Source organism: Balaenoptera acutorostrata, chromosome X, assembly GCF_949987535.1.
Source record: "Balaenoptera acutorostrata chromosome X, mBalAcu1.1, whole genome shotgun sequence".
Taxonomy (NCBI): domain Eukaryota; kingdom Metazoa; phylum Chordata; class Mammalia; order Artiodactyla; family Balaenopteridae; genus Balaenoptera; species Balaenoptera acutorostrata.
Genome location: NC_080085.1, coordinates 20,677,193 through 20,742,295, shown reverse-complemented (window position 1 = coordinate 20,742,295; position 65,103 = coordinate 20,677,193). Strand labels below are relative to the sequence as shown.

The 65,103-nt window shown below is 38.3% G+C and overlaps 3 protein-coding genes across 6 annotated transcripts in view; 2 read left to right on the top strand and 1 right to left on the bottom strand.

Annotated features, from left to right (window-relative positions):
• Window positions 1-20,839, bottom strand: part of EIF2S3 (eukaryotic translation initiation factor 2 subunit gamma) — a 22,739-nt gene extending 1,900 nt beyond the window's left edge. Inside the window, exons 1-12 of one of the 2 annotated variants that reach the window (XM_057537560.1) lie at window positions 20,800-20,839; window positions 13,816-14,079; window positions 13,200-13,263; window positions 12,102-12,229; window positions 11,890-12,011; window positions 9,689-9,783; window positions 8,251-8,409; window positions 7,161-7,295; window positions 5,583-5,677; window positions 5,019-5,163; window positions 3,354-3,523; window positions 2,809-2,981 (exon numbers count right to left, since the gene is read on the bottom strand). In XM_057537560.1, the coding sequence (XP_057393543.1) occupies window positions 2,809-2,981; window positions 3,354-3,523; window positions 5,019-5,163; window positions 5,583-5,677; window positions 7,161-7,295; window positions 8,251-8,409; window positions 9,689-9,783; window positions 11,890-12,011; window positions 12,102-12,229; window positions 13,200-13,263; window positions 13,816-13,884 (1,355 nt within the window). In that variant the 5' untranslated portion in view covers window positions 13,885-14,079; window positions 20,800-20,839. Of the gene's footprint in view, window positions 1-2,808; window positions 2,982-3,353; window positions 3,524-5,018; window positions 5,164-5,582; window positions 5,678-7,160; window positions 7,296-8,250; window positions 8,410-9,688; window positions 9,784-11,889; window positions 12,012-12,101; window positions 12,230-13,199; window positions 13,264-13,815; window positions 14,086-20,799 lie in introns of those variants that run through there. The other variant, XM_057537561.1, reaches the window with a different exon arrangement.
• LOC114238276 (guanine nucleotide-binding protein G(I)/G(S)/G(O) subunit gamma-5-like) lies at window positions 18,591-18,860 on the top strand. Its single transcript, XM_057537562.1, has one exon. The coding sequence runs from the start codon at window positions 18,641-18,643 to the stop codon at window positions 18,845-18,847; it is 207 nt and encodes a 68-aa protein (XP_057393545.1). The 5' UTR covers window positions 18,591-18,640; the 3' UTR covers window positions 18,848-18,860.
• A 5,999-nt stretch (window positions 20,840-26,838) lies between the features above and the next one.
• Window positions 26,839-60,296, top strand: KLHL15 (kelch like family member 15). 3 transcript variants are annotated; one of them, XM_057537559.1, is made up of 4 exons: window positions 26,839-26,900; window positions 27,475-27,674; window positions 39,025-39,736; window positions 55,002-60,296. In XM_057537559.1, the coding sequence occupies exons 3-4, from the start codon at window positions 39,032-39,034 to the stop codon at window positions 56,109-56,111; spliced, it is 1,815 nt and encodes a 604-aa protein (XP_057393542.1). In that variant the 5' UTR covers window positions 26,839-26,900; window positions 27,475-27,674; window positions 39,025-39,031; the 3' UTR covers window positions 56,112-60,296. The 3 variants fall into 3 exon arrangements, with proteins under 3 accessions (XP_057393542.1, XP_007185201.2, XP_007185200.2); XM_007185139.2 differs by lacking the exon at window positions 26,839-26,900 and adding an exon at window positions 33,137-33,187 and having other exon boundaries at window positions 27,225-27,674; XM_007185138.2 differs by lacking the exon at window positions 26,839-26,900 and having other exon boundaries at window positions 27,225-27,674.
• The last annotated feature ends 4,807 nt before the right edge of the window (window positions 60,297-65,103 follow it).

Below are 65,103 nucleotides of genomic sequence, written 5' to 3'. Positions count from 1 at the left end.
AAATTAGGAATCTTTTGCAATAACTTTTATGTGTGAAATGATGGTGGTATGGGCTATAATGAGGTCACACAGAATAGAAAGGAAAGAGTAGATTCAGTAACTAACCAGGAAAAGAGAAAAGAGACAGGAGTCAACAATATGTGCATGTTTCCTAGCTCTATCCACTCGAAGCGCCCTGAAGCAACAGCACCTTAGGAGCAACAAGCACACCTAGCACCCGTATCTGCATTTCTAATACCATTTCCTACTAAGAGGAACCAGGGCCCCCTCAGGAGAAATGACCAATTCTAAACTGGAGCAGGGGAGAGGTACAAGATGATTCCAGAACATCTTGTGCCACAAAGTAAGGAACTGTCAAAAAAACAAAAACAAAAACAAACCCAATGGGGAAATATTGAGGCTTGCGCAAGTCCCAACCTGTCCATGGGGTTGCTATCTGCTTCGTAAAACAAAGCAGAGGGTTTGTCTTCTAAGAAAAGTCATCTTCTCTGAAAAAGCCTCTTATGTAGTTGGCTTTGGCATCTTCCCAAGGTAGGAGGGCAGGGACTGATTCTGGGTTTTCAGTTGAGGTAGAGAAGACAGTGGCTATTACCAGAAAGTCCAGAGTGGGATGTAGTTACCTCCAGAATGCATCACTGCTAACCTAGCCTGGGTTTCATGACAGTCATAGAAATGGATTCCTTAATAAAATAATAGGGTAAAAAAAAAAAGGGGAAATGTCAAAAGGACATAGGAGTCACTTAAAGGGTCTCTACTGGACAAATCCTCGACAATTTGGGTATCAAAATAAATAAGAACAGGTTATCACCTCACACCAGTCAGAATGGGCATCATCAGAAAATCTACAAACAACAAATGCTGGAGAGGGTGTGGAGAAAAGGGAACCCCCTTGCACTGTTGGTGGGAATGTAAATTGATACAGCCACTACAGAGAACAGTATGGAGGTTCCTTAAAAAACTAAAAATAGAACATACGACCCAGCAATCCCACTACTGGGCATATACCTGAGAAAACCATAATTTAAAGAGTCATGTACCACAATGTTCATTGCAGCACTATTTACAATAGCCAGGACATGGAAGCAACCTAAGTGCCCATTGACAGACGAATGGATAAAGATGTGGTACATATATACAATGGAATATTACTCAGCCATAAACAGGAACGAAATTGGGTCATTCGTAGAGACACGGATGGATCTAGAGACTGTCATACAGAGTGAAGTAAGTCAGAAAAACAAATACGTATATTAACGCATATAGGTGTAACCTAGAAAAATGGTACAGATGAACTGGTTTGCAGGGCAGAAGTAGAGACACAGATGGAGAGAACAAACTTGGCAGGGAGGGGAGGTGGTGGTGGGATGAATTGGGAGATTGGGATTGACAAATATACACTAATAGTATAAAATGAATAACTAATAAGAATCTGCTGTATAAAAAATAAATAAAATTCAAAAATTCAAAATAAATAAATAAGAACAGTAATGAATCATAACCTACTGAATAAAATAGGATGCCATGAGTGCGTATTATAACTAGATAAGTAAATAACGGGGCAGAAAGAATGACAAATGATAAATGAGGAGTGGTGGAGTTGGGGGATGGGGATCACCATTTTGTAAACACCATAATCAAGCTCAATTCAGACAAAAATCATCAGTGGATGCTAAATCCAGCGGGGTGGGATTTGATGAGGAGCAGGCTATTTGCATAGAGTCTCCCCACAGAACGCTTATTTGCAAGGGTACAAAGAGTAACCATATAGTGGAGAAACTGGCTAACACCTTGACTGCGTGATCAAAATTAACCTCAACAAGGAGGAATCAGATATCGTGTGTCTCTGGCTGTGACTCCCTAAGGAGAGACATCACCACCTACACGGAAGTATTCCAACCAAGAATACATAACCTGAACCTAATCTTAGGAAACACCAAGTAAACCCAAACTGAGGAGCAGTCTAGAAAGGAACTAGCTTGTACTCTTCAAAATTGCCAATGACAAGACAAAGAAAGGCTGAGGAGGGATTCCCTGGTGGCACAGTGGTTGAGAATCTGCCTGCCAATGCAGGGGACACGGGTTCGAGCCCTGGTCTCGGAAGATCCCACATGCCACGGAGCAGCTAGGCCGGTGAGCCACAGCTACTGAGCCTGCGCGTCTGGAGCCTGTGCTCCGCAACAAGAGAGGCCACGATAGTGAGAGGCCCGCGCACCGCGATGAAGAGTGGCCCCCACTTGCCGCAACTAGAGAAAGCCCTCACACAGAAACGAAGACCCAACACAGCCAAAAATAAATAAATAAATAAATTAATTAATTAATTAAAAAGAAAGAAAGAAAGGCTGAGGAAGTTCCAGATTAGAGATCAAGAGACATGAAAACTAAATGCAATGCATGATCCTAGATGGAGGACACAGAGGACATTACTGGAAGAAGTGATAAAACTGGAAAAGACTGTAGATTTCAGTATTTTAACAATGTTAAACTTGTTAAGTGGTTATATAAGAGAATATCCTTGTTTTTAGGAAATATACACCAAAGTATGAAGACATCAAGGGGCAACCTATTCCTCAAACGGTTCAGAAAAAGATAAGGGAGATATTAAACCTAAGTTCACTGGTTTTTGCATAGGCTGTGTCTATCACAAATCAGGCCTAGAAACACAGATTTCGAAGTCATTCGAATAAACAGTTGAGAGTTGAAACCACAGTACAGTAACTGTTGCGTTCAAGGTAAAGTGTGTTTGTGCGTGTGTTAAGAAAACTGATTCTGTCTTTTTTATTAGATACTGACAAAGGCTAATAAACTTACCGCCAGTGTTTCTCAACTCTTCGGCTAAGTGCAATTTTTTCTCCTACTTCTGTGCACACAGGATTAGTCAAAACGATTTTGCCCAAATCAGCCTTGACTGCACTAACTCTTCCTCCTGTCGACAGGGATCCTATGTTCACCATAAGCACTTCATTCTTAGACAGCTTTTGCACCTAGGGAAATCAAGGGGGGAAAAATAAACCCCAAAATCAAGAAAATGCTTTCCAAATAACTGCTTATTTTCCTACAACCTTGCCAACAAAAGATGTCAGCAATTTTCTATCTCTGCCAACCTGATCTCAGTAAGACTTTTTAAAAAAGTCACATGGATAATAGGAATTATCATGTCATACATGACGTACTGTTTCCTGTTTTGTTTTACTTTGAACTGACTGCCATACAGAAGTTCTCAATTTTCAGGAAGTCAAATTTATCTACCTCTTCTTTTTTCTTAATCCCATGTTAGCTGAAAACAAATGAACCTCAAAACTGGTCTTAATTTCACTGTCACTTTTTTTGGAACAGGAATTACAGAAAGCACTTACTTTTGCTGCTTTCTTGTCTCCTTCAGTGCGTACACCTAGAAGCCGTCTAAGCAGGAAATAGGAAATTTCCAGTTCTGTGAAGATCTCAGGTAAAGCTCCAACTGCACCAAGTACCTGCCCCACCATTCTGTCAGCCCGGCACAAAGTGGGGTCAATTTTTGTTCCAACTCCTAATACAAAATAAGATATATATTTTATTGTTCAACATTTTATTTCCTATAAAGCTGTTTACCCAAAAAACTTAGTCAAACAACTACAGCATATACTTATACATTTTAATACACACTTATATTTTCATACTCATGTATTAGCTACATAGATGTGACAAAATACCTGTTTTATCTGAAGAAACAGAACTGTAAACTCATGGGTTAGTTGAGCATTTGAGAACAGAAAGATTCTCTTGATTTAAATTCTAAGCAAAGGACAAACAGAGCTAAGAGCCTAACTCAAAAATGAGCCTGAATATCCTTAATGAAGGTTGAAAAGATACGAAATTCATAATGAGTAGTTTTCAGGATATTTGCCTGCCATTTCTCCCCTGGAAGGCTGATCAAAAAGATAGCTTAAAGACTTTATATGATTCCTGGGATCCCCTCCAAAATATTTTAGCTGTATGTCTTTCAAGGAGAAGAGGGAAGAAGATACAAAGATGAGGCAAGAATAGTAAAGTACTGGGAATTCCTGGCAGTCCAGTGGTTAGGAGTTGGTGCTCTCACTGCCGTGAGCCCAGGTTCCGGGGAACTAATATCCCGCAAACCGTGCAGCGTGGCCAAAGTAAAAGAAAAAGAGTGGTAAAGTATTAACTGTTGAACCTGGGTGGCGGCTACATGACCACACATTACACTACATTACACTAATCTACTTTTATGTTTGAAAAGTTCCATAAGTTAAATTTTAGAAGTCTCCAGAGTTTCCTTGTTTACAAAACAAACAAAAAGGATAAAATTATACACGGTAAACTCCTAATTACAAGATACAATAGAAAAATGAATTATATAGCTAAACACCAGAGAACAAAAAGACAAACTCCTTCACCAAATGTTTTCTTCTTTAATCCAAAAGTTATAATACCTCTAATTCTCACTGTACCTTGCCTTTTTCTGGGTATCTGGTAATACACTATTGTATGAGATCAGAAGATCCATAAATTATCTCAGTAATTCCAACATTACGGAAGTTATCTTCTTTAATTCCCACCTCAGTGTAACTATGATCTGACATGATTCAGCTGACATTTGTGGGTAACTCTCCATTTGCAAAACATACATTAAAAAAAACAAAAACAAAAACAAAAAACCACCACCACTCTACCCCCAAAACCATGTAGGCTAAAAAAAAAAGTATAGTTAGGTATTTTAAATGATAGGACATAAAACTTACTTTGTTACTGCTAAAAAGGAGCTGCTTTAAAAACTAAACCAAAATTCTACTTTATGTTTAAAAATAATTTTTACAAACACATGAAACCATCTTATGACCTAAAATCAACAGCTTAACCACATATGTTCCTCTACCCCATTCAATTATTAAACATCAAATTAAAAATCTATAATATATAATAATAAAAATCCATAATATATCTTTATGAGTAATATGTTTCTCATGAAAAGTACCATGAATATCCACAAATTAAAAACGTAGGGATGAGAGAAAAATCTTTACCAATAAGACCTCCTGGAGCAGCATACTGAAGATCATTATGCTCTGCGAAAAGTGATACAATTTTGGAAAAGATGGGTTTACACATGAGCTTTCCTTCACTATCTTTGGAAACAATACCAGGTCTGACTTCTATCTCCTGGCCCACCTGTAAAAATGTAAATTAGTGATTAGAATTTGTGGGACAACACAATTTCCATTACATACAAAAAGTCTTAACAGGAAGAAAACAAAACTGAAAAGCAATCCTTTCTCTATTTCAAAGATCACTATTTAAAAAAAAAGATGTGGGAGAGATCTTCAAAACCAGAACCATCCAAATGTTTCAAACTACCTACCACACAGGCCTATCACCATATAAAATGTGCTCCATATTCATAGAAGCCTATCAAGTTAGAGGTCAAACACACTCAAAAGATATAATAGTAAACAAAGAAGTCTATATCAAGTACTAGACACCATGAAGAAAAAAATTATTTTTCAATTTGGAGTGTTCATACTATTTTCCTAATTAAGACAAGAGAAAAACAAACAAAATAAAAGCACAACAACCAAAACCTAGTTTACCTTTAATACTCCTTTTAGAATACTACCACCAGCTACACCCCCCTTAAGGTCATCAACTTCACAGCCAGGTTTGTTGACATCAAAGGATCTAATAACTAAAAAAAAACAAAACAAATTAAAGCCAATTCTATTCACTTTAACTTCAGAAAAATTTGATTAAGTTAACTTCTCTAAAATAGTAGACACATAAGACTTATACAAGGGGGACTTCGTGACAAAATCTAATATTATTCCAACTAAGTATACTGCAACCTTAATTACGATGGAAAAAGTGGAAATAACTTAAAAGTTCATTGATAGGAGGCATATTATGGTACACCCAGAGTATGGAGTATCATGCAGCTATTAAAAAAGAATGTTAGAGCACATGTAATGATGTGGAAGCATAACCTTCATATACTGTTAAGGAAAAAAAAAAAACTAGTTATGCATAGTATGATCCCACTTCCACAAACAAAAACTAAAACAAGAAATGTGTATATGTTTATACATGATGATATGAACAAAGAGAAAGGTGCGGGAATAGTACACACCAACTGTTTACTTTGGTTACTTCAGGGCTAAGGGGCGAGGCAGGGAGATTGTAGACCTTTTTCTTCTTATACCTCTATATTATATGATTTCTGCATTAAAAATGTAGTTTTAAAACTTCAAAACAACCCTAGGATTGGACTTCCCTGGTGGCGCAGTGGTTAAGAATCTACCTGCCAATGCAGGGGACAAGGGTTCGATCCCTGGTCTGGGAAGATCCCACATGCCACGGAACAACTAAGCCCATGCGCCACAACTACTGAGCCTGCGCTCTAGAGCCCACGAGCCACAACTACTGAGCCCACGAGCCACAACTACTGAGCCGGCGCGCCTAGAGCCCGTGCACCACAACGAAGAGTAGCCCCGGCTCGCCGCAACTGGAGAAAGCCCATGCACAGCAACAAAGACCCAACACAGCCAAAAGATAAATTAATTAATTAATTAATTTAAAAAAACCAAAAAACCCCACAACCCTAGAACTATGTGACCTGCACTTCAGTCCTGAGAGCAGTGATCATTAACAAGGGGTACACATCACAATCACCCAAAAGAACCCTTCCCACAACACACAGAGGGGGGGCCTGGATGAAGGGAGGGGTTCAAATGTCCATTTTGAAAAGGCTCCTATATCTATGTAGAAATCACGAGTTTAGATGATCAAATTATACCAATATTGGTATATGAACTTAAATAAGTTGAAAGAGATGAAAATCTTCATTAATGGTACAATGAAATAATTTATATGGAAATTCTAATATCCTGTTCCTGACTAAAACATAATTCCATACAGAATAATGCATTACTCCATCTCAATCACGTAACATATCACATACCAAGCACAAAAAGACTAAAAGTTCCTTCTGTATTCAAAACTTTCTCTCACCAGTAATGCAATCTAGCACTGCTAATACAATCTCAGAATTAACTGAGTTCAAAAAAAATTTTATGGAGATTGTAATTTATTATCACCTCTGCAGAAATCATTGCTGATTCCCTTAAAGAGGAATCACCAATGTGGAAAAGATCAGACAAAATCCTATCACTTACCAATAAGTCGGGGTTCTGAAGTAAAGTCTCTTGGGGGTACTGGAATTTTCTTTACTATGTACTCACAGACAACTTCAATATTGTATTTTAGCTGAGCAGAAATTGGAATAATAGGAGCTCCTTCTGCTACTGTACCTATAAGACAAAATTCAGAAAGATCAAAATTCTTCAGTTTTACAGAACTTGTTCTTTACATATTATAGGAAACAGTTAAGATTACTAAAATAGATGCCTAAACATCCCCACACAAATGCCAGCAACAGGTAGAAAATGATAATTCTTTTTAGAAAAGTGCCAGTATTCTATGTTTGTTTTTGCTCCTGAAAATGAATACTATTGCATTTAAGGGAAAAAAAAGTCAAAATATATTAATAGATATATTTAATACACCAAAATGATAAAACTGCTCAAAAGAACAAAATACTAACACTTCTGGAAAGAGCACTTTACTAGTTGAAAGATTTCTAATAACATGTAATTAACTTCCCAATAAATGGCAAGATAAAATTATAGACTCTGCTAATCAAAGACTGATGGCATATATAGTATTTGCTCCTTATTAATTAAATGTCAAACAGGCTGGTGAAAGAAACGGACCAAACACAATGATATTTTAATCAAAATGATTTATTCTTTTTTGTTATGAGAGAACTGGGTGCATAGGAAATCAACCTTTCTAACAAGAAAAACAAGGCTAAGAGAGGATCAAATGTCAATAATAAGATGTCTTCCCTGAAATGAAAAACACTATGCTGTTAGAGGAAAGGAACACTAAAAGATAAAATAAATCATTGTCAGTTTCAATTCTAAAAGTAGCTACTCAGTAAGAACAGTGTAAGACTGAAGTTTTTTTTTTATGGATTTTTTTTAAATTAATTAAATTTTTTGGCCATGCCACGTGGCTTGCGGGATCTTAGTTCCCCGACCAGGGATTGAACCCACTCCCTCAGCAGTGAAAGTGCAGAATCCTAACCACTGGACCGCCAGGGAATTCCGAAGACTTAAGGTTTTTTGGTTTTTTTTTTTTAAATGCTTTCGTTTATTTTACTATCACTGAGGAGGATTTTTATTAGATATTATGGCTTCTTACCTTGTACAAATGCAAGGATCTGTTCATACTGTTCTTTAGCCTGGCTTTCTTTTACCAAATCAATTTTATTTTGTAGAATCAAAATATGCTTCAGTTTCATGATTTCTATAGCAGCCAGGTGTTCAGAAGTCTGGGGCTGAGGACAAGACTCATTACCAGCTAAATGATAAAGAATAAAAAAAATGCATGAGAATTAGCTAGAAATATTTGCCAGAATAGGCAAATCCATAAGAGACAGAAGGCAGGTTAGTGGTTGCCAGGGACTGAGGGAAAGGGGGATCAGAGTGATTGCTTAATGGGCACAGGGTTTCCTTTTGGGGTGATGAAAATGTTACAAAACTAGACAGTGCTGACACTTGTAGAACACTGTGAATGTACTTAATATCACTGAATTGTATACTTTAAATGGCTAAAATGCTAAATTTTGTGTTATGTGTATTGTACTACCAAAAAAACACTAGCTGACATCTAAAAAAGGAAACGCTTGAATGCCCTAGCCCTACTCAAGGCAAAAGTCCTGGATCGTTGCCGAGCATCCACCTTTGCCCCTGCTTCAGCCACTGTGTCTGGATTCACTGGAGCCTCCTGATCATTTGGCTCTCTTCCCTGGTCCTAAGCCAAAAGCTTGGAATCCACAAGTTTAGCATCTCAGGGTCTGCCCTTAGCTTTTGCTCAGGCATAAGGAAGAGCCCTCTGGCTCTGTCTAGTCTTAGAGACGTTCTGGCCCAGTCAAGCTCCTGAGAGGCAGAGAGTAATTAAGGGAAGACACTTAACACAGTCCATGAATTTCAGCTACTATCAGAGGCTACTCCCTAACAAACCGAGGGAAGAACACTAAAAACAACCATTGGTATTATAAAGAAATAGGTATGTTTTTTGGGCACCTTAATGACCATCCTAAGTGATGATGTTCAGGTGTCCTGTACTATATACACTCGGCACACTTTTAAAAATTATATCCCATAGCAACAAAATCTCTTGACAGCTCACATAAGGAAGGTGGCACAACACCAGCCTTGAAAACCCCAATTCATCTAGACTTCAGCACTTATTATGAGATTTGCATCTAAATAAAACCATTTTACACCAGTGTTGCAGTAGACAACTCAAAGATGCACACACAAAAATAATACATGCACTTTTACATGTAAATATAAAACTAATAAATCATTTCATGTGATCTAAGGGGAGAAAATGCTATTGATTTTTTCAAATATATACTACCAAAAGAATTCTCACAAGACATCTGCCCTAAGTCTATCTTTAGTATTTTGTGATAGCTGGTAGACAAGGATATCATCCTGGTTGACATGTTAGTTCCCATTTCCGTCACCTTTAGGTACTGGATGTGGCCCTTAAAGGCCTTAGTTTCCCTTTAAATAGTCCATTTTGGATTTGCTCCACAATGATTTGTCCAAACCAGTTCTGACGTATTTACCTATCAACAGAAGAGCTGCATCCATCACTGCGGCACCATTCAGCATAGTAGCCATCAAAATATCGTGGCCAGGACAGTCAACAAAGGAAACATGTCTAACAATTAAAAAACAGCAATCAGTCCTAAGACCAATCAATACTTCAACATTTGAGTTACAGATTTCCTAAAATTAAATCCCTTTGAATACAGAATATGAATATTACATATAAATATGAAATAAGAATATGGAAATAATTCTTATTTCTGTAAAGTCAAGTGGTTACAGGACTTGGTGTTTCTAGACCTTAGAAATAAGATTACCTACTGGCTCAATTATACTTCAAAAACAAACAAACAAAAAAACTCATAGAAAAAGAGATGAGATTTGTGGTTACCCGATATGTGGTTACCAGAGGTGGGAGATGGAGGGAGGAGGAATCGAATGAAAGCAGTCAAAAGGTACACACTTTCAGTTATAAGATAAATAAGTACTAGAAATATGACGTACAATATGATAAATATAGTTAACACCACTGTTTGTTATATATGAAAGTTAACAGAATAAATCATAAGAGTTCTCATCATAAGGGAAAAATTTTTTTTCTACTCATTTAAGTTTATATGAGATGATGGATGTTCACTAAACTTATTGTGATCATCATTTCACGACGTATGTAGGTCAAGCCATTATGCTGTATACCTTAAGCTTATACAGTGCTATATGTCAATTATATCTCAATAAAACTGGAGGGAAAAAATAAAATATGAAAAGAACAACAACAAAAATTACCTACTGGCTGAGAGTAAAATCGCTGCAGATGATTACAAAGCAAATTAAATTAGCTACGTGTAGAAATAACTGGATACAAAAACTCCCAAATCCAATCAAAGTGAATATGGTATAAAGTATATACTGGGAATGTCATTGATTTGAAAGCTAAACCAGTGTTAACAGAATGGGCAGTGCCATCTGAAAAAATTTGCCAAAAACTTCTCTAGCATCTTGAAAAGCTGGAATTGCCCATCTGAAGTGCAGATGGCAGCACCATTTAAACAAAATTCTGCTACTCATTCGGAATCATTATTTTTAATAATTGTATGCTCACACTCACGATCTAAAATAGGGGCAGCAGACTGGCCCACTGCCATAACCACTCATGCACATCATGTCTGCTTTCACAACACAAGAGCAGAAATGAGTAGGTGCAAAGAGAATCTATGGCCTGCAAAGCTGAAAATATTTACTATTGGGCCTTCTGCAGGAAAAGTCTGCTGATATCTGATAAGGGCCACAACTAGGGTGAGGCAAGTGAGCCACTCGCCCTAGGTGCAAAATTTAAGGGGGTGCCCAAAAAAATCCAGTAATCAAAACAATATTTAAATTTAATATTTAAAAAAATCAAAATTCATGCAAAAAATCCATGATGAACAAAATATCAAAAATTTAAATGAAAACAGGATCAGCAACAATGCCATGACAAAAGCAAATCAAACAAAAAACCCCAAGTGATAATGAAAAGCAAAACACTAGTAGTTTGAGCTGTCGGGGAACTAAGATCCCACAAGCTGCACAGTGGGGCCAAAAAAAATTTTTTTTAATTTAAAAATAAATAAATAATACTATTTATCTTGATTACCAAGGCCCTTTTTTTTTTTCTTTTTAAAGCTTCTCCCTCCTCTTAAACTTTGGGCTTCATTCGCCTCTCCCTAGTCCCAGCTCTGCCGCAATCTACAATTTCTTTGTGGAATATCCCCAACCCCCATAAACATCGCTGGTGGATGACAGTATCCTCTAATAAAGAATAAGTATACGCAATCATATTCAGAAAACAGATGGGTAACAAGCCCGTGTATTTAAAAAACGTGATTAAGAATGGCTTTGTCCTCCTCTAAGAAACAGAAACCACACTGTTTAAGAGAAATTTAGGAGGCCTGGCAAAAAGAATCCCTTAAATCCAATGAGCTGTGTTTCCCTCCATTTCATTCTGCTTATGTGATACTTTTCCTTTGGAGAACTTACATGTACATCTCTTAATATAGGTTTAAATACTTGACTTTTCAAATTATTGTCATTATGGACAAGAAAAACAAAATAATGCAAAAATAAAGCCATTCAACAATTAGGTTCACTGTTTAAAATCTCAGTTAAATATTTCAAAAAGCACAAATCACACAACAACAAAATATGAAGTGTAAAGTGTTTTTAGCAGAAAAGAGGTCACCTGACTAATTTGAAGTTCCCTTTGGTCCCTGGAATATCTGTAGGAAACTCATCGGGTGTACTACTTCCACAGGATCTATAACATTCTGGCCGAGGACAACTTGGGTCGTCAAGTTTATAAATCTAAAAGTTCCAATGAAAAAAAGACTTGGATTTGTTATCTGCACATTCAACAATTAAAGTTAGTTTCTAATTTCACTGTACACAGCTCACCTTAGCATTAGCATAGCCAAGTTTGATTGTAATATTTCTTTCTAGTTCATTTTTGAACCTGACAGTGTGAACTCCAGAAATAGCTTTTACAACCGTAGACTTCCCATGAGCTACATGACCAATTGTACCTATAGACAAAGTACAAAAAATTAACTCATGTGCATTCAGTTACACAACATATTTTTTCAGTTTTCGAGTAGAAAACCCAAAGCCATAACTCACTGTAAACATCAATGTAAAACCAATAGTGACTTCAATTTCTCCTCCTACACATCCTTGATTACAAAAAACTTACTCTGATACAGGACTGAGGAGAACTTTCCACGTAACCGACAACCTTGTTTTAAACCATACTCAGCATAATAAAAGCTACCCATCTTATGTTTTTACTCACAGAAAAGAATGCCTTCATTTAAAATAAACACTTGGTAAAAAGTACATGAAATCTTGTATATCAAGAAACTTTCCAGCATTTTCAGAGTGAAGTAAATAGGTATGAGGAGCCCTCACACAACAAAAAGGAATCCATGAAAACAAGAAAACAACTCAGGTATCATTACGGTAATGCTGTCAAGGGTAGCACATATCTTATAAGTTTTTAACAGCCTCATGGTAGAGCCTTACTTTTAACTAGGTTTTACTGTGTTGTTTGTGCAGACTCTCAAATACCCCAAATTTACAATCAGTCAACATAACTTCTCTGAAGTTCTATGTGCCAATTAAGAAAAAAAAATTATCTAGTTAATAATAGCTTATATATCAAACAAAACTTCCTCAAACTCTGCCTTTGCAATAACCCTGTGTGGCAAGTACAGTCGCGTTTCCCCCTCTTCTTTAAAATGCTACATGACTACAATCACCTTATGCTATTAAACTTTTCTTATGTATTTATCGCTTCTTCTCACCTAGTCTGTAAGCTAGGCACGGGCAACATGGGCTTCCCAAAAATATCTAGCAGGTGCTTGGCTCGCAAGAGCTGAACATCTATTTATTGAATATCTGCATCTTCATGTAATTCAGGTAATCACACAAAGGGAGAGGTTAAAATTAGTGGCCAGAGATCAATTAAGTCAGGTCTCCAAGTTATTCTTATCTTACCTATATTAATTGTGGCCTGTCTGCTGATAACTTCATGTGAAAGTGGCGTCAACTTGGTAACATCCTGCAATCGAACATTTTTATTTTAAATCGCTGTACATAAGACAAATCACAACTTTGACTTTACATTTGCTACCTACAGCTCTCCACCATTTGAATAGCCCTCTTCTACTTCTAAAGCGCTTTTTCTGTACAAGCAACCTTGGACTCTGATGACTGGGAAGCCCTAAAAGTCCTTCATCGTTACACACTGACTATGGGAGATGTGGAAGCTTGAGGTCCCCCAACCTTGAGAGCATTAGCACTAAGCACAGTGTAGATACTCCCTTCCCAGACCTTCCGAACTGAAAAGCCTTAATGACACTTAACACTGTGACTTTCCAGCCGAATCATTCGGGAGGCTCGGGGTCCCACGACCGCATAGCCTCATTCCCAGCTCGCATACTAGCAGAGGCGCATGGAGCGGCGCGAGCACGACTTACGGCGCCGGGCTCCGGGTCTCCCTCCTAACCCATGCTCCCGACAGCTCGGCACTGCCTCGTCTCAAAGCCTCCCGGAAGGCCCGGTCATCCCCACTCCTGAGCTCCTTCAGCATCCTGTCAGAGCGATGACTTACCAAAGTGTTGAGATCTTGCCGAGAAAGGTGCGGCTGCCCTAGAGTCACACCAGCCTCACCCCCCGCCATCTTGCCCGGAGAGGAAGGAAGTCGTCCGGGTGGCTGCCTGACCGTTCGCAAGCCCCCTTGTGCAGGGCTGGGCAGCGGAGGCGGGAGGGCCGACTAGGGCCCAGGCCTGGGAGAGGAGGATGGCCGGGGCAGCGGAGGCCTCACTGCTTGGACTTTTCTCCCCATGGATTTGTACAGTGCCTGCCGGCAGGCTGACTAAAAAACACAAGGCCAGTTTCAGGATCTATTCGCAGCAGACCTGTTGCATATTTGTGCAGGCAACGGTGAGGGCAGCCCTAAAAAAGGCCCCTTGCTAGGCGGGTGATGCAACCGACGCGCGCGCTGGGGAGGGTGTAGCCATTTCCGTTTCCCGTGGGGAGGGCCGAAAGAATTTCCCGAAACCTGGGATTCTTATCTGGGGTGTGAGGATAGGCACTGGGGATGTCCTTCTTTACCGATTTCTATAATTTAATAAGGCGAAATCAGCTCCGGGTCTGGCCGGGGCCCTTGGCCGGAAAGTGGCCGCGCACCGAGCGGGCGGTGGGGAGGGCGCCCTCACGCGGAGGTTTCGCGGCCCAGGGAGGGCAAAAGCAAAGTCTCTAACTTGTTCTCGGAGGGAGGTTTCTAGAGCCAGGGAGGTGGTCCATGGTGGCGCTAATGGAGCTAGCACTGGATAGAAGTTAGGTGTCGTGAGAGCGCCCCAATTTTTTTTTTTAAGTCGATCCGAATTTCCATCTCTATTTTCTTTACTCTTTCTTGTTTCTAAATATTCAGTGTACTTTTTCTGCAGCTAATGAAAAGTGAAGGTCTTCAAATGTCATGTTTGAGAGTACAGATAGTATTCAGTGGAAATTGGGAGTCATCAAATATGTTTTTTTTTATCCCAAGAACGTAAAACAATCTGTACATATTTTTTGTAAATCTTAAATGTAAGAAAGTATAGTTAAAAATCACCTGCTCTAAAATCAAATGTAAAATTATTCTTTGGGGATTTATTTTTTAAAACAGTGAAAAAAGCAAAGAGTAGTGAATATACTAAAGATATTTATAATCTCTGACTTATTTTAATATACTTGGAATTTTGTTTCTAGTAAGAGCTATTGCTTTCTTGTTTGACTTCCTGATTTTCAGTAAAATGTGCATATAATAACAAGAAACTATTCTGTATGAAAAAAACAAATCCGAGAAACCCCACTTCTTCACTGGAACGATTACCAATAAATCGGTATTTTAAAATTTAAAGATTTTTGAGACTTTCTTAACCCCTTTTTCGTCGTGTTAAAAAGAATTACAGTAAGTTTCATTTCTCGTCATGCATTTCTACACTTTACAAATTTTCTATCATGTACAGGTCTTCATTTCTAGCCAGAAAAAAATGTAAGGAGAAATGAGTAAGTATTTCAGTTACCTGTGGTCATTGAATACTTAAGCAAGATTAAAATTAATATATGTTTTCTATCAGAGAAAGACAAATACCATATGATATCACATATGCAGAATCTAAAATATGACAAATGAACTTATCTACGAAACAGAATCACAGACAGAGAACAGACTTCTGGTTGCCAAGGGGGAGGGAGAGTCGGGGAGGGATGGATTGGGAGTTTGGGATTAGCAGATGCAAACAATTATATACAGAATGGATAAACAACAAGGTCCTACTGTATAGCGCAGGGAACTATATTCAACATTCTGTGGTAAACCATAATGGAAAGGAATATGAAAAAGAATGTATATATAACTGAATCACTTTGCTGTACAGCAGAAATTAACACATTGTAAATCAACTATACTTCAATAAAATAAACATATTTTGTAAACATATGTTTACATATATAAAACATATATATATATATATATATATATATATATATATATATATGTTTTCTATCACACAAGTTTTGGGTACAACAGTTAACCTAAAATAGGAAGTTACATTTCAATAAATGCATTCATTGGTTAAGTGATGGTAGAAACTGTACAATATATTGTATTTGGGCGGAGGCATTTAGTTCCTAAATTTGAACAAATTTAACTTCTAAATTTATAAGTTCCTAAATTTCGAATTTATCTTACATTCTAAATAGTTATACCGTACCAGCCAATTCAGAAAACCCACTGAGGTAATAAAGATGTGGAATTAGTGGTGATGGTTACACAACTGCAAATATACTAAAAAACAGTGAATTGTACTGTTTAAAAGGGTGAATCTTATGGTATGTGAATTATATCTCAATAAAAAATATATAATTTGTTGGTAACAGTATATAATATGCTTCACTGTCAGAAACTTTTATTGGAAATAGAAATGTGACTGAAAATAATGCTATTAATAATAGTATTAACATTGGTTCCAACTTGGGGAATTCCCTGGCGGTCCAGTGGTTAGGATTCGGCGCTTTCACGGCCGGGGCCTGGGTTCAATCCCTGGTGGGGGAACTAAGATCCCACAAGCTGCAAGGCACGAGAAGAAAAAAAAAAAGTATACAATTCAATGCTTTTAAGTAAATTTACAGAGTTGTGCAACCATCACCACAATCCAGATTTTAAACATTTCCATCACCACAAAGAGATCCCTCATGTCAATCCCATTTGCAGTCAATCCCCGTATCCATCTCTGGCCCCAGGCAACCACCAGTGGTCTCTCTATATATAGATTTTATATAAATGGAATTTTATATAAATGGAATATACATTTTATATAAATGGAATCATACAATATGTGGTCTTTTGCTTCTGGCTTCTCTCACTTAGCATAATGATTTTGAGGTTCATCCATGTTGTAGCATCTATCAGTAGTAGTTCATGCCTTTCTATTGCTGAATATAATTCCACTTTATGGACCTACCGCTTTTGTTGATCCATTCACCAGTTGATGGATATTGGGATTGTTTCCACTTTTTGGGTGTTGTGAATAATATTGCTATGAACATTTGTGTACAAGTTTTTATGAGAACATATTTTCCTTTATGTTGGTAAATATCTAGTTGTGCATTTGCTGAGTCCTATGGTAAATGTATGTTTAACATCTTGAGGAACAGCCAAATTTTTCCAAAGTGGCTGCACTGTTTTACATTCCCAGCAGCAACATATGAGAGCTCCAGTTTCTCCACACCCTTGCCAATGCTCGATATTGTCTCTCCTTTTATTGTAGACATTCTAGTAGATGTGGTTTTAATTTGCATTTCTCTAATGACTATGTTGAATATCTTTTCATGTACTTAATAGCCATTCATATCTCTTCTTTGGTAAAATATTTAAACCCATTTTAAAATTGGGTTATCTTATTATTGAATTGCAAGAGTTCTTTATATATTCTGGATACAAGTCTTCATCAGATGCATGATTTGCAAATGTTTTCTCCCAGTCTGTAGCTTGTCTTTTCATTTTCTTAATGGTGTCTGTGAAGAACAAAAGTTTCTACCTTTGATGAAGTCCAATTTATTTCTTCTTTTATGAATCTTGCTTTCGGCGTCAAATTTAAGAACACTTTGCCTAACCCAAGGACACAAAGATTTACTCCTATGTTTTCTTTTTTTTAAATTAATTAATTTATTTTTATCTGTGGCTGCATTGGGTCTTCGTTTCTGCATGCGGGCTTTCTCTAGCTGTGGCGAGCGGGGGCTACTCTTCTCTGTGGTGTGTGGCTTCTCATTGCGGTGGCTTCTCTTGTTGCAGAGCACGGGCTCTAGGCGCGCGGGCTTCAGTAGTTGTGGCTCATGGGCTCTAGAACGCAGGCTCAGTAGTTGTGGCACACACAGTCTTAGTTGCTCCACAGCATGTGTGATCTTCCTGGACCAGGACTCGAACCCGTGTCCCCTGCATTGGCGGTAGATTCTTAACCATTGTGCCACCAGGGAAGTCCCCTACTCCCATGTTTTATTCTTAAAGGTTTATTGTTTCAGCTCTTACCTTTTGGGTCTGTGATCTATTTTGTGTATAGTGTGAGCTAAGGGTTTAACTCCATATTTTTGCCTGTTATCCAATTGTACCAGCACTATATATTGAAGACAATCCTTTTCCTATGGAATTGCCTTGGCACCTTTGTCAAAAATAAATTGACCAAGGACTTCCCAGGTGCTCCAGTGGCTAAGCCTCCGTGCTCCCAATGCAGGGGGCCCGGGTTTGATCCCTGGTTGGGGAACTAGATCCCACATGCCGCAACTAAGAATTCGCACGCCGCAACTGGAAAAAAAAAAAAAAAGATCCCACATGCCATAACAAAGATCCTGCATGCCGCAACTAAGACCCGGTGCAGCCAAATAAATATTTTTTAAAAAGAAATTGACCATAAAAATGTTTATTTCTGGACTCTCTATTCTGTTCCATTGATCTACATGTCTATCCTTATGCCAGTACCACAATGTCTTGATTTCTGTAGTTTTATAGTACATTCTGAATTTGGAATGTGTAAGTCCTTTAACTATGTTCTTTTTCAAAACTGGTTTGGCTCTTCTAGAGCCTTTGTATTTCCATATAAATTTCAGGATCAGCTTGTCAATTTCTGCAATAAAGCCTGCTAGGTTTTTGATAGGGATTTTATTTTTGGGGGGATTATATCTTTTTATTCCTTTGGATGCTCTCCTCTTCCTAAATACCCCCAAATTCTTAGCATATATTTCTTAGTAATAATAATATAAATAAATATTTACTGTTTACCAGGCATGGTGCTGAGTGGTTTACAGTCCTTATTGCATTTGTTCCTTACAATTACCCTTGGAGGACCCACCACCGATCCACCGACGGATTGCCGATCTGCCCAGCTCTCGCGTGCGCCATGTCTGGTTCCTCCAGCGTCGCCGCTATGAATAAAGTGGTTCAACAGCTCCGGCTGGAGGCCGGGCTCAACCGCGTGAAGGTTTCCCAGGCAGCTGCAGATTTGAAACAATTCTGTCTGCAGAAGGCTCAACATGACCCCCTGCTCACTGGAGTATCTTCAAGTACAAATCCCTTCAGACCTCAGAAAGTCTGTTCCTTTTTGTAGTAAAATGAATCTTTGCAAGGCTTTTTTTTTTTTTTTAAACAAGCATGTTTTAATGGGATTTTTTTGTTGTTGTTTTTTTAAATTTTTGGCTGTGCTGGGTCTTCGTTTCTGTGCGAGGGCTTTCTCTAGTTGCGGCAAGCGGGGGCCACTCTTCATCGCGGTGCGCGGGCCTCTCTTGTTGTGGAGCACAGGCTCCAGACGCGCAGGCTCAGTAACTGTGGCTCACGGGCCCAGTTGCTCCGCAGCATGTGGGACCTTCCCAGACCAGGGCTCGAACCCGTGTCCCCTGCATTGGCAGGCAGACTCTCAACCACTGCACCACCAGGGAAGCCCTCTTTGCAAGGCTTTTAAACCACTTTTCATAAACCGGTGAATATTCAAAGGAAAGCTAAATTTGAAGCCTGTACAAAAGGCTGTCTCTATAACACGTGCCATACTATACAAACTTCTACTTTTGTCAGTCTACCTCTCTGAATATTCATGAATTTCTGTTTCACAAGGGTAATTATTTTATATACACTGGTGGCAGCATACAATAAAATACTTAGTATAAAAAAAAAGAAAGAAAAACAATTACCCTTGGAGATTGTCCATATCCTTGGAAAGGTGAAATTAATTGACATGTACACACTGCTATATTTAAAATAGATAACCAACAAGGACCTACTATATAGCACATGGAACTCTGCTCAATATTCTGTAATAACTTAAATGGGGAAAGAATTTGAAATAGATACACGTCTATGTATAACTGAATCACTTTACTGTACACCTGAAACTAACACAACATTGTTTATCAACTATACTCCAATATAAAATAAAAAATTTTTAAAAATAAATTGCCCCAAGGCATAAAGCAAAAAAATGGAGGATCAAGGATTTGAACCCACGCAGTCAGACCCAGAACCCACATGTTGAAGCACCGTGCCGCAGTCTCCTGCACCGCTCTCTGGTGAAGCTGACCAAAGGGCCACAGGCACATGGTGTTTGCTTGTATAAGGAGAACACTTCTGATAGGGATTGTTTTAAATCTGTAGCTAATTTGAGGAAAATCACCATCTTCACAACCTTGAGACTTCCATTCCCAGAGGGCCATCCTGCCCCACTTACGTTTAGCATTCCAGTGTCCCTCCCAAGTCATGTTCCCAGGACAGCGGAAAGTTCAGCCGTCCTTTCAGCCAGGCCTGGGCCCCGGTTGTTCACATGTACCTCCCCTGCTTCCACTTCAGCTACCCCCGCCCCAAGCTGAAGAGGCCAGAACTGACTTACCTGAAGTCCCTCCGTGCCCTGTATTGACAAAGACATTTTGTCCCAAGACAGCTATGCATAGCTGTTTTTTTAAAGAACTTAGTTTTAGAACCAATAAATAACCTCAGAGCCTAGATTCAATCCCGTCTCTATCCTTAACCACAGTCCCCAAACCCTGAAGCTGTGCTCTAGCAACAGTAGTTACTGGAGGCTTTTCTTCACTTCTTTCATCAAGCAAACACCATATAGCAGCTCTTCATTGCTCCCACTCACCTCAACTCTGGCGTTCACACTTAGGATGTGTGTGTTTGCATGCACATCTACTGAAGTGCAGTATTGATGAATATGCGGCTTGTCTTGAGGCTTCTAAAGTATAGTGTTGCTTTTCATTGCTTCATAAAGAACATAAAAATGATTAACTTTAGGGGAGGATTTGTTCTTTTTAACATTTTCATTTACAAGGGGGTATTGTCTACATTGTGTTTCAAAGTAAATACATTTCATTAAAATGATGGCATTAATTTTATCTTTGACTGATAGTGGGTGTTTTAACAACTTACAGTACTTTTCTAGCCAGCTTAGCATACCACACTCTGTTTTACTCTGTCACTGGCTACTCCTTCTCTGTCTCCTTGACAGCTATCTTCTCCCAGATGACTCCCTAACGTTGGAGTGCCCCAGAGCCCAGCCCTTGCTCTACTTACCCTCAGCTCCTTGGTAATCTCCCAAACACCTCATGAATATGTGGCTTGCATGTTGAGGATTCTGAAACACAGTGTTATTTTTCATTAGCTTGTAAGGAGCACAAAAGTGGTGAATTTCTTTTAAAATTTTATTTTTTAGTGTTTTCATTTTCAAGGGGGCATTGTCTAGACCGCATTTCAAGGTAAATATTTTCAGTTAAAATGGACCTAGAGATTGTCATACTGAGTGAAGTAAGTCAGACAGAGAAAGACAAATATCACATGATATCGCTTATATTGTGGAATCTAAAAAAATGGTACAAATGAACTTATTTACAAAACAGAAATAGAGTCACAGATGTAGAAGACAAACTTATGGTTACCAAGGGGAAAGGGGGGGAGGGATAAATTGGGAGACTGGGATTGACACATACATACTGCTATATATAAAATAGATAACCAACAAAAACCTACTGTATAGCACAGGGAACTCTACTCAATACTCTGTAATGACCTATATGGGAAAAGAATCTAAAAAAGAGTAGATATATGTATAATTGATTCACTTTGCTGCACAGCAGAAACTAACACAACATTGTATTTTTTGTTTGTTTGTTTTTTGGCCGTGCCTCGCGGCTTGCGGGGTCTTAGTTCCCCGACCAGGGATCAAACTCCGGCCCTTGGCAGTGAAAGCACAGAGTGCTAACCACCGGACCGCCAGGGAATTCCCTAACACAACATTGTAAATCGACTACACTCCAATAAAAATTAATTTTAAAAAATGGCGACATTCACTGTATCTTTTATTGACGGTGGATGTTCAGCAACTTACAGTACGTGTCTCCCCAGCTTGTAGCGTACCACACTCTAGTCTCCTAGACCAGTTCCTGATGTTCTCTGGGATGGCTCCCTACCCTTGGCACGCCCCAGGTTCTACTCCTTGCACCTTCTCCTTTTTCCCCCATTCCCTTCAAACCTGCTCCTTCTTGAAGTCTTCCAGATCTCAGGAAATGAAAATTCCATCTTTCTTTGCTACCTTTCTTTCCTTTATCCCTACAACCAGGAAATTCTGTTGGTTCTACCTTCAAGAATATTTGCAGACTCTGGCCAGTTCTCACCGTCTCCACTGTGGCCCCCATTCCACTCCATCGTTGGAAAAGTCCGTCTCCTTACCCATCTCCCTGCTTCCACACTTGTCTGCCTAATTCTTTTTTTAACTGCTCATTTTATTTTTTTGTGTGTATTATCTTCCAGTGTTTTTTTCCCCTTTCAGTTCTATTGAGATGTAACTGACATACAGCACTGTATAAGTTTAAGGTGTACAGCATAATGACCTGACTTACATATATTGTGAAACGATCACCACAATAAGTCTAGTTAACATCCACCATCTCATACAGATACAAGGGGAAAAAAAAAAGAAAAAATGCTTTTTTCCTTGTGGTGAGAACTTTTAAGATCCACTCTTTAAGTAACTTTCAAATATACCGTACACCAGGGTTAACTATAGTCATCATGTTGTATATTACATTACGCCTAAATTCTATGTTCTACACAGCAGCCTGAGTGTTAATCATATTACTCCTCTTCTCAAAACCTTCCAAAGGTTCCTAATTTCTCAAAGGCCAAAGACCTTATAATGGCCAACAAGGCTTTACACAGTCTGGTCCCTCATCTCCTTCAAGTCAAGGCTAAAATAACAGAAGAAAAAAAAAAAGGGACTTCCCTGGTGGTCCAGTGGTTAAGACGCCGCCCTTCCACTGCAGGGGCATGGATTCAATCCCTGGTAAGGGAACTAAGATCCTGCATGCTGCGCAGTGTGGCTAAAAAAAAAAAAAAATGGCTAAAATGACTACCCTATCATCCCAGTTAAAATTGGAACACCTCTCCCCCTTGACACTCATAATCTCTTTATCTTGCTCTATTATTTCCCATATGGTCACATTCTAAGAGAGACCATATAATTTGCTTATTTATTTTGTTTATTGCCTGACTTACGCAGTCTATAAGAAGGCAAGGATTTTTATATGTTTTGGTCACTGATAGATCCGCAGTGCTTAGAAGAGGACTTGGCACATAGTAGGTACTCATAAATATTTATGGCATGAATAAATAAATTAGCATAGTAGATTATAAGTGAACTTTATTGAATTAAGTAGGAGTAAAAAAAATGCAAGTGTGAAGATCACTGAATATGTTAATCAGTATAATAACAAAATACAGTGGAAAGAGCATGGGGTGAGAGGCAACACAGGAGGGGAGAAACCCTGTCTGCCAAGGTCTATACATGCCAGTCTTCCTGATTTTTGCTTCTTTTCCCTCTGTCCTTCGGGTCCTACTGTAACCCTACTAAATTTTCAGCGGTTCTCTAAATAAAGGTGCCTCGCTGCCTCTTCCAGGATTGGAAGGCACTGCCCTGTGAGTATCCTTTACTCTTTCTTTTTCCCTTTCCTCCTTCCCTTTGGACTGAACTTAGCAATCACTGCCTCCAAGTAACCTTGCTTGACACGCCGAAGCCCAGATTACATCCCCCCGTTTGTGCTAGCTCACACAGCACCCCATGTTGTCTAAATCTTTCACAATGTGTTAGGGACTCTGAAACCAAAGCTGAGTGTTTTTGAATCCTTGTTGGCTGGCCACAGGTGCAAAGCAGTTACTCTAACAACTGCAGGCAGAGAATTGTTTGCTAGGGCTTTAAGGATGGAAGTGAAATATGAAGAAGCATTTGGTTCCTGGAAGAATTACAGTGTTGAGTCCCCTTGACCATAAAGATATGTTATCACTTCATTTTCCTTGAGGTAGCTCCCCACATTGGTGAAATAACACAAATGAAAATATTTCAGACACACCTGTTTCATGGGGGGAGTGCCCTGCGAAGGGCCTTTGCTTGTTTGTTTTTGTGTCCACATCCCTTTTGGATGTTTAGGAATTTCGTATTCTCCTAGCTGGGCCCAGGGGATGGGTCTGGGGGCTCATGAGATTGGGGAAGAGAGAAGATGGGAGAAACAATTGATATTTTTGGGCTTCCCTGGTGGCGCAGTGGTTGAGAATCTGCCTGCTAATGCAGAGGACACGGGTTTGAGCCCTGGTCTGGGAAGATCCCACATGCCGCGGAGCAACTAGGCCCGTGGGCCACAACTACTGAGCCTGCGCGTCTGGAGCCTGTGCTCTGCAACAAGAGAGGCCACGATAGTGAGAGGCCCACGCACCGCAATGAAGAGTGGCCCCCACTTGCCGCAACTAGAGGAAGCCCTCGCACAGAAACGAAGACCCAACACAGCCAAATAAATAATAATTAAAGATGCTAATAATTTTTTTTAAAAAATTGGTATTTTTAAGAATGGGTTCCTACCAAATAGTACAGATCTTAGAGATGACCAGAAAGAACATCCCTGTGTAAGGATCTCTAGAAGCCATGACCTGTTTAAAGAGATTGCAGTTTCCTTGTGATGGCTTTAGGTTTTTGCTTTGCTAGGGAAGTTGAGGGAGAATTAAGTTTGAGTCACGAAGTGCAAAGAGAGAGTTGGAGAAATATGGAGAGGTGGTGAAAGACCAGAAGGCCAGAGGTAATAATAGGAGAGAAGCTAAGAAGAGCCATTCCAAGTGACAGGTGACCAACGATGCCCAAGATGTGTAAACATTAACCAGGATTCCTCCAACATTCATGAAGACACCGATTTCCTATTAGTCATGCAACATAATATTCTGTTTGGCTGTTAAAACAACAAACTTTCAAGGCTGGAAAAGTTTGGGATCAAACAGGGGATCCTGATTGCATTTTGAAGGTTCCATCTGGGATAGGGACCCGGAAATAAGGCCTAGGACAACAGCCACCATCCTGTTGGAATGTGTCAGTGTACAAGTCTTGGTGTGGACCCGCAGAAGTTTGTACTGATTTGGGGGATACCGGTGTACCCTGAGGGGCTTAGAAAAACCCGCTGAAGAGCTACAGAGTGCTTGGCAAAAGTTTTCAAGAGGAAAGAAAATGCATATGCAGCTTTATTAGAGTTTGCTGAGGGTGTAACTCTTTGATTCCCTGAGACTGGGGTGGAGGCTAGTTACGTGAAAAGTGATTACCAAGATAATTACCATAGACTCTGGATTTCTGAAGAGCCTCAACTTCTTTTTTAAAAAAAGAGGGGAGAGGGTATACAGTATCCTAAATCCTCAGAACCCCTGGCTATGAACTTCCTTCTAACTCTACTACCACTCCCAGCCCCAAGCCTCTAGCATGCCTCCGGACATCTCTGGACTGCTAGATACCGGGTTTGAGGACTGTACTCTCAAATACTTAAGCTAGACGGCTGGGAAAAGACAGCTTCCAGTTGCACCATGGGGCTTTTTCAGTGTGAAAGGATGCCCTCAAGGCATTTAGGAGCTCCCATTACTCTCCAGTAATTGGTGGGAAAAGTAATTGAAGACAGGAATTACCTGGAGGAGTTAGTTTATTTAAATGATGTGGTTTTATTTTGCTTGGTCTTGGAGAAGCAGAATGCTTCTTATTATACTAGACCCTTCTATAAAACACTCATTTTTTAAAATTTATTTTTTATGTTTCTTTTTAAAAAATTTTTCTTAAAAACGCTCATTAGGGGCTTCCCTGGTGGCGCAGTGGTTGAGAATCCGCCTGCCAATGCAGGGGACACGGGTTCGAGCCCTGGTCTGGTAAGATCCCACATGCCGCGGAGCAACTAAGCCCGTGCGCCACAACTACTGAGCCTGCGCTCTAGAGCCCGCGAGCCACAACTACTGGAGCCTGTGCTCCACAACAAGAGAAGCCACAGCAATGAAAGCCCGCGCACTGCAACAAAGAGTAGCCCCCACTCGCCGCCAACTAGAGAAAGCCCGCGCACAGCAATGAAGACCCAACGCAGCCAAAAATAAATTTATTTTTTAAAAAGTTATTTATGGCTTACAGTTTTTTAAAGCTTGTTTTATAGTTTAAATCAGAAAAGGGACACGTATTTCCCTATTTTCAAAAGATTAAAGTGATTCACTATTTTTTCCCACGGAGTAGTCTACTTCAGGAAAACGGTACACAGTGTGCTATTTTGGCCTCTTGGGAAACATGACATATTCAAGTTTGCTAGAAAGAGATTAATGATCGTTTTTAGCCATACATCTCCCAATATCTTCGGGATACTGGTCTAGAGAGAAAATGGTGGCAGGGGGTGGGGGTAGGAGAAATCTCTCAGTTTAGGATCAGAAATGGGCAATGGATGACTTAATTTAAGGTTAGTTGTAGAACCAGTGGCCTCCAACTGTGTTTTTCTGTCATCTACACTTTTCCCACAAAGAGATTTCACAACAATAAATTTACAAAACAGTCCTGTAATGTAGTTTTAAATTCTTAAATCAAGAAAAGGTGGTATGCAAAAAGCATTAGCTACAACTCTAGAAACGATTTGTCAAAAGCGAACAACAACCCCCAAAATCACTGCCCTCTGAATGTTCGTTCTTGCCATGTTATTTTGACGCAAATAGAAACAGAACAGCGTTTTTAGATCCGGCATTTCTGTGCGGTGCAGACATGCCGTTTTCTATGAATTTTCTCACCTCTGGGCAATGTATTTCTGAAACGCGTAACTGTTGTGCAACTAACCAAGTGGAACTATGACGCAACGATCCCCTGCAAGTTGCCTTTAAAACAATGATGTCATTTGGCGCAGATGTAGTCACGTTTATAACACAGGTACATACCGCAAAGCTCCCTCCACGTCGTCCCTGATTCCCCCACCCCCACCGTGTGCAAGATGCAAAAAGACATTTCTCGGGTTTCCTAACCCTCAACTTGTCGAGGGTGGGCGCACCCCACTGGCTCGAGCCCACCGCTCGTGCAAACGAAGTGGGACCGCGGCGAAGGGACCAGCATTGCCGAGAGTTCCCAGCCCCGACGGCGAAGCCGCGGGGGAAGCGGCGTCGGGCCGGGCCCGCGGCGGCAGCGTCGGGCCGCCTTCTTCCCTCGGTGAGGCCCGCTGGCGTGGCCTGCAGAACGTGGGGCCCCGCGGGCGTGGGACAGCCCTGCCCCCACCCCGCTCCCACACCCGCTCCCGCTCCCGCGGCGCCGGAAGTGACGCGCGCTAGCTGAAAGATGGCGGCATTGGCGCTCGACCAGGGGGAAGGTAAACACCCTCCGGGCCGCTCCCCGCGCGCGGGCCCCCTCGAGGCGCCGGTGGGGGCCGAGGGCGCCTCCCAGGCCTCCGTTCCAACTCTCGGCTTCCCACCCCACGACCTCCCTACCCGCGTGGCAGGCTTCCGCTTTGCGACGACGGCGGACGGAGCCCCATGCCGGCGGGCCCCGCCTCCCTGGGCGGGCCCCGGGCGGCTCCCGTGGCCCGCAGGGGGCGCGCGGCCCGGAGCGGCCCCTGGCTCGTGGCCCCGCACGCTCCGCCCCTTGCCCGCCCCTTTCCCGCCTTCCTCCACCCCCGGCGTGGGTGATCCTGAGGCTCGGCGCGCTTCGGGGCAGAAGCCCAGAGACGCCGTCGTCGACGTCGCCGTTGCCGGCGCCTCTGCTGCTGCCCGCGACCCCCCAGCCCCTCTCTCCGTCCGAGGCCCCGAATCGGCCCTACCGCCGACCCCCGCCGGGCGCTGCGAGGCCCCTGGCGTTGGCAAGGCCGGGCCCGGCCCCGACGCCGCTCCGCCTCGCGCAGATCCCGACTATCTCGAATCGCGTCTCAGCGCTGTCTTCTTTCCCAGGACTGGTTTCGTGGGGGCCGCAGGCGCGCAGAGTCGCCCCCCGCCGGAGCGCCCCGGCCCGGCCCCGGAGCGGCCCCTTGTAGACGTTCGAGGAGCCTGCTGAGTGCCGTCCCGGCGCCCGACCGCCCACCGTCCGGCCCGCTGGCCCGCTTCTTCCTGATGCAGACTGCCGTCCACTAGAGGCTGGACGGACCCCCGAGGTGCGTAGCCGCCCCTGGCCCTCCGGCCTGCGGGAGCCCGGGCTTCGTCCGCGGCCCCGCGCTAGGCACGGATTCGGTAGCCCTTTCTGCACCGACCCGAGTCACACATTTGGTTGACGCCGGGATCTCATTTGTCTTTGAGTTTACTTAAATTGTTTGAAATTTAATTTTTTTCAAGGAGAAAAAAAAAAAAAAGGAAGAAGCATAATTCAGCCATTTTTTGCAGCACACAGCTGCAGGTACCATGATTATTTTCTCCCTAACCCGTTTCTTCCCTTTAAAAATTCTGTGTGCGCCTGAAATAGAACTATGCGAAATGCGAGGCATAAAACGCGGAATCAGAAGGTCTGGGTTCGACTGGGTGACTCCGAGAAAATCGCTTACCGAACCTCGGTTTCTTATCTATGAAATCTAGTCAGTTATAGCCACATCACAGGGTAGTGAGGACTGTATGAGGTCATATATGTGAAAATAATCTGTAGCTGTAAAGTGTTGTAAAAATGCAAGGCAATTTTTAAAGTAACCTTTGCCAGAGTGGTGAATGTTGTAGTGGCTAACTGTTGCTGCCTCTTTATTTCTATATTATAAGTATAAGGAATAAGTGCGGGATAGCGAAGCAGTGCTGTGAATCGACTAGATATATAATAGTCACGTTGCTTGGCCTTCTTCCTACGAAATGCTAACTGCTTATTTAAATAACGGTATTCTTTAATTCAAATTTAACGTTACTGTAGTGCTTTGCTTTTCATTTTTCTAGGCCGCTTATGCCCTTTTTCTTACTCGGAATATTAAGCACCTTGCATTTGTTTAGTCTTTTCTATTTTTTGAATTTACATTTTCTTTTGGTAATCTGATTAAATTGTAATTTAGAAAATGCTTTTAAGGTATATACCCTAATTTTAATGCCTGTTTTTCATATCTAGGAAACAAGATGCCTGAATATCTCTACTAATATGAAAATTGTTTTTGGAGAGCTTGTAAATGCAGTCAGATTTCTGTACTTAATAGATCTAGAAATGTATAGAAAATTTCAACTTCGGGACACTTAATGTAATATTTATGTAATTTAATTCTCTTTTTTAATCATCACAACACTTAGTAGGTGCTTAGAACCGGTTTTTCAGTGGTAAAGGATGTTAATTTGCACTTTTTATTGCCGATTAACTTGGGGGGGATACTAGGATATATAAGCCATAAATATTTGTGGTTTGAAAATCGGACTTATTTGTCAGAATTTATGATACATATGTGTAACAGATCAGTATGAAATCATTTTTATTTTGCACATCAAAAATGTATGGCTTTTTAAAATGGTCCACAAAAAGTGAAAGAGAAGCTTTTTTTTTTTTTTTAGTATATTGTTATTTTTAGCTAACAAATGGTTTTCTGAGTTTTTTTCTGAAATGTTTTATTAAATTTATAATCCAATACCAGTTGTCTTTCCGAACATGGTTTTTTTTTTAAAGCAGAATAATATAAGGCGGGCAGGATTAAATGAGCAAAGAAGAGCCTATTTTAATGTGCTAGCTTTTATACATTGGACTTATCGCTTGTCCTGAAGATAAAATTTTGGCAAATCAGTGCTTCATTGGGAATTTCAAGGTTTGGCCTTCTCTCTGCCTTGATTTGGGTTACCTGGGGCTAAAACCTTGGAACCAGGGCTGGCGTGGCTTCATGGGTGTCCAGAAGGACCCCAAACTTGGTTTAATAATCTGCGTGTAAAACTGGCATTGTACAATATAAAGGTGAATAGTAAAATTCGTGGTAATAATGTAAATTTTTTATTTTTCTTTACTTAGAATGCATTAAACAGCAAATAAAAAAACACCATGACATGTCGAGAGAGACCTCAGAAGAAAGGAGAAAGCTTTGTACTTTACTACCTTTAACGACACTTTTTTCCTGCTTTTGAGCGAGGGCCCCCACATTTTCATTTTGCCCTGGGCCCCAAAAATGATGTAGCTGGCCTGTTCTGAAACTTGCCCTTTCCTATTTTAAACGTTTTCAGAGTGAATAACATTAACTGTGAAGAGAATGAATCTGTAGCTTATGAAGGGTCGGATTAGTTTATTAGCATATATTTCCTCTGAATTGGTAGCTGGTGGGCTTTTTTATTGAAGAGAAATGAAAGGCAGTTATTGGTGAAGCATTGCAGGATAGTGGTTAAACTCGAAGGCTCTGAAGTCAGGCTGACCCCAGTTTATGAAGAATCATAGCCTTGGGCAAGTTACTTAACGTCTGTGAGCTTTGATTTTTTTTCATCTCTAAATCAGGGATGGTTACAGAACATGGAGGGTTGCGAGGATTAAATTTATTTATTCATCCCACAAATATTTATTAAGCACTTATTATGTGCCAAGCACCGTTCCTAGAAAGGTTCTGGGGATACAACAGTCAATGAAACAAAACAGAACAAAAAAAAAGAAAACAACAAAAAAGTAAACTAAATAAGGAAAATAGCCTGTATCTCCATTTAATATTACTATGGAGAAAAATAAAGCAGAAAAGGAACAGGAGGATTTTCTGTTGGGTGGGGTGGGTGGGTGGTTTTCGATTTTAAAGAGGGGGTTTGAGAAAGGCCTCACTGAGATAAGACACGGGAGTACAGACCTGAAGGGAGCCATGTATATTGGGATTAGTGATCCAGGCAGAGGGAATGGCAAGTTCAGAGGTCTTAAGGCGGGTGTGTGGCTGTTTTTCAAGAAACAGCGAAGAGGCCAGTGTATCTGGGACAGGGTGAACAAGGGGGAGGAATTAGGAGAGGAACTCTCACAGTTCATTTTTGCCATGGGTATATGTTGTGCTGCTGCTGGTCTGAAAGCGGAAGGCCTTTTCAGAATTAGAAATTTTAACTTTGGAATAAAGAAACTAGAAAAGGCAAGATATTTCCTCAAACTTTTTGTTTTTAATATAAGACCTTTAAAACTCATCTGGCTGAATCATTGAAGCAGATAAAAACAGATAGAAGATTTATTCTTTGTCTCTGATAAGATCATTGAATTTAGTTAATGATTCTGCATCATTTTAAGATTTTCAGGAAATCTGTATCATAACATCAGGACCTTCCAAAAGGTTCAGTTTAGTTGTTTATTTCTTATGTAAAACTAAGGTGTTAACATTATAGTATTGATGATTTCATGTTAGGAAGTAACTTAGTAGAAGATTTGGGGTTTTATTCCCCAATAGAGGCTTTTCCTAGAATTCTCACTGGATCCAATCTCTAAAGGCTAGGGAAGCTGTTTTCCATGACATCACTCTTGGACTACTTTTACTTGTAGTGAGGAATAAGCAGAGGAGCATTAAATTAAAATCTTCTGATGAAAAAATAGCATTGAAACAGGAGTGGCTTTTTCTTATAAGGTTTCTTTTATTATAGGATGACTAAATGCTAAACATACCTGAAAAGTGAAGTAATTTAGATATTAGGTGCCAACCGGGAGGCTGGAGGACCCAGAGCCTTTCTAAAAAGCTTAGTTAATGGTCATTTGCAGTTTGGTACTGAGTTATAAAAACATTTTGATGGACAAGAAAGAATTTCCAGTACTAAACAAATTAGTTAACTTATGCAGCCTTTCCTCTAGTATTAGACTTAGTTGTTTCTCAATTTGAGTAGTATATCTCAGGGTAAAATGACTGCTAATAGAGCTAATAAAGTTAGTCTGTTTTTGGAATTTCTTTCCTTTTAGATTGAGAAGTTGGTTGCTTTGAGATTGTTGAATAAAAGATTTTTACTTTACAGGTTACAGAAATTGTGAGAAATTTTATGATTCAGGAATTAATTCTATTTTTATCCGTAGTAAGCTTTGCATTTTCTTTTTAGTATGCGAGTATGACATTTTCTGCATAGGCATCAACATTGGTAGGCTAACAGTTTGAGGATGAAGGTAGTATGAAATAATTCAAAGTTTTCATTGGAGATACGTATATCAACCTCTGAGAATCTAGCTTTGTACTGAATAAATTAGGGTTTAGTATGAATTTTCAAGCAGCTGTAGGAGGAATGTGAAAGCATTAAGTTATTGCTTATGGCATAAACATGGAGGTTAGTTAATTTTGAAATATCTTCTACTTAATTGCCCAGAATTTTGCCCTCCAATCAGAATGACAGCCTTCTAACTGAAAAGGAAGCATTTAATTTCTTTGCCTTTAATTTCCTGTCCAATTTTACCCCCACCAGACTTCTTTCTTTACTGGTCACTAGAGAGTTTGAACTGTTAGAAATTTCTGTGATACAAATAGCAGTAATGGTCTTCCAGGGCAGAGGTAGGAAGAGGTTGCTTTGTGTATGTGTGTGTTGTTATTTATCTCTTGTACAGTCAGTGGTACTTAAACTTTTTGATCTCAGAACATCATTATACTCTTAAAAATTACTGGGATCTCAAAGAGCTTTTGTTTATGTGGGTTGTGTCTATTTATATTGACCATATTAGAAATTAAAATTGGAAAGTTCAAAAAAAATACTTGTAATTCATTCTAAAAACCCATTACATGTTAATAATTAAAATTGGGAAGTTTCAAAAAATACTTGTAATTCATTCTGAAAAAACCCCATTACCTGTTAATCTAAATAACATTTTTTAATGAAAAATAACTATTTTCCAAAACAACAAAAAACTTGGTGAGAAGAATGGCATCGTTTTACATTTTTGCAAATCTCTTTAATGTCTGGCTTAATAAAAGACAATAGGCTTCTTATTGGCTTCTGCATTCATATCACATGTAGTATCTGGAAAACACTGAAAGAAAGAAAGTAAAAAAGAAAAATCGCTTTTAAAATTATTATTATGAAAATTGTTTTGATCTCGCGAAGTTCTCTTAGGGAACTAAGGCCCCAGTTATACCTGGACCACACTTTGAGAAACGCTATACCAGTCATTCTCATGCGCAGAAAATGTGAGGCTTTCTTTTTTCTTTAGTCAGTGCCAAGTTTATGGAACAGGACAAACTCGAGTATTTTCTTTCCTCGTAGTATCAGTATGCCTTATCATTTAGTTTAAGTTGGTTCCTCTTTTGAAAAACCTTACCGTTTGAAATTCTGAAGGCCAAGTGTAGAATACAGAAGTGTAGAAGGCCAAGGGTATACAGGTTTATAAACCATGATTTCTCTTAACCTGATGATGTGTTTTGAAAAGTTAGGATAATAATTTTTGTACATTGAGCATTTTGTATGTCAGTAAGTATCTTTTCTCAAAGCCCCTTAGCAGATTATTTTTCTCCAGCCCTCATCGATTTATAGTTATTTTTGTCTACTTTTACAGTGATTAGTTCTTATAATTATTAATTTATTCCTTAAGTTCCTATAATTCTCTATCTTACACTTAAGATTTTGTATATTTTTCTTTTTGTATTCTTCTTACACGTACCTTTTTCTTGTTATTTATTTTATTTGCTTACATGTGTGTTTTTGTGTTATTTTTGTTTTATTTTAATCTAAGCCTCACTTTTTTTTCTTTTCTTTATAGCTTCCAGGGTATGGATTGTGAACAAGTTGGCTTTGTTTCACATGTTCATTTGTAAGTTTGGTTTTTTGACACCTTAAACATTTATGTTATAGATCTGTGCTGTCCGATAGACTATAATGCAAGCCACAATATGTAATTTAAATTTTTCTCATAGCAGCAGCTTTAAAAAGTAAAAAACAGATGAGATTAATTTTTATGTTTTATTTAACTCAGTATATCCAAAATATTACTTCAGCATGTAATCAGTATTAAAAATTTGTATAATGAGATATTTTACTTTTTTTTTTTTTTAAGTCTTCAAAATCTGGTGTTCATTTTACACTTAAAGCACATCTCAATTTGGTCTAACCATATTTCAAGTGTTCAAAAGCCCCATGGGTAGTGGCTTTCATATTGAACAGCACAGATACAAAGAGTAGTTACTCTTGTTAGGGCAGAAAAGCCTAAGGAGCCCAGAAAAGCTAGAAAATTATACTTGTGTGAAGAGAAAAAATGGAAAACAATGCCATTGCAAATGAGGTCCAGTGTTTTGACTACCAGTACATCTCCTGATCTCTTATAAACTTGTATTGTGATAAACCTTAGGGAGGTATGGCGTCTGTAGAGGGAAGTTTGAAGGGTGTTAAGTTCCTGTGGTTCTGTGGGTGATAAGGAGCATTAGGTAAGAGTTGGACAGGGAAGGCAGCATTGATTGACCTCTGGTGGGGTGCCTCCCTCTGGGCTAGACATTTAACTTACGTCAGTTTATTTGATCATCACCCCAACTCAATAATAATAGATGATGATGATTCCTAATATATGGATGGAAACTGAGGTCAGGAAGTTAAATTTTTCCAGGTCACACCGATGGTAAGTACTAAAAGCGCTCTGATTTCAAAGATTTTGCTCTTCCTAACCACACTATTTTGTACTTCTTGCAAATCTAGTCTTAACTCTATTTCTAACTAGTTGTATGACTTGGAAGAAAAATTTCACCTGTGGACATTAGTATCTTCATCTCTCAAGTTAGAGTTGGCCTGGGTCCTAAGAGACTTTATGGAGAAAATGAGCTGGGGTTTGAAGTGCTGTTGCTAAGGAGACGGGTTTCTCCAGAATTAACTAGACTATTAAAGGGTCAGGTTTATTTTATTGGTTCCAGTAGCACCAAGTGAAGGGGCATAATAATAATAAGCCCTAACGTTATGGTGTACTTAAGGGCCATATACTGTTTGAAGTTGTTATGTGTATTAACTCGTTTAGTCCTCACAGCCAACTGTGAGGTAGATTCTACTAATATTAGAATCCCCTTTTTACACATAAGGACATGAGAACGCAGAGAGGCTAAGTAGCTTGCCCCGAGGTCACAGAGCTAAGAAGCGGTAGAACCAGGATTCAAACACAGGCATCTGACTCCATACCTGTACTCGTAACTCACTACCATTTACAGACTATATCATGTTGGTCAGTTAATCACTGAGTATCATCTTCTACTTACATACATGCTTCCTATAAAAGTGTAAGATACTGCTGCTTCTCTAAAGCTGTCTTATTGATAGATGCACCAAGCTTTTTCATGTACAAAAAAAATTACTGCAAATTTCCCAGCTATTACAAATTAGTTTTAGAAGAACTTTAGATCAGATAAACTTCAGAAATGCATTACTAAGACTTTAAAAATAGCTATAGTTTATTTACTTTGCATATCTTTATAAGTGCTTTACACATCTGTAAAATCATATAAAAAGTAGAATAAATAAGAGTTTTATGACTAAAAATTTTTAGAGATCATCGTGTTGAATGCTTTTATTTTATAGGTGCAGAGATAAGGCCAAGAAAGTTTGAGTAACTTACTCAAAGTATAGCTATTTCTGCTCTAAAACTGTATTAGTTAGGGACCTTGGTTATACGTAGGAAAAACCCACCTGAGGTAGTAAGAGGGGGATCTATTCTGAGCATGTAAGGATTTCTCTCAGCACCCATGGGTAGGAATAGAGCTGGGCCTAGGAAGTGGAAAAATGAAGGAGTTAGGGGGCACTCCCTGTCCTCTCGTCTTGGCTTTCCTCTTCTTTCTCAGTTGACTGGCTTTCTCTGATACTCAGCCCACATGGCAGGCAGAAGTTGGTGCCCACAGCTGCTCTTTGACATGTTCTAGTTCCAGTCATACATAGTCAGTGCACGTCTCTTTTTCTCTTTCTCTCCTCTTCTTTCTAAATTCTTGACACAAGAGCGTTCATCTTGATTCATATTTCCCACCCCAATCTGACCATATGTAACAGGACAAGATCACAGGGTGGATGCCTGTCTGCTAGGAATCCCACTTGGTGGGCTGGGTGCCCAGAGGAGAGTGGGTGCTCTCCTTACATCTTTAGGGTCTTTTGCCTCACAGCTTATCAATCCTCTTCATTCCCCGCCCCCACCCCCGGCTTCTTTGCCCTATGATGTTACCACCATATTAAGTATCTGGAACCTAGGTTACTCTTTTTGAAAAAGCATAGTATCTCCTTTAAAAACTTTCATTTAGATGGAATCTTTGTCCGAAAGGTGAATATTAGCTGTTTGAGACCATGTCACATAGTGATAACTGTTGAATAGAGAGAGTTACTTTGACAAGAAGTGAAATGTATGGTATTTTAGGCACTGTCAAAATAACAGATTAATGAAACAAAGCAGTTTCCTCTCAAGTATATGAATGCTGATGTCCAACCTTCTACTATTAAATCCACATTAACTGTGACCAGTAAATCTCGGTGAGTCAGAGTGATAGTTGGTGTCCTTAATGATCCTGAGAAAGATAATGAAATATCAAAAATTTCATCCAGTTTAATATCTTTTTTATTCTAATTATTTTGAAAATTGATAGTTAGTGTGATGTTGATAGCCTTCTACTAACCAGAATATTTGATTATTCAGATATGTTCCTTTTGTTCACAGTATGCATTTGTGTACATGTGCCTTATATCACTTGGAAAATTCTAAGTTCATTCATTTTACCTTTAAAAATAATTCAGGAAATAAGATCTGATAGTTTACTTTAGTCTTGAATGTGTTAGTAAAGTAGTTCTGCCAAGCATTGATTACAGTGTCTAAAATATTTTATATCTATTTTACAAATTATAGACAGCCCTCTTGTGTTCTACCTTTCCAAAATGGAAGTATATAGCTTTTGGATTAATGGAGTGCTAATAAAAATTTTGATATTAATTTCATCTTGTGCATACTTTGCTGTCTTAGGTAAGTGAACATATTATGTGGGATAATCAGTAAGACTTACAGGTAAGTTAAGGACAAAGGGGGAGAAAGAGGCACCTAGAATGCCTCTTGATAAGATGGGGAATACAAAAGAAAGAACTGATTGGGGAGAGAGTAGAATTATGATTCTGTTTAGACACAATTTTGAAATCCCTGTGGGGCACCCAGAGGTATCTAACAGGAGATTTGCTATGTATAGTACTAGTGTAAGGATAGAGATTGGGACAGTGATGGTGAAGGCACTGATAAAGGTAGGTATTAGTAGAAACCATGGGTTTAGATGAGATCGTTGAGGGAAATACAGTGTTTAGATGAGAGGAGAAAAGGTGCAAAAATAGAATCCTGGGGAACACCAGTATTTAAGGGATAGCTCTCTTAGATAAAAATCCACCTTCTATTGCTCCTTGTTACTTATCATATACACATATCCTGATCTCTCTCTCTCCCCTCCATATTCACGGATGACTGTGGTACCTGGCTAAGAGTCATTTTCTCCACCTCTTCAATGTTCACATAAGACCACTTATCCAAAAACTGAGAGGCAAAGTTCCCTGACCACCTAAACTCTTATAACCTCCCCCCCTTGCTCCATTTTTTTTTTTTTTAAAGAAAGCCACGTGGAGAGGGCTGTCTTTTTTTTTTAATTAATTTATTTTATTATTTATTTTTGGCTGTGTTGGGTCTTCGTTTCTGTGCGAGGGCTTTCTCTAGTTGCGGCAAGTGGGGGCCACTCTTCATCGCGGTGCGCGGGCCTCTCACTATCGCGGCCCCTCCCGTCGCGGGGCACAGGCTCCAGACGCGCATGCTCAGTAGTTGTGGCTCACGGGCCCAGCCGCTCCGTGGCATGTGGGATCTTCCCAGACCAGGGCTCGAACCCGTGTCCCCTTCATTAGCAGGCAGACTCTCAACCACTGTGCCACCAGGGAAGCGCCCTCTTGCTCCATTTTAAAACCTTATTCTCAAACCTGCTGGGCCTTGCCACAATCAGGAACTGATCCACACCTGAAATCTTTAACTGTCGGCTTCCCAGTCTCCGGCTTAATCTCCTCTCTTTTCATTTGGTCTATCATCTCCAAACTTTACCTCTGTCCTTCTCCAGCTTAGACCTTCTTTCCTTTCCCTGATTGAGTGTTTGGGTGGACCACGAGCCCTACAGCAAAGCAGCTGGCACCACAGTCACTGCTGGCACCTGCTCTATCTCCTTCTTCAGGGAGGCCATCCTGGCAGCCTCACCACTCTATTACCAGTGCCTTCCCCTTTGTTAACCAAAAGAAGAGCACCTGTGTGCGCGAGGCATTACGTTAGATATAGCGGTATATGCCTTTCAGGAATCCCCTCTGCCATATTTTAGAAAAAGGACAGTAGAAAGCTAAGAGAAGGCTTATTAGAAGGTAGGTCGTAAGCTATAGAAGAGCATTTTGTTCTAAGAAGAACATAGAAGAGGGTTGTTTTGTTTTTTGTTTTTAAATCAGAAAGCAGAGAAAACTTTCTGTGACCGGCATGAGCCTGTAAGGGAGTTTGTTTACACTGAAGCAAGGTTCCACAGGGCACAGTGGAAAGGGTTGGGAGGGAATTCGTGGATGGGAGGATGTGTCATTGTGGAGGAAGCTTGGAGCTGTGTGAGGGTGAGAGTTGAGGAGAGGATAGGTAGTTGGCCTGGGGGGGTTGTGTGGAAAGAAATTTACTTTGCTTCATAAACAGTCTAGTAGACTGAATTAGTTTATTCTGCTTAAGAGATCTAATTATAATCCCACTATTTGGCTTCATTTCTCTGATATGCAGAAATGCGGTTTAATTTCCTTTAAAAATTATGTATTTATGTTTTAAATATATAAACAATACATGGTCATTGTTTTTAAAAATAAGGTTAATGAGGTAAGTAAGAAGGAAAAGATAAACCTCAAGATTTCTTGAAGTCCCACTGCCCCAGGGACATCATTTTGGTATATATTCCTCCAAACTTTTTCTCATCGAAACATATATATATATTTAATTTTTGAAAATATACTGAGTATACTGCAGTTGCCTGCTTTTTTTCCCACATAACAACAATACCTAGTAAATATTATTTCTTAGAATAGGTAGATTGCTGCCATCATTTTTAGTTGTTAAAGTAATCCATTGTAGGACTGTACCGTATTTATTTCTATTGGGCTTTTGAATACTTTCCAGTTTTTTATTATAAATAAGGTTAGAAAGAAAACCTGTGTGTGTGCAAGTTGGCATATGTATCTGATTATTTCCTTTGGGTAAGTTTCTAGGACTTTTCAAGGTCAACAGTGTACTTTTTGGTTTAATTTCTTTCTTATCTCTTTTTCTCCTGATTTAGTATTTGGCTGAGAAATCCTTTTTGGATAATTTGGGGACGTGTTTAAATATATTTGGTAAACAGTGTAAAATCACTGGGATAGGCATATATTTGTAAGTTAACAATTTACCATTGTTGAATAGATATTTAATAGATTTTTTCCCCCAGGTAGGGAAGCCAAAAATATTAGCCCACAAACCTTTAAGTTGTTTTCTCCCAAAGGGTTTGTACATGTAGGACTTAGGCAGTGGAATTGAGATAATTATAAAAACTTTTTAAGCTCTAAGTTAATAATGTCTTCAGAATGCATGGAAATGATTAACACAGTTTTCTTTGATTACTTTTTTTCCAGGTGATTCATGGCAGGGGACGTGGAAGGATTCTGTTCCTCCATCCATGACACCAGTGTCTCTGCTGGGTTCAGAGCACTGTATGAGGAGGGATTGCTTCTTGATGTCACTCTGGTTATTGAAGATCATCAGTTCCAGGCCCATAAAGCACTCTTGGCCACCCAGAGTGATTACTTCAGAATTATGTTTACCGCAGACATGAGGGAGCGAGATCAGGACAAAATTCATTTAAAAGGTCTAACTGCTACCGGTTTCAGCCATGTCCTTCAGTTTATGTACTATGGAACTATAGAACTGAGTATGAGTACTGTTCATGAGATTCTTCAGGCTGCCATGTATGTTCAACTTATAGAAGTGGTGAAGTTCTGCTGCTCTTTTCTATTAGCAAAAATCTGCTTAGAAAACTGTGCAGAAATTATGAGACTCTTAGATGATTTCGGTGTAAACATCGAGGGAGTCAGGGAGAAGTTGGACGCCTTTCTGCTAGACAACTTTGTACCACTCATGTCCAGGCCTGACTTCCTGTCTTATCTGAGCTTTGAGAAGCTCATGTCTTACTTGGATAATGATCATCTGAGCAGGTTCCCAGAGATAGAGCTGTACGAGGCTGTGCAGTCTTGGCTGCGGCATGATAGAAGACGCTGGAGACATACCGATACCATCATTCAGAACATCAGGTTTTGTTTGATGACCCCATCCAGTGTTTTTGAGAAGGTTGGTGCATTTGAAAGCAATAGACAGGACTCATCGTTTAGCTAATAAGGCAGTATGTCTTTATAGATAAGATTCTCAGGCTTGGTCAGGAGCCAGAAAGAATGAATAGTTTTTAAGAATAGTTATGTGTAAGAAGTCTAATTTGTTGTAGCTTGTGTATTTAGGTTTTTTAAAGCACATTTTGTGGGTGAAAGATGGACCAGGTAGGTGGTAGAATAGTTTCATTTTGAAAGTACTTTTAAAGTTGAAGCATAATTATTTAACCCCAAATATTATAAGTTTGCTTTAGCTTCTCTTTCTTTTCACAGAGTAATTAAATTTGAACTGGGTCCGTCTAGCTCTCTTTTTAAAAATGAATTTAAGTGATACATGCTGAAATTAGAGTTGAGAGGAGTTTTGTAGTTCTGAATGATAAGTATTAACACAATTTCGTATTCCTCTAAAATGTAGTGAGGAAACATAAAATAGCTCTTGAAAACCAGTAGGCCCTGGTGGTGATCTTCTTCCCTACTCTTGCCTAGTTCTGCGCCTCCCCGTCCTTCTCCCCCACCCCCCTTCACTGTGAATACTAACTGAATTTAATCATGAAAACATATGTTTGTCTAAAACCGTTGTTTTGGCATTTCTAAACAAATAGACTATAGATCCTCTATCTACATTGATCAAACATCCCTGTGCACATTTTACCATGTAATAGTTCTGCTGTCTTAAAATTGTCTTTCTCCAAAACAGCCTTGGCCTTTTTGCATGTAAGCATTTTTCATTTTTTATATCAGAGTCTCAGTTGTGATGCTCTCTTGCCCAAAGGAGAGAAAGCAGTTTCAGTAATTGCTTAACTTAATTGGTTTCTAATCACATGGTTACCTCTGGCGCGCTGTTTACTTCTTGCATCTTTTCTTCTTTCTGGAAAGCTCACTTAAAGCTTTGGTCGACACCCTTCATGTTAGGTGGTTCCTCAGCTTTAGTTACCAGACCTGGTGATAAAAATATAATATTTGCAAAGGAGGGTTGTTTACACCATTTGAAAAATAAACAAATTTGCGCCTTCGAATAACACTCAGCAGCCTGGCATGTCTTTTTTTTTCCTCTCTGAAATGCTGTGAAATATCATTAACTTAAAACTTTTACTAGATAACTCAGTTTTGTGGGATTTTATCTTTATTCTCAGAATGTACTGATATGACAGAAATAATTGAAACTGAAGAATACATTGAATTATTTTTTGTTCAGTGATAATCAGCCCCACATCAACAATGTAAATAATTTTTCTCTGATGTTTTGATTTTTTTCCTTACTATTGTTTTTATTGCTCTCTTTTCCTGGGGAATCCTGTTTTGTCTTTACATGTTAGATGGAAATGCTTTCCCACTATTAAAGCAAACAAACCCCCCTCAACTTCAGTCTAGATGGAAGTGCTCATGAAATAGAGAATAAAATTTTCCCTCTTGTAGGACATTATGATGGATAATTGATAGCAGTAAATGATTAAGTGCTGAGCTGCAGAGCCTTTTTATATTCCAACTATCAGTTCAGGGTGGTCAGTAGTGACAGTGGCTGGAAGTTAATACCATCAGGTAATTTTGTAGGGTTGGTTTTTTTTTCCATCATCTTCTTTCTTTCTTTCTTTCTTTTTTTTTTTTTGGCCGCACTGAGTGGCTTGCGGGATCTTAATTCCCCGACCAGGGATCGAAGCATGGAGTCCTAACCACTGGACCGCCAGGGAACTCCCAATTTTGTAAATGATATAAAACATCACTGTACCTTCTGATGGTTCTGTTTGCATATATAGCGTAGGATGTGGTTATTACTTATTGGCCAGGTATTGGGAATCTCATCAGAATAAAAATGTTGTTAAGGCTTCCTTCTTGAATTAATTTCTTACGAAAACTTAATAAGGCCCTGGCTACAGAGAAATCTTTCTGTTTTTTATAATATAAATCTTCCAGTTTTATTTGTGATACTGGTAAGGTAAATGGAAGGGAAGGTAGTCGGTGATTCTTGTCTTAGCAGTGTGTGAGAGATAATGTTTATCAAAGGAATGTGTTGTAAAACACTAAGTTAAGCAGATTTGAGACCTTACCTCTAGAAATTAAACTTCAGAATCTAAAGTGGAAAATTTGGTTGGGAAATAAGAATTTGGACTGTTTTACACCATACTGTTTTGAGCTCCTTGAAAATAGGGCCCATCTATTTTTCCTGTACTCAGCACTCTGCAGGTCTCAAACAAGGCCATTTTAAAACCATTATATATGCATGGAACCAGAAAGGGCACAGAAATAAAGACATAGTACATCTGTGCTGGTCCTTTTTTAGTATGAGAATCTACATGGGGAAAAGTGTAGGCAGTTTTGATTTGTGGTTTTATCCTATTTGCTGAAATTTAGAAAAATGGAATGTTAATATGCACTTTTTATTTTTAGCTTTCAATTTTTAAAAACTGTCTATTAGACTTTGTAAACATACAAAAAAGCTGAAGGAACAGTAGAATGATCACCCATAAACATATCTTGTAGGTTAATAGTTGTTGTCATTTTGCCACCCTGGTTTTAGATAGAGAGGAGAGTGTGTGTGCCTTTATGTAAAATTTTTGTTTTTTGCTAAACCATTTTAAAGAAAGTTGTAGATGTGACGTTTCCTCCTTAACTACTTCAGCAAGCATCTTATCTCCCAAGAGTGAGGAAATTCTACATAACCATAATACCGTTATTGAAATTAACAGTCATTCCTTAATATCGTGTAATATCCACTTCATTTTCTGATTTTCTCAGTTGTCCCAAAAATGTCTTTTTTAAGCTGTTTCTTAAAGATTTAATCAAGGTTCATACAGCACATTGGTTATTATGTCTCTCTTTTAATCTGAAATTGTCTCTCCTTTTTCTCATTTATGATGAGGATGCTCAAACATACAAAAAGTTGAAAGAATAGTATAATGAATACCTATATAGCTATCACCTAGATTCAAGAACTGTTAACATTTTACCATATTTTCTTTTTTTTTTTTCTTCAAACATCTTTATTGAAGTATAATTGCCTTACAATAGTGTGTTAGCATCTGCTTTATAACAAAGTGAATCTGTTATACATATACAATATGTTCCCATTTCTCTTCCCTCTTGCATCTCCCTCCCTCCCACCCTCCCCATCCCACCCCTCTAGGTGGTCACAAAGCACCGAGCTGATCTCCCTGTGCTATGCGGCTGCTTCCCACTAGCTATCTATTTTACATTTGGTAGTGTATATATGTCCATGACACTCTCTTACCCTGTCACATCTCACCCCACCCCCTCCCCATATCCTCAAGTCCATTCTCTAGTAGGTCTGTGTCTTTATTCCCGTCTTGCCACTAGGTTCTTCATGGCCTTTTTTTTTTTTTTTTCCCTTAGATTCCATATATATGTGTTAGCATACTGTATTTGTTTTTCTCTTTCTGACTTACTTCACTCTGTATGACAGACTCTAACTCCATCCACCTCATTACAAATACCTCCATTTCATTTCTTTTTATGGCTGAGTAATATTCCATTGTATATATGTGCCACATCTTCTTTATCCATTCATCTGTCGATGGACATTTAGGTTGCTTCCATGTCCTGGCTATTGTAAATAGAGCTGCAATGAACATTTTGGTACATGACTCTTTTTGACCTATGGTTTTCTCAGGGTATATGCCCAGTAGTGGGATTGCTGGGTCGTATGGTAGTTCTATTTGTAGTTTTTTAAGGAACCTCCATACTGTTCTCCATAGTGGCTGTATCACTTTACATTCCCACCAACAGTGCAAGAGTGTTCCCTTTCCTCCACACCCTCTCCAGCATTTATTGTTTCTAGATTTTTTGATGATGGCCATTCTGACCGGTGTGAGATGATATCTCATTGTAGTTTTGATTTGCATTTCTCTAATGATTAATGATGTTGAGCATTCTTTCATGTGTCTGTAGGCCATCTGTATATCTTCTTTGGAGAAATGTCTATTTAGATCTTCTGCCATATTTTCTTTATGTAGATTTTTTTTCCTTTGCTAAACGTTTGAAAATAAGTTGAAAACATCATGACATCTCGTCCCTTAATACTTATTAACATGCCTCTCCTAAGAATAAGGACTTTTTCCTACCCAGGTTCAATACCATTCCACCCAGGAAAATTAACAATAAGACCCTGATATCATCTAACAGCTAGTTCATATTCAGAGTTGTCCCCCAAATGCCCTAGAATCCAGTCATGGTTTACACATTGCTTTTGGTTATCATGTCTGTTTAATCTTTCTTAAAGAATCTAAAACAGTCCCCCACTTTTGTTTTTTTTTAGAAAGATCAGATTACCGATTGTCCTAGTGTGTCCCCACATTCTGGATTTATCAGATTATTTCCTTGTGTTGGTGTTAACTTAGTTCTTCTCTTCCTTATATTTCCTGTTAACACACCTACTTTTTAGCATCGTGTATTTTCAGGAACAATTGCAGGAAAATATTGTTGTAATGCCAGATAAAGTCTTGGAAAACCACTTAGCAACTCTGATCAAACTTAGAATTTGCCATTCTTTTTTTATTAGGAGGCTAAGTAGCCCAATCCCATGACTAAAATCATCAAGGACTTTATTCACAGTACTCTGCATTAGGTTCCTTTTAGATTCATAAAATTTCCCCCCCTTTTAAAAAAAATTTGGAGCCCTTCCATTCAATTTATTGGAATTAAAATTAGCTAAAGTGTCAAAATTAAAAGATTATTCTTTTTATTAAAAAAGTAGTGTATCTCTAGAACCATGCTATTCAATACAATCACTGCTTGTGGCATTTGAATACTTGAAATGTGACAAGTCTGATTTGAGATTTCAAAGGTTAAGATGACAAAAAGGATATAAATTACCTCATTACTAACTTTTATATTGATTATATGTTGAAATGATATTTTGGATATATTGGGCTAAAATACATTATTAAAGTCAATTTCACCTTTTTGCTTTTTAAACTATGGCCACTAAAAAGTGTAAAAATTACATCTTTGGCTCACATTTGTGGCTCAGATTATATTTCTGTTGCACAGCGCTGCTCTACAAGTTCAGGGAGTAAGTTGTGCTCTAGAAACTCTAAATATGCATACATTAAACAGCCTTTCTCACTTATTTAACCCTCTCCTGGATCCTTAGCCTTTAGAAATGTTCTGTACAGTTTAGTGTTAAGTGAACCTTCCTACTTAACTATTCTGTGGAATGGCTGATGAAGATAACTTAAGTATAGCATCTCTTTGTCAGAATCCTTTCCCTGGCCTCAGGAAAATAAAAAGTGATTGAACAAAGCTTCGTGAAGAAACCTTTAGAGATTTTAATTCTTCCTTTGGTAGTAACGATCAGATCTGAGCAATGGCTTTGTGAGGGGCCATTCTGCCTCTCCCTAAGGAATAGCCCCCACTGATTCCAGGGACCCGAAACATGCCCTCTAGCTGTGCCAAAATCTTTGGGTTTATTCTTCTGCAGTATCTTTTCCCCTAGTCGTCTACTGGATTTTCTCCCCAGCTGAAAACAGACTGTCTTAACTTTTGTACTGACTCTGTGGGACAGGATCATCACCCAAGAGACCAAGACTTCCAGATTTCCTCACCAAGTTCCTTAGAGGCAGTGATTCTACTTATCTGAACACCTTACACTTAGATGCCAGGCCTTGTACCGAGTGCTCTACACATAGGTAGAGTCTACAGGTTATCTCTGTTTTGTAGGTAAGAAAACAGGCTCAGAAAAGTTAGGAGTCTTATCCCAGAGTAAGTGGCACTGTCCAGACTGGAACCCGGGTCTGCTTGCTTCTCAGTCCAAGCTACTAGAGTAGGGAGAGGACCCTCATGTGCAGGAAGCATGTAGTTAACCCTGTGGCCCTGCTTGGGTGGTTTAGAAGTTGTTACAGAGTTGTGAAAATTCTAACATGTTTGCATGAACGAAACATAGCCTAAGAATTTTAATGGCACTGAAAAAAGTGTAAGATGTGGGAACACTTTAAGGTGTGAAAGCAGAATTCTGGAGTTTTCACTGTATAATCGAGGAAAGCTGAAAATAAATGTAAGGATCTTGTCCTTTTGACATGGTTAGGAATATGATTCATTTTAACTATAGTCCATTCTCAGTTTTAATACTAGACTTCAATCTCAGTTTTTACGTAATGCAAATGTCTGTGTCATGTATTTTTACTAACTCTAATGGTCTTTGCATCTGTTAACAGAGATAAGGCCTGACATTTGTCATTCTGAATTTCAGTGATGTGGAGATTTAAATAGTTTAAACTTTGCTCTCTTTGGTCTTTTGGTTTTTAAAAAACAATTATTGCTTTATTGAAAACATTTTATTAAATGTATATTTGGCAAAATGCCTCTTTTACTTTTTTGTACAGAAAAGACCTTTTTAGCAAAATTGTTAAATTATTCATTAAAATACCCATATGTTGATTTTTTAGTAAAGTGACATTTTAATATTTTTGAACCCAGGGCATCTTCAGTATCATAAATATGCGTAAGGTAAGATTTAGCATACCAGTGATCCCCTTAGAAATTATATTAATCATAATCATAAGATCTTACAGTTTTTCAAAAGGAAAGAAAATTATTTTTTAAGGAATCAGATTATATAGATGAATTCTGCTTTATTCCAAATATTTTGTTTTATAAACTAGCTCATGATATTCAGATACCCTAATGTGCCTTTTTTTCCCCCCTAACCTGTTAAATGTAATTCACCATATCCCCCCAAATTAGGTTTATTTAACTTTTGAAGAGCACAGCTAATGTTTTAATGAGAAAAGATGTTAATTCTCCTTCACTGAGAATATATTTGGATTTAGCAAATCATATCCGCATTTTATAAAAGTTTGTTGTTATAAGGATATTTACAGCCTTGAGATAATTTTGATAGTCCATTGAAAAAAGATAAGTTCATTACTAGTGAATATTAATCCTAGGATCAGAGTGAAAATGCTTCAGAAAGGCTAACACTTTTTTTTTTAATGTCTTTTACTTAAGGACCAGAATTTGTGGCTTTAAAAGCTACAGTTTAAAATGGGGTAAGGTGTCCTGGACTCACCTTGGAACTGATAGAATTTAAGGATTACAAATTAAGTATCCAAGTATACCTTACTAAGACCCTTAGTACCTTCCTAAGAATGTGGTAGCTCTCAGAACTGGTCTTCACAAAGCACTGATAATCTTCCAAATATTTCTCTATCAGCATAGTTGGTTTATATAGCATTAACAATGGACTATGACACATAAGGAAATTTATTCTTAATGTGTCGTCCTTGGGTGGTGCGATATTTTGGTTGAGGCACAGCCCACTTGGTAATGAAATTGCCTGGGCAAGGACACATCTATGTAAAATGTAGGTGCTGTGTACCCTTCAGAATTCCTTCACTTAGGCACTACAACATGTTTTGACTAATCTAGCACTTGACCAATCCAAAATTTCTGTCCAGAAACCAAACCATTAACTTTAGTGTTACCACAGTTTAGCCCAAAAACTCGAAAAAAGTAATTATTTCTAATGACTTAAACTACAGCCAGACAAATCTAGAGGAAAAAACAAATTTCCCTCTAACCCTCAGTTTTAGAAGAAACAAGCAGTGCTGTATTTGACAATAAAAATATTTTTTAGAAGACAGTAACCTGGATTTCCAATGTGAAATTTGATTAGAATTTCTAATAAGCTTGAGTTGTTTTTGAAAAAGTTTAAAATCCCCTTCATATATTAAATAGCACTTATACAGCTAGAAACTTGAAATTACTTAACAATCAGCTCACTTGCCCCTTGGAGTGAAAGCACAGAGATAAGCAGGTTTTTGTTTGAAACTAGGTCAGTGGGTTAAGCGTACTTTCTCAGTCAATGTCTTTTTCTGCATCAGTCTCTTTTTTACCGACCCCTCCCTCCCAGCCCCATGGACTTGGATGATTGTAATTAATACATGTGCACTTCTTTAAAAATCACCCAAGGTGTTTTTCTCCTCTCCAGTCTTCTGCCCTTTGTGTATAGATATGGAGTGCTCTTATTTTCCACCTTTGACTTGCATTCACTCCAGGTTCCTGGAGTTGACTAGGTGTTGACTGCTGTGAAATCCCCTGGGAAAGAGACTATTAGAAGGTTGTATTAAGCTGGTAGGAACCTATTGAAAATGGGAGTTAAAAAATTCAACCTTACTTGCTGATTTTCCTTTTAAATAAAAGGGAGATGAAAACAAAAGCATAGAATTGGAAATTGACTGTGGAGTAACAGGAAAGGAAGACATGGAATGGGGACAGCCATATTTACTTGTAAAAGGAGAAAATCTTTTTAATGAATTGGGAAATAAAGAGAGGGAGAGAAACCAAATGATAAGCAGAAATCGTAAAGGATCAGAGAATTCAGAAAATGACTGGAGAAAAGGTTAGGAGCAGGAAAGGAACCAGGGGGGTATATTAAGATTTTAGGCTTTAAAGTTTTAATTCTCAAATTTAATATTTACCCAGAAAATGTTACATGTGTCATAGGTAAGCCTTGCTCATTCAGAAGTTAGTTCTAGGATTAAACCTTTTATTTGACTTTCCTTCTGCTCTTCCGTATTTATAAATAAAATATTGACATAGTTGAGAGTATTTACATAAGTAGGGAAAAAATTGTGTAAAAAAAGTTGTGAATTCTAGAACTTAGTTGTACTATCTAAATATTAGTGTAATCAGGTGATAAGATATTCTTAAGTCTTTTACATTATTTTCTACCTTTTAGGCTTGTGCACTCATTTAATTTCTAGTGGTGCTCTATTACTGTTGTACCAAAATTGGAAGGAAATTAGACTTTCTAAACCCATTTATTTATGTCTATTTATTTATTTTTGGCCTTGCAGCGCAGCTTGTGGGGTCTTAGTTCCCCGACCAGGGATCGAACCTGGGCCCTTGGCAGTGAAAGCGCCAAGTCCTCACCACTGGACCCCCAGGGAATTCCCTAAGCACATTTATTTATTTATTTATAATTAATTTTTTTGGAGTATAGTTGATTTACAATGTTGTGTTAGTTTCTGCTGTACAGCAAAGTGAATCAGTTACACATACACATATCCACTCTTTTTTAGATTCTATTCCCATATAGGTCATTACAGAGTATTAAGTAGAGTTCCCTGTGCTATACAGTAGGTTCTTACTCGTTATCTATTTTATATATAGTAGTGTGTGTATATGTCAGTCCCAATCTCCCAATTTATCCCTCCCACCCGCCCCCCTTTCCCCCTTGGTAACCTAAGTTTATTTTCTACATATGAAGCACATTTATTTTTGAGTTAAATATTTTTCACTATCTATAGAAAAGTTGAAGGGATAGAGGACTCACCAAATTGTGCTGAAACTCTTATAAGAATATTGTCCTGAGGGAGTCCTTTCCCTTGCCCCCATTTGCCCTGGTCACTTGCCTTCTGAAGCTGTCAATACTTTAGACTCTTGCCTACTTGGAGAGGACAGGATGTGTAAATCCTTTTTAAAATTTGTTTTAACTGTTTGGTATTTGACTGCAATTATAGTGTTATTGAGAGGATTTGTGCTTAACAGGAACTAATTTTTTTAAATAGCCTTATCCCTGGTCATTTTTCAGTTTTTCAGGACAAAGGGATTGATTAAAGGCATTTTGTAACTAGCTTTTTTGGTGATGATTTTGTTTCACATAAATCAATACAAGCTTCAGTTCTGAGCATGATTTTATAAGTAAGCCTCTGATATCAGGGTAGATGTTTTTGCAGTACAACATATAAAGACTTCCACATTTTACTGAATTATCAAAATTAATATCAAATGTCGCTGTGGTTCCCAAAGACATAATTTGTTTTCGCACTAAAGCTCCATGACAGTAACTGCTTTATTTTTGGGTATTTCTTTTGAGAATACTGAATCATGGAGGAAGGATGATAAAACTGACAGCCAGGGCTCAGTCTTCCTTCCACATGACACCTTATACTCATCATTGCAAAAATTAGGTTAGCAGTTTTGGATGTAGGAGGGCTAGAGAGGTGTCTGTTCATGCAACTTACTCCTTTTATAAAGGGAAAATACCTAAACTGGAGGCTCCATGGTCACACAGTGACTTGGGGACAGTGTCAAGTCTAAGACCTGGGATCTTGAGTTCAGAGATTATTCTAACCCTCAGTCCTCACCCCTCCCACCTCCCTACAACTGGATAAACTAATAAAAGGCCTTTTGTTTCTTTGGTTTAGTATATTGGGCATTTAAAATCCTTTTGAAAGGTGAAACAGCTGATAATACCTTAAATTGGCTGGCTGAAAGCCTAAAATCATTTTTTAAACTATAGCCTGTTTTAGTAGATACTTTTAAATTGTAGATTTTTAATCAAATAAAGGTAGTAAGCTCTATGGAAATGCCTGTTTTAATTATATTGCCTGCTTCATTTTAATTCTTTCAAAATTAAGAGCAGTGTAAACAAATTACCTTTAAAAGTTAAAAATTTAGTAAGTGGATTATATAACATTTTGACAGAAGAGAATCATGGAATTTTTACCCAGTGCTAACGGCTAGCTATTATTTCTTTGACTTAATAAATATATTTAGAGGAATCACATTCAAAATTATTAATTTCTCACATTTTCTCTAAATGCATATGTGCATGCACACAATTTCATTAAACCAAAAGATTAGAGGAGGAAATGGCCAATTTAAAATTTTCAGATCACTGTTTTTAAGAGGTAATAAATACTTTCACTTCAAAATGCTTTTCATAATACAATTTTTTAAAGTATCAAAGCAAAAAACGTGATAATCTTTCCAAGTTTTAAAATAAGACAGCTTTTTAAGTCCTAGAAAGGATAAGGAAAGTATTTCAGAACATGAAAGAAATGTCATTCTTTCCATATCTTTCTTTTGAGAGAGCCTGATACACAGATAGTTAAACTGTTATATGAGGAGCAAATGATGAGAGAAATGCTTTCTCTGTGAAAAGATGAGCCACACGTTTCTTTTCGGATAGCTCCCTTCATTAATGCATTTTAAGTGATTCCATTCACAAAGAAGCTTTTGGCCCTACACTTTTTGTTTTAAAGCAGAGTGTATCTATAATTACTTTGTCCAGGATTATCACAGAGGCATTAATTTCCTGTTTCTATCATGAAAGGAGAAGCTAGTTATGCTTATTGATATTGTGTGGTTTTAGAGGAAAATTGCAGCAATAAGTAGCCCTGGGAAAAGGCAAGGTAGATCTAGAACTTCTAGCCTTGGCAGAGAGAAGTAAGAGCTAAATTTCTTTGGTTAGAATATCTTTTAGGGTATAATAGCTATCTCAAAAGGCACAACTTCCATTATTGTGACAGGCTTAGAGGTAGAACAGATCAGGTAAAGATGTAGCTTTGACTGGGACTGCAACATAGTGCTGAAGTGATTCTTGTAAACTCATTGGAACCCAAATATCAAAGGAGCACAATAGAATGAATAGGGAGAGGACAAAGGGACCAGAAGATTGGGTATATAAAAAAAAGAAAAGACTAGGAAGTGACTCTAGGAAGCCATTAAGCTGGCCCAGTTTGACGTGATCTGCAAGAACCTGGGGTTGGAAGGTGGAAAGCCATTATAGGCCATTCTGCCTAGTCCTCGTGTGATGCTGGAATTTCTCTCCAGCCCTCCTGATAGGTGGCCACACCTGGACTACCTTCAGTGGCAGGATGCTAGACTCCAGAAGTAGACAGTTCTTCACTTTGGGAACATGCACCCGTACCCTTTTTACTGTAGTCCCTGTAGAAAAGCCCAATACAGACCTATTTCGAATCTAAAAAGGGCAAGCCCCTCAAGAGCTCACTGGTAACTATATGTTGTACATGTATTATATATATTTTTCCCCTGCATATACTGCTGACTGCAAAACTCCATTTTTATTTTTTGAGAATATTATATATACAGTTCTGCAGGTTTTGTCATTTTGACATTTTGAATGTCTGTGTTACTGCATGTGGATTAATCTCATTCCTTTTAATGATTGCATGTTATATACCAGAGTTTGGTCAACCAATTTCATATTAATATGTGAGTTGTGCCCAGTTTTTGTGCTCTTACAAATAATAATGCAGTGAACATCCATTATGTTGTCAGTCCTAATTGCAAAGCTTTTCCTTACATTGGCCTAAAGTCTTTCTCTTAACTTCTACTTATTGGTCCTGAAAACAGTTGCCATCTTTCTCTCCTGAGTCTTCTCTTGGATTGAAACATTCTTCATCTGTTTGACCACTCTTCCTGTGATTTGGATCTCTTTGCTGTCTTCTCGACATGATCCACTTTGTTGTCTAAAGTACACTGGTGGAATTGAACACTGTCTTAGTTGTGGTTTCACCTGAACAGAGGGTGGGACTGTCTAATTCAGTCGATGATTTTATTAGTTCTTAAGACTGTCATATCACATTGTTGGTTCGTAGTGAGGATAGAGTCAGTTAAAGCTTTACATTTGGAGTTTGTGGATCCTTGGAACATCTGATAAAAGCTGTGGATTTCCCCCTCCCCCCCCAAATGCATTAACATAATTACTGTTGCAATTTCAGGTGGTTCATGGGTCCCTAGTGTTTCTGTTTTCTTTATGACTAGGCTTTGTTGATTACTTTGCTGAAGTCATAGGTTCTCTCATTCTCTAGCAGTGTTGTTACATCATCAAAAATTAAACCAGAAATGGTCAGTCTTGGCATTACTTGGTGAGTCTGTGTTGCCTCCTAGTTTGTAGTGCTTTCTTATATGCAAGCGCTAACTAGTTTTTAACAATGCAGGATCAGGCTCAAGCTAACCAGTCTTAGTTCGGAAATCTGTCTGGTTTCTAGTCCTCTGCCATCCTTCGTGATTCCACACAGATTACAGAAAGCAGTTAAACACCCTTATCTGTGAAGGCTCCTAGGATCCCAGGACATGATTTGTGAGATCAGATGACTTGAACTCGGTGAGAATATCTAGCTGGTTTTTCTTTTTTCTCAGCCATCTTGGATTTAAGTTTTTTCTTAGTTACTGTGTTTGATCTTCAGATTGGGAAGAATATAATATTCTTAGCCGAGAATGGAAATAAGATAGGCCGTTTCTCTTTATCTTTGTTAATATTACATTAAACACCTCATCCAGGGGGGAATTCACTTTTTCCTCTACTTTTTTTTTTTTTTTTTACTTTAACCTCTAAAATGCCATTTATTCACTATCTGGCACTTTGTAAAGTCACAATTCCTCCTTAGGCTTTAGCTTTGTTCACAATATTCTTACAGCTCCATTTCACTCTTTATAATACTTGTTTTATGTGCCTGTTTTTTACCATCTGTCGTAAGTAGTTTTTTAACATCCGAATTCCAGAAAGCTCTCTGCAGCACATCAGATTTTTTAGATACTTTCTCCCTTTCTTCCCCTCATCAGTATGTTTTGCAATTATGCAGTCAGCATTATGCTTTTGAGAGCCTCCAAGCCTTCTCGAGCTTCTTTACACAGTTTCTGATCTTGGAATTGATCCTAATTTTCCTTTGAAAATCTTGAAATCTGCCTATCCATTATGGGCACCATTCCCCTTCCTTTCTTTCTTGATCTCCAAACAACACGGCTGCTTCCTCTAAAGCTTCCTCCTACTTGCATGTCATCAGTCATGCTTTTCTGGTGAGGATTAGGTACAAAGTAACAGTTTTTCTCATTTCTCCTCTACTTTCTGGAAGACTGAATATTTACACAAACAAACGCACATCATCAGATGCATTAACGTAAATTGAGTGACACTTCCACAGATGTCCCCTGGTCAGTAATAATAGCTAATAACAGCCGTAATTTTTTCTGCACTGCCACATGACAGGCACCATACTAAGTCCTTTCCGCGTAGGATAATCTTGCCTGTCTCCTACCTTAGGGTTATGAGGTGTAAGTGCTATTGTCCCAGTAATACAGATGAGGAAACTGGCTTAAAGATACTGAGTCACTTGCCCAAAATCACACAGCTTGTGAGTGGCAAAGTCAGATATTTCCTAAATCGAATTCTTAATCACCATACTGGGCTGCTTGATGTGGTGCTTAATTACTATGCTGATTCTGTTACTTCAAAACCTGTGTAGCAGTCGACTACTGGCTGTGCACAGTAGGCGCTTAAATATTTAATTTGTTAGCCTAATGACCCCTCTAAGAGAAAAGATAGTGTAATTGTTCTTAATACAAAGAATTAATCATACGATCACAATGATTGGACATACAACCTAATTCTTCCTAGCAAAATAACTGTGAAAGAAATCACAGCAAATAATAGTGAACAATTTCAATAAAGAGAAAAAGTATAAAATCTGTCGATTTTATCTCTACAGGATCCAAATGGTAACCATCCAAATCCTAGCCCTCTTATCTCACCCTTGTCATTGTGATACAGGCTGTTTCTGCTTGGTTTCCAACTTCCTGCCTCTTTCACAAAATATCCCTTGAATGTTTTGGACCAGTTTGATATGTTCTTTAAGTAAAGTTCGTAGCACTCACAGATGTGCTATACAGCTTCATACCTAACTGTCAGTTGCCTCATTTACTTAAAACTGGTAGATGTGTATTTGTTTTCATTTCCTGAAATATACTCTAAGTTCTTTGAGGAAATGGACCACATCTTATACTCTTTTTTTTTTAATCTCCCCACAGTAGTTAGCATGATACTTAAAAGTGCTTCATAAGATGTTAGCAGTCATTATAATTAGGTAGTTCCAACCCCAAAAACAAAAAGGAAAAAGTTTGACCTTTTCTTGTCAACTGAATTATTACTATAGGAGTTAATGATATCAGACCAAGTTTTTATGTCAAAAACCAACTGAGAATTTTGTGTGTATTTAAATTTTTACTAACTCACTAACTTAATTCCCCAAATTATTCAGTCATGGGTGTTCTTACAGTGTTCCTTGTGGTTAAGAAAACCAAGGCCAACGTTTCCTCTACCGTGAAACCTCTACTTGTCCTCGTATAGCCACCACTTGTAGCCCAGGGCCCGACATATATTAGGTGATTAATACATTTTGTTAGGGGAATTTAGCTTGTGCCTGGAAAATAACTTGTTTACTTTTAAAAAGATTGGGAATGTGCATAAATTAGTACAAATACAAATTACAAAAACAAATACGATAAAAGCTTTGTAAAAAAAATAATAGAAAGTATGTGATCTTAACAGGAAATCAGTTTTAGTAAAGTAGCTTAAAATCATAAGCTAATCATCTTAGTGGGCTTTGATATTTTGTTTGCCATTGATGTTTTATTTTTTGTTTTTGTTTTTTGTTTTTGTTGTTAAATTCTTTTACTTGTATTCTTAGGTTAAGACATCAGAATTTTATAGATACTCCCGACAGCTGCGCTATGAAGTTGATCAAGCCTTGAATTACTTTCAGAACATTCACCAGCAGCCTCTGTTGGACATGAAATCAAGCCGCATCCGCTCTGCCAAACCCCAAACTACAGTATTCCGAGGCATGATTGGACATAGCATGGTTAACAGTAAAATACTTCTGTTAAAGAAACCAAGAGTCTGGTGGGAACTGGAGGGCCCACAAGTACCTCTGCGTCCGGACTGCCTTGCTATCGTGAATAACTTCGTGTTCTTGTTGGGCGGGGAAGAACTGGGCCCAGATGGCGAATTCCATGCTTCTTCCAAAGTGTTCAGGTATGACCCAAGACAAAACTCTTGGCTCCGGATGGCAGACATGTCTGTACCACGTTCAGAATTTGCAGTTGGTGTTATTGGAAAGTTTATTTACGCTGTAGCAGGCAGAACCAGAGATGAGACTTTCTATTCAACAGAGAGATATGATATTACCAATGATAAATGGGAATTTGTGGATCCTTATCCAGTTAACAAATATGGACATGAGGGGACAGTGCTCAATAACAAGTTGTTTATCACTGGTGGAATCACCTCATCTTCCACCTCCAAACAAGTGTGCGTGTTTGACCCCAGTAAAGAAGGGACCATAGAACAGCGGACCAGGAGAACTCAAGTAGTTACCAACTGTTGGGAGAATAAGAGCAAAATGAATTACGCTAGATGCTTTCACAAGATGATTTCTTACAATGGCAAGCTTTATGTCTTCGGTGGTGTCTGTGTGATCTTGAGGGCCTCTTTTGAGTCTCAGGGATGCCCTTCCACAGAAGTGTACAACCCAGAGACTGATCAGTGGACCATCTTGGCGTCCATGCCAATTGGTAGAAGTGGCCATGGTGTGACTGTGCTGGACAAACAGATAATGGTTCTTGGAGGCCTTTGCTACAATGGTCATTACAGCGATTCTATTCTCACTTTTGATCCGGATGAAAACAAATGGAAGGAAGATGAGTACCCGCGGATGCCCTGCAAGCTGGATGGTTTACAAGTATGCAACCTGCATTTTCCAGAATATATACTGGACGAGGTCAGACGTTGCAACTAATGGCATCTTTCTCCCTTCAAAAAAGCCAAACAAAAAATTTGTTTGAGACAAAGTAGTTAATTAAAAAACATAAAGAAGAACCTCACCAGTTTTACTATCAAAGCCATTGGTCTAATATAAAAATGTTTTCATTCTGTGCTCGCATCCTTTTTTTTCTTTTTAGTGGCCTCAAACTCATGCAATAAGTCAATTCTAAGCGCTAGCTCTTGAAACTACTTCCAGAAGCAGTTTAATAGAACGATTCACTTATCTGGCAAGTTGATGTTATGCTTTAAACATTTCTTTCAAATGTCAGTGTAGGAGTCATGCATCTTCTAAGAGAAGACCTGATAAGTGTCACTGGATGTAATTTCAGTTCCTATCTCTATCTGAAATCTTTTTGAACATTTATTTCGGTGTATTGCAGTCTGTTAGACTTTTTGATTTTATTATTTAAGTTTAAAACTCTTGACCTTTTTGCATGGCTTTTTGCTGAAAATGCAAAAATATAAATTTTCTACAAATTTAACTTTTTTATATTCAAAACACTATTTCTAAGCTGCCTTCTCTTATCTGCATTGTGTTAGTGAAAGCATATCCATACTTGCTTACATCTTATGAATATATAAGGCACATCCCCTTTTATGCGTGGTTAGGATTCTATATTTTTAAGCTAGTGCACTTGCACACACGGTTTGCCATACTTGTTGTATTCTAGATGTAACGTCTTTACATGTATTAACATTTTTAGAAAGTTAAAATAACTGGAGTCCTCGTTTGGTATCAGAGTAGCCTATCTTCAGTCCATACTGATTCAGTAATATTCAAACTCCTTATATTCCTGAAACATGTATGGTTTTATGAAAACTAACATTTTATGTTTTATTTTCAAAAGTAAACGTTAGTGTTGCTTATCGATGTATGTCTTCTTTTTGAAAATGTTTTTCTTTGCAGTCTGTTTAATGTTACCCTGTTTTTAGTGAGAATCGGAGTGGTATATGACAAGCCCTGGCCCTGCAGCGTGCAAGCACTTTTAAAGAGAACTTAGGTAATACCAGACTCCTAAATAAAGGCCCCTTAAAAGTAAGTGCAACTCCCGTTCTTTACATTCAATAAGGCTGCTGCATCTGTTATTGAATGGAAAGTAGCAACTTGTGGAAAATTTGAGCTCAGTTTTGACTTAGAGGTAAGGAATAGAATTATAGTCTTAACTGGTCATATCTACTTGTTTATTTAGTACAAAATATTTAGTGGCACTGGGGATATAAGCCCTCAGCTTTTGTTTTATTTACTGAAAGCTACTAGCATGAAGGATAGTAACCTCAAAGTTCAGAATGGATCAAGAATAACTGTTTAAAAGCATTTATAATAAGTGTTTTAGGATTAGCCACACCTTTCAACTCTTTAAACTCGAAGAAAAAACATATAGTTGTCAAAATTAAGCAAGAATAACCAGGGAGTGGATCATTCAAATTGATGCCATTTTCTTCTGAGTAGACTCTATATATGATACAGACTAGATCTACACTGGCAAAACTTGCCAGATCTTAGGATATTGGTGCAATATTGCAATGCCTTCTATATGGCTGTTGTATAAGTTTTCTAGTTTCACTTTTTTTTTTTTTTTTTTGCTGCTGCCACCACTGAATATAAAGTGGAAGAGTGAAATCATGGAAATGTGAAGACTTGTTTCATTTTTGCAATTAAAATAGACAACTATGAAAAAAACCTGATTTTAAAACTCTACAACTGGAGGCTAGAAACAGTCAGGTACATAAGTAGTTTTTTAAAAAGCAAAACATTGGAATTGGTTTTAGAAATCAAGTTAATATTCTTTTGTATATGAGACTTAAATTTTTTTTTTTTTTTTGTACGAGACTTAAATTTTTATTAAGTGGTCCTATCATTTACTTTCAGTTTCTAAAAACGAAATTCAGTATCCTGTTTCCCATGCTAATATGGGTAAAAGTCTTTTTCTACATCTTAAAAATCATTTTTAGTCGTTTTATTTTTGAAAACTAGGAGTTAGATTAGCCGTTTAATTCTTTTTCTAATATATTAGTTGGCTTAGTGTTTTATATGTGTCCCATCTTGCTTTAAAGAAAATAACAGTAACGTCTTCATTATTTTCCTCATTGTTGTCTTTTGCTGGAAAAGACCGAGACAGGGTACCCCATCAGGCTTTTACACTCCAGTGGTGGTTCTCTTTAATTGCTTAGATATGACTTCGTAGTCCTAGTTAAAGTAAGATCTGGGCAAACAATGGAATATTCTTGGTCTTCATTGTAAAAACACAAGGCCAAGATCAAAGTTCATGTTTTGGAAAATTTGTGAAATCTTTTAACTTGAACTAACTCTGGGTTTAGCTTCACACGTTAAGTCATGTCTGACCTGATGTTAGCTGTAATCAGTTTTGAGCTTTAAGAATAGTTGTTATTGCTTGGGTTCTGAATGTATGAGAAAACTCTTCTGTTTATATGTAGTGCTAATTTAGGTTATTTTAAATCCATGAGTAACTTACATTCCCTTTTAAAATTATGGTTTAATTGCTGAAAGAGATTTATTTTTGTTATACTAAACTATGGAAAATTTTTTCATAGAATTTTTTTCAACTTTATTTTTTGTGTGCTTCATTTGGAACCATTTTTGTTTATATACATTATATGTGCTCAAAATAGATCTTTAAAAATTCAGTAAGATTTAAAACTATACAGTGTAATTGCTGTGATCTTTGTGTGTTAATTTTCACTTTACATTTTAAATGCCAGACTTTACAAAAATAGCTGATCTTTGTTAATTGCATCTTAATTAGAAACGTTTGTTCTCTTCCATGTCTTTGACCTTCTAAGTTTTTATTTTAATCTGCTTAAAGAAAATCCTTGCACTACAACCTTTTCATAAAATTCAAGATTCTCACCTTGAAGGTTTTGTATTGGAAGAAATACTACTGGTTTTTAAAAAGTAAAGCTTAATTAATAGAATTATTAGCTTTTCTTGAGACAGCTTTCTCTGTGTCCTCATTACTCTGTGTGAGTGTTACTATAATTTGTGAAATATTGACTGAGCCCTTCACTTATCTTTTCTAAAGCAGCACCTTTGGACACCTCATTCTGGGAAGCCTGCTCGAGTCATAGTAAAGGACACACACATTTGTGTGGGGAGAAGTGGTAAAAATGGTTTTGTCTTAATTACATGAAACTAAGCTTTAAAATATTTTATAACAAATTATTTGAGCTGCATTATCTAAACATGTCAAACGTTCAGTGGGACTATTTTTATATATGTATATGTGGTTGTAGGTCATAACATTTCAGTTTATAATATAAATTGTTATTTCAGTTTATAAGCTATCTCTCAGAAAAGACTAGCTCTTTTGAGAATACGTAATTTAAAATTTTAGACTGAAGTATAAAACACAACATAGATAATAGTGTAAATTAGATATAAATGAGGGCTATATGGCAGTAAAACTGCTAGTGCCATTTTTCCTGTTTGCCTATTATACATTTTTTATTTTTTTTTGTACTCTGAACATTTTTAGGGATCATACGTTCTATCAGATTAGAGTTGGTTTGGGGATAAATGTCTTCTAAAAAGAGATTTATCTTAAAAATGAAAGTTCTGAAAAATTAGTTTATCAAGAGTTTATAAAGTCAAATATTCAATAGACATAGACTGGAATAGGTAAACTCATGAAAGTCGTTTCCTTTCAGTATACCAGTATAACTTCAATATTACACAAGTAACATTGAGAGAATGCCATCAGCTTTGTTTGTTCCTCCTTAATGTTCTTAGATTTTCTTTTTACATCTTTGGGAACAACTACATTAAAAACCTTATTAATCAGTATATCAGTAAGGATTAGGTGTTTGCTTTCTGAAGGAATGTTCCAGTGAGGTGATCAGAGAGGTTATTTTCTATCTAACTTGTATATGCCCTATACCCCTTGGGCATATTTTGTCTATAGAAAAAATATTTTGACCTTTAGGTACATTTTGGGCCAGTAGTCAAATAATCCTAGGGCCGATTTAAAAATCTTAGAATAATTTAAGGTTTGCCTTTTATACCTGTTTTGAAAGCCTTTACATTTTTGTCAGGTAATTTTTCCCAAGCCGTGAATATAATCTATTCAAAACATGTTTATGCTATCCATTCTGTTTTTAAATTGAAAAAAATGTTAAAAGTGTTTATGAAGAAAAGTTTAAATAAAATATTTTTAATCTTTAAAATATACTTCATCTCTTATTATTTACTATCTTGATATAATCTATCACTTTCAAAGTCGCTCCTGACTTGATTAACGGTATACATTTTGTTTTCCTTCAACGTGCCAAGGAAGTGCCACAAAAATGTAATTTCTACCGATGCTTTCAGCCACAGATTGAAATGAGAGCATTTGAGTGAAATTATTTACACTTACATGCAATGGAAATTTTATAGTGAAGCCAAGTAATTAAAGTTCCACTAACAGAGTTTTGCAGAATGGAAATAGAGAACTGAGAAAAAGCATTTATAAGCCCTCAAGCCTTAGTTTGGTGATTTTTAGATTTCCTTTAGCATTTTTGATTCAGTGTTCTTAAAGGCATTTCTGAAATCAGGGAATCCGGTAGAAATGAATCTGCTACAACACAAGCACTTGGATGTATTTAGGCACATGTGTGCCTTCTTTAAAATAAACTCCTGAGAAACCTGGACAGGATTCCCTGGATCCTGGCCTCAAGCCACCTTTCCCGCCTCTTTCTATCACTTCCCGCACTCTATTCTGTTGTGATCTTTGCTAATTTCCAGCTTCAAATCGCTTGCCTTGTTTCCCCTTCCCTGCTTGCAAAGTCCACTTATTTTGCAAAGCCCAACTCAAATGCTCTCCTCCCCTCCTGAAACCTGTTTTATCTCTTCCATTGAATTAATTGCCTCTTCTATGCTCAACACACTTATAGCTCTTATTTCATTTCATTTTGCATACTAGTTGGGTATAATTCCTTCCACAATTAGATCATAGTCTCCTTGGATGAAGGGACCTTCTTTTATTCCTCTTTGTACCCTCATATCTAGCATGATACTTTTTGTACATAATAGGCACTGAGCTAATAAATGTTTATTGCTTTATGAGTTACAAAAAGATTCTGTAGGCATTTGGAAGAGGGAGATAATATAGTTCCTCAGGGTTTTTGTCTCTGCTTTCTTCTCAGTCTATACATTCCCTGTCCAGTTTAACCCACATCTATGGCTTCACCTACCACTTTTATTCTGATACCTGTTAAATCTCTATTTCTCAACCCAGAGTTCCAACCATCTTCTGAACATCTCTCACATGTTTTATCGGAATCTCAAACTGAACACGTGCAAACCTCAATACATTATCTTCTCCCCCCCAAACCTGCCCCTTGTCCTGTATTCCATATATTATTAGGTGGCGCTACCATTGCCTCTCTACCGCTTCACCCCAACTTCTTAATTCACCCACTCCTATCACTTTAAACTGTCAACTGCCCTCACCTTGCCATCCATACTGGCCTCCTGGAGCTTTCTCTCTGATCTTCTACCTCCACAATCCATTTTCTACACTGCTTCCAGAGTGAACTTTCAAAAGGTAAATCTGATCCTGAGATTCAACAGCCTTTAGTAATCCCCCTTCACCATGAGAATAAGATTCAAACTCCCTAGCATGCCCTTCATACCTGTTCAGTCTCTCTTGTGCCCTGTTCTCTAGCTATGCAAGCTGCTGGGAGTTCCCTGAATATGCCATGTTCTCTCCAGCCTCTCTGCCTTCACACATGATCTTTCCCTCTTCTTTTCCTGGCTAACCCTTTCTTGGCCTTCAAGAAGCAGCCTGGGCATCATGGCCTTTGTCATCTTTTTTAAATGTCCCCTTGGTCTTACCATAGCACCTTGTGGATACCTAGACCCCACCTCCTCTAACACTTGATTATAAATGTCTTCTTTACCTTACCTTTAACTGTACTCATTGAGGACAGATGCTGTCCTTTTATTTTCCAAGAGTCTGACTTAATGTCTGGCACATGATAAGTCTGCCTTAATAAAAATAGAACCCAGAAACTTGGAAGATCACCAATGAAATACTCCTGGTGAGGAGGGGCAGCTGTATCAGAGAGCTAGATTATCTGCCAAAATTGACCTCCCAGAGGAATGTCCCTCCATTCAGTTTCCACTACCATCGCTCCTATGTCTAAAAGGTTGATGCATACAGCTATCACAGTTGTCAACAGATAGTTCTTCCCTTAATATCCAGTATTTCTGACCCAGGCTGAAAATGTCAAATAAAACAAGACCAGAGGGTGTTTTGCAGATCATTAATCCCCTGAAATGCTCTGGGGGGCGGGGGGATAGTGTTCAGTGGTCATGATAATCTGAGGAAACCCTACATATCATTTCTCTCTCTTAGAGAATCTCAAACATTAGCATGTTAAAAGACTGAGAAGTCCTTATGTTAATTCATTTGATTTTGTTTAGCTAGGTGTAAATCAAACATTTGACCACGGAGCTCTTTTTTTCATGGAATATATATGATCCATGAATGCTCTTGAAAAAGCCTGGCTAAGGAGTAACTGAAAGAAAACAAGCACAGAGGACCACTGATTCAGGCACTCTGGTTTACAAAGTAGGACTTAACTCCTGCAGCTCCAGTTAGCTTCCAGGCTTGAAGTGAAAATCTTGCCAAGGCAACATTACCCTGGGGATTTCACATCCCAAGGAAGGTCCCACCTCCCCCCAGGAGTAAGATAAGTTTGTGTAATTAATTTGTACAACTTGTATGATTTAAGGAGCAGGACTTCCAGAATGGCCAACTAAGGAGCTCAGCAAATCCTCTCCCTAAAAAACAATGTTAAAAGTGAACAAACTTGTCAAAAAAAGTGTAAAGACTCTGGAAATTGACCAAAGGCATCCAACAACTTGAGAAGCATGTATTCAAGAAAATGTACTGAACCTCAGAACAGTGGGAGTCTGATGTTTTAGCCTGGGGCTGTTCTCATCCTAACTCCTTGTCCCCCAGCTCTGTGGCATGGAAGTTGTACCAGGGCCATTGGAGGGGTCTGCCTTTCTTTGGAATGGAGTGTGGAGAATCCCATGTGTCAGTGTGGCCGACACTGCAGCTAGCCTGAGGTCTCAATAGTGATTGGGTTTAGCAATAGACTAGTGGACAGACCAGGAGATCTTGTGAATGAGATGTTTACTTTAACCCTGGTGGTCTAGGAAGCTGTGCTCATGGACAAGGCTGTGTGTAACTAAGGGGAGACCTAAGAGGGCCCTAGCAAGCTACTTGTCCCTGGCTGGATGTGAGGCCTTGCAAACACAGAAAATAAAAGCTGTAATAGACTTGGAAACTGCACAGACTTTGAATGCATTCCCCAGGCCACACACAGATTGCTCAGCAAAGGGCAGAAGCTTTACTGGCTCAAGGTGTTTAAGTGTAACTTCTGACCAATCATTGGCTGACCACAAAGCTGTGATGACTCCGGTGATCCCTGGGCATCCCAGTTTAAAAATAAAAACAAGAGTTAAAAAAAAGAAAAGTGAGCTGAGACATCAGTGGTTGTACATGGGTGGGGGAGGGGGGCGGGGAATAGCCACCACAATTCCTCCAGGCAAGTCACTAAACAAACACACAGCAAACCAAAAAAACAGCAAAACAACCCCACAGGATCCAGAGTTGCTACAATATATTATCTAAAATGTTTCTAATGAAAAATTGTGAGACATGCTAAGAAACAGGAAAGTGACTCATACCCAGGAAAATAAGGAGTCAATAGAAAGCTGTCTCAGGGATCAGAGTGTTATGGAGATGAGTGAGATTAGTTTTGTATCCTGTATTCCACATAAAATTTTATTAGAAACAATTTCACAAGTCATTAAAATTTCTTTGAAAATATTTGTAGTGATTGCTTAGTGTTCCATAATATGGCTATACCATAATTTATCTAACCATGCCCCTCTTGTTCTTATACTACCTTTAAAAAATTTCTTCATTTGATATGTTCCAGACTTAAAATTGTTTTCTAAATGTAGTTTTGTAAGATGGAATAAAAAAATGAACTGATGTCCCTGACAAATATTGCTAGGTTAAGCTCCAGGAAAGTTGTACAATATTAAACTCACATCAGCAGTGAATATGAGTTCCTCTATTACCATACCCTGTACTTAGAAATAAATAAATTAGCAATTTAATAGATGAAAATTGTATTTTAATTACTATTTCTTTGATTATAGTGAGTGTTGAGTAATTTTCACGTCTGTCATATATGTTCTATGAATTCCTGTTCATGTCATTTATGCATTTTTCAATGATATTTTGGTGTTTTATTATGGATTTTGAAGGATTCTTCATCAATTATGCTTTGTCACTCTTCAGTATAGTATTTCAAATGATGAGTAGGTATCTTTAATTATTGGCAATTATTAAAAATCATATCACATTTCATTAAATATGGAAAGCAAATAAAACAATTTAGAGAAAACAAAGGGATGGAAAATATACTGATGGAACAAAATGATTAAGAATCAAATATATTTGAGAGATAAAATATTGAGAAAAGCGTGGTATACGTTACAGATTCAAAAGAAACCCTAAACAGCATTCTCCTTAGATCTGGATTATGAGAATTTTCTTTGTAGGGTTCCATCTTCTGTAATGAAAACATACATTCAAACTTTTATTGAATACCTGCTATGTGGGTGCTAGTGGGAGTGAAAGAAAAGATCTACTTTGCTCTCAATCTAATGAGGAAACATAAACACCTAAAAATCACTTAAGGTGCCAAGTAGAAGGAAAAACAGGAATGCTGTGGGAGCTCAGAGTTATAGTTACTATTGATGAGAATCGGTAAAAGGTTCATGGAGGAATTGGCATTTCTACTTGGTCATGGAGATTAAGTTGGATTTCTCTAGGTGGAGAATATGAAAAAGGCTTTTTAAGAAAGGATGTGCAAAAAAGCACAGGATGTCACATGAGGCAGGAGGTTCTGACCCAGGCATGCACCCAGATCCAATCTATCAG

Bases quoted from the DNA above. Each gene is read 5' to 3' on its own strand.
- LOC114238276 (XM_057537562.1), top strand. From the start codon at position 18,641: ATGTCTGGTTCCTCCAGCGTCGCCGCTATGAATAAAGTGGTTCAACAG.
- KLHL15 (XM_057537559.1), top strand. From the start codon at position 39,032: ATGGCAGGGGACGTGGAAGGATTCTGTTCCTCCATCCATGACACCAGT. The intron at 39,737-55,001 runs GTTGGTGCATTT...TTGTATTCTTAG, and splicing joins CATCCAGTGTTTTTGAGAAG to GTTAAGACATCAGAATTTTA.